At 34.9% G+C, this 70,855-nt stretch overlaps 3 protein-coding genes across 3 annotated transcripts in view; 1 reads left to right on the top strand and 2 right to left on the bottom strand.

Moving 5' to 3' along the window:
- Positions 1-4,517: 4,517 nt before the first annotated feature.
- On the top strand, positions 4,518-9,287 carry LOC107026950 (protein NDL2-like). The gene is made up of 11 exons (XM_015228092.2): positions 4,518-4,686; positions 6,349-6,448; positions 6,668-6,765; positions 6,877-6,965; positions 7,247-7,307; positions 7,401-7,487; positions 7,612-7,689; positions 7,776-7,832; positions 7,964-8,019; positions 8,573-8,708; positions 8,784-9,287. Exons 1-11 carry the CDS (start codon positions 4,627-4,629, stop codon positions 9,003-9,005), a joined length of 1,044 nt encoding a protein of 347 aa, XP_015083578.1. The 5' UTR covers positions 4,518-4,626; the 3' UTR covers positions 9,006-9,287.
- A 17,715-nt stretch (positions 9,288-27,002) lies between these two features.
- Positions 27,003-30,853, bottom strand: LOC107026641 (homeobox protein ATH1). Its single transcript, XM_015227685.2, has 5 exons — positions 30,175-30,853; positions 28,049-29,297; positions 27,562-27,917; positions 27,416-27,476; positions 27,003-27,348 (listed from the first exon to the last, which is right to left on the bottom strand). Exons 2-5 carry the CDS (start codon positions 29,147-29,149, stop codon positions 27,190-27,192), a joined length of 1,677 nt encoding a protein of 558 aa, XP_015083171.1. The 5' UTR covers positions 29,150-29,297; positions 30,175-30,853; the 3' UTR covers positions 27,003-27,189.
- Positions 30,854-67,458: 36,605 nt separating this feature from the next.
- Positions 67,459-70,855, bottom strand: part of LOC114078308 — a 14,728-nt gene continuing 11,331 nt past the window's right edge. Inside the window, exon 2 of the mRNA XM_027918918.1 lies at positions 67,459-67,814. Within this exon, the coding sequence (XP_027774719.1) occupies positions 67,563-67,814 (252 nt within the window). The 3' untranslated portion in view covers positions 67,459-67,562. The remainder of the gene's footprint in view (positions 67,815-70,855) is intronic.

Here is a 70,855-nt window from a genome sequence, read left to right as displayed (position 1 = left end):
TATATATATATTATTATTAGGAAAAAAATGTGTTTTAAAAGAAAAGAGATGATATAATTATTTTCATTTTTAACTCATCAAGCAACAATAGAAACATTTCTGAGTGAATCAAATTAACTATTGACGATTGAAACAATTTTGTTTAATTTTGAATAATTCAAAAAAATTAAAATTCCATATAATATTTAGACTTCAATTTTAACATTAAAAATAAAAGAGCTCTTGACCCCTATTCTAAAAGCAATTCTTCTAAAGATTAAAGGGAATAACTTACTTCACCTTTTATTTACTTTAGTTCAAAAGTATACGCTAGAACACAAATCTAAGAGAGTTTTGCATATCATTCTTATTATGACTTGCAAAGTAAAGTTGTTATTGCAAAATAACAAGACGTATAGACATAAATCTTTGCTTTTATTGAAGAAAACTTATTGAAATATAAAAACTACTTTATAATTTTTGAAATTAAACAAAGGTTGAAAAAAAATTTAAAATATTCAAAAAATTATCGAAAACAATTAAACTCTAGGATGAAAATTTTGAAAGTGGAAAATCTAGAAGAATTTTAGTGAGTACAATTTTTAAAATAAAATAAACATATAAATCTAAATTTATATCTCCACGAAATCCTTTCATCAATACTTTTACTTATAAATAAAATAAAAAATGGTCATTTGAGATACAATTGTTATCAAAAAGTGAGAGCAAGTAAAGTGCTCAAGCAAAAAGCAAGAAGAAAGAGAGTAAGATCAAATGTGAAAAAATCTAAAAGAAAATTTAAAAGTTGTTTGAGTGTGAATGAAAGAAAAATTTGATTGTGAAATATTATAAGATTGAAGGTGACCTTTATAAATTCATAATATTGTGAAAAATCAATAGACAATAATGACCAACAATATTTAACATTACTCGTACAAGTTACAACTAATGACATAAGAGTTGAAATTTGAAAGTCTCAATAGCACCTTTAAACCTCTATATAATAATAATACCATTTGTTATTATATATTTTGATTATTAATAAAAAAGTATATTAATATAAAAATATATAATATAACATATTATGAAAGATGAATGCTAGAAAAATATATTTTGGATAACTATGTCAATCAAGACTTGAATAAACAGAGCAAAATATTTTTTGATTCAGTTGAAATTAAAAATTTTCTGATTTTCAATCATCTTATTGACTTGAGTACAATTTTACGAGCCAAAGATAAAAATAAAACTTCAAAAAATCAAATTCAGATTTTAATATTACAATATGTCTCAAATCAATGATTATAGTTCTAAAGTTCATTTAGATGGTGAACAAATTATAGTAAAATTATCTAAATAATATGATACTTCTTCCATTTTAATTCATATAACATACTTTTCTTTTTAATTTATTTTAAAAACAAAATATTATCTTTCTATAATACTTAACTTCAAAAATTTTATTTTACCTCTAATGAAATGCATGTTTATTATTAGTATTTTAACATCATTTTAATATTTTAACCTAAGATAAAAAAAATCTGAAGAATTGTTATCCACATTAAGCCATGTTAAATTAATATCAAAACTGTTGATTTGTGGAACAAATAATTCGTAAGTTAATATAATAAAATGTGAAATAAAATAATTTTATATTTATTCCAAAATTGTCACTCTCGAACAAAAGGACCCCAAAAAAGCTTCAATATTTAATTGATTTTGACCAAAAAGTAAAGGTATTTATGACAAAAAAAGTACTGAAAACATCACAAGTGATAATACAATTACTAAATTATTTTTGATGAAATATATTCATGGAATACGTGTCCAATAATAATTGATATTGACATCTAAAATAAAAATCTATTTTCAAAGAAAAATTATCTGATGCATTTATTTTGAAGGGAAAATTAAACAAACTACATCAATTAGATAATGTATTCATTCAAATTGGACCTAATTTAAAATATTTAGTTTGATTGACAATTTAAATTATTTATCAAATTATTCTTTTTGTTCTATCCGCTGAATTATTCGTATCTATATATTTTGATGATATCAAACAATAATTGAATAGTCTTTTGACTGAAATAATATTTATTCCTCCTTGATGCTATCAGAGTATGTATGAATATCAAACAGTAAACACACATTAATAATTAAAAGCACGAGGTTATAAAAGTAAGGGGCTAGGTACCACTTATAAATAATTTTCTTTCCCCTTATTTTAATACATAAAACTCAATCTTATAAATGGAATAATCTCAATATAACTAATATTAATATTATTAATATATAATATTTGATACTATTTTTATACACGTTAGTGTTTTTAAAGACTCTTTTGGACTCGTCTTGGGGATCGCCCTGGGGCGAGGCTCTACAAACACCCAGAGACTCAAGTGTGAAAATTAGTTCCGTAAGACTTACGCCCTAAGCACTCGATTGTACGCCCTAAGCACGCCCAACGCTTGGGGCTAGCCTAATAGATCTTATACAAATTATGTGTTCACTAGTTTCAAAGGCTTGATTGACCCTTGGGATTGAATCTGGCCAGGGGGGTGCCCTCGTAAAGACTAAAACCTTAAAATATTTAGTTGACGTTGTTGACCCAATTCTTGAATAAATGAAAGATACTTAATATTTTTTTAATGAATAGAGATAAAAAGATTGAGAATAACTCAAATAACAAGTTGCAGTATCACATCTTTATTATTTGATAATACTGTGAAGGTGATTATTTAGTACGTAATATTTCTTTTAAAAATACGTAGAGAATTTTTACTCTTTTTTCACTTATCATTGGTCTTCATGGTTTTGTCACATATATCAAAAGTATCATATTTTATTTAACTATTTGAAAGTAATTTTATTTTTATTCATGATGGAGTGATTTTTTATTATAATAATACTAAGTTTAGTTGATTATTTTCTTTTAGGGGGTAAAATGTAGGGCAACTTTCACATATAGCAAATAAAAAATTTATATTTGTATCCTATAGCAAAGTTTGCATAATTACGCTCCATAGCAAACATAGAACTGTATAATTCGCTATACATATACAGTTAAAGCAAATTATAAAACGAAGTGTATAAAACAAGAAAGAGAAAGACACTGGGCAGAGAACTGTATAAAAACGAATTGTATTATTATAAGTGTATAGAACGATTATATATAATTTGAATTTGTAAAAAATGAGAAAGAGAGAAAGACAAAAGAGACTTGACAAGGAATATACAATTGAATCAAATTGTATAAAACGAGAAAGAGAAATTAGATACAATTTGAAAATTGTATAAAACGAGAAAGAGAGAAAGACAAAAGAAAGTGGACAGGGGAGTATTTTTATTATATAATTATAAGTGTATAGGACGAAAACATATGTACTTGCATGTGTATATACAATTTTTTCACGTTTTATACAAACAGAAACACAATTTATACTTTTCACTTCTGTTTGTATAAGTGAAAAAGGTGAGGGTGACGAGCGAGATTTGAGAGAGTGGCGAGCGAGATCTGGAAGAGGGGAGAGAGGGGAACAAAAATATTTGTATTTATACAATTTTCTCAGCTTTATACAATTAGAAAGAATTTTTATACACTTCTGTTTGTATAAAATGCAAGGAAGCGAGCGAGAGATTGGAGGAGAGTGGCAAGCGAGATATTTGGGAGAGAGGCGCCTGACAATTTTTTACAAACGTTTGCGATGGAGCACAATTAAATCAAACCCTAGCTACTCCATTTATTTTAGGTTATTAGTTTGTTATTTTATACAATTTTCTCTAAAGTATATAGTACGATAAAAAGTATATTTTCAAATAAAGATTTTTCTTATTATTAGAAAGTTAATTTATGCTTGTATGATCATGTTAGAAGTTTTATTTTCTATAAATTTTTTTAGTCATGTTTGTAACTATTTCAAACTGTTGACGTATTTTTATAATTTTATATTATTATATTATATTGTAAATTAAAATATTAAAAATCTAGAGAACTTACATCCCGCATTATGCCTAACCCTATATTAAATAAAATGGTTCGTCTCACGCCTCCGCCTTTTAAAACAAAGATGCACGTTATGAAATCCGTGTGTATATTTTGGTTATGCCACCTTAAATGGTGGTTAGATGTTTTGATGTCAATTATGTCAAAAAGAAATTAAAAAAAGCATAATAGTAAGTATCAAATATAAGCCACTCTGAATGTCAAATGATATTGACACCAAACCATAGAAGGGGTATTTAAGTCGAATACTGTCGGTTTCTAACCACGGTTAACTATTAACCATCCACTCTAGTTAATGCGTCGGTACTATACGGAGCACTCGTGAGTTTCTTTTTTTTTTTTTTAAAAAAAAAGATCGTCGGTGACCCGGTGAAATTCTGAAATTAACTCGGTGACCGAAAATGACGTCTCTCAAAAAATAAAAAATGGGACCATATAATTAATTTATTAATATAAAAATAAAATAAATATATACAAAAACTATATTTTTGGTGAGGGAGAAAGATTGGTATATAAGCAAGTGATGCTAATTCCAATGCTTCTTCAAACAAAGTGAAGAGAAAGAGAAAGAGAAAGTTTTAGAGAGAGAAAAAAGAGGGAGTTTTAGAGAGAGAAATTAAAAGAGGAGAGAAGTAAGGCCAATGGGAGACTCGAGCGGCTCCGTTTCGGTGGATATGGAAACAATCTCCGTCACCGGAAAGGTTTATTTTTCACTCACATTCTCTCTCACCGACGCACTGGCATTTTCTTTTTTTTGTAATAATCATTTTCTGAGAATATGTTGATTAAATGTATTAGAAATGGTAGTTTTTTTTTGTTTTTAAATGTTTTCTGATTAATTCTCACCTAACTTTGAGTTAATTAAGCAACATTTTTGATTTTAGCGTGTGGATAGAGCAAATGTTTTTTTTATTTGTTGTTGCAATTTGGAAGTTATGGTGTTTTTATCTTAATGTGGGTTGGATATATCGTACTGCAATTTCAGTATGATGCTTATTTAAATAGGAAATTTTTGTTGCTATAAAAGTCTCATTCGGTTGAGGCTATTCTGGAAGCAATTTGATTTAGTGGATTAAAGCTTAAAAGTGTTCTTCAGTCAAATATTTGAGTTGTATTTTATTTTAATCTCAAGTTATTGAGCATTCAAATAAGCAATATTTTTTACATGATTCATTTGAGGTGTGTGGAACACCTGAAGTTGAAGAAGCAAACCTAGGAAATGGTTCATCCTAACTTGTTGCCATTATAAATGAATCCCTTATTGTATTTCATCATTATTGACGATGTTGTTAAATCATGTGAAAAAGGGTTGTTCATATAAAGCTTAGGTTGTGTGCTTAAATAGCCCTTTAGTGTAGATGTTAAGGCTTGTGCCTTATCTCCCAGGGGCTGTCTGTGTCTTCTCGAAAACAAATATTGTTGGTAAACTGGTAGTGAAAAGCAGAAAAAACAATACAGATGCATTTTTAGTTATCAGGAATAAGAAGTTCAAAAAGTTTTTAACTTATTGATATAATTTTTACTTCATATGTTCTGCTTAAGTATAGTTATACAATTCTTTGTTCAAACAGTTGCTTTTGGGCAGTCATTTTTACTTGAGTTGCATGTATTTTTTTCTTTGTTAAAGCCAACACTCTAATTCCGCTTTGCACTTAAAGCCCCAACGAACTTTGCACTTCTATATGATTTAAACTGCTTTTCATCTTCTAATGGTGTACGCCATTGGGTATATTGCAAAACAAGGCATTGTTGCGTATTCGCTAGCTAGTTTATATTGATCATGCTTTATTTCTCCAAATCTTTTTTTCCCAAATATATGCAGTTTGTTATAATGGTTTTTCTTTTCCTGATATATGCGGTTTGTTATAGTTTATAAGGTTCATGTGTTCTTTTTGTCCTACTTTCTAAGCATGCATTTTAAACCTAGTCTAGAAGGTTCGTGTGTTGTTTTCCTATCCTTCTGAAATTTGCGTATCACACCAGTTTTAATTAGATAAGATGTGAAAATGGGACCTCCGGTTAACCGTATATTAACTTTACACGGTTTTTTTGGGTCTCGGTTTGGTTTGAAACATATTTTCATTTATAAAATGCTTTAGTAAGTTTGAAAAACCATCAATTGTCTCCAAAATGTTCTCCTTGCGTCTAATATGACACAACTTTAGATGGCCAAATCAAATGTTGGAAATGTAAAGAAACGAGAAAAAGAAGTGTGTAAATTGGACCTATCAAAAATAATGAATGCGGAAAGAGTAGAATATTTTTAGAACTCGGAAGCTCTGTACTTTATAGTTTTACTTGATGATATCTAGGAATATTTTTCCTTGTCAAACTTATCACGTTTTCCTAATTTTTCTCCTCAGGAGCACCTTGTAAAAACTGGCCGTGGTTATATCTCTGTTGCCGTTTTCGGGGACCAGGACAAGCCGGCTCTTATCACCTATCCCGATTTAGCTTTAAATTGTAAGTAAAACCAGTTTATTTTGTCATCTCTTACAGTTCAATTGCTTAAGACAGTTTATTTTGTCATCTATTGAAATTGGAATATTTGGATCATGGTGCATCTATTGAAATTCCAACATCTCAACTTTTTAGTGAAATCTAGGTGTTTGATGCTTTTGTGGTTCTTTTACCATCTAATACTAAATTCTCTTTCTGCCTTGCATCTATGTCATTGAACAGATATGTCCTGTTTCCAAGGATTATTCTATTGTCCAGAAGCATTTTCGTTGCTGCTCCATAACTTCTGTATTTACCACATAAGTCCTCCTGGTCATGAGGTTTGTGACTTGAACTCTCATTGATTGCATTACTGTAGCACGTGGACTGTTTGGTTAATGCTTTTATTCACAATGTTGCTTACCCTGTATATTCGTCAAGAGTTTTTGCAGTTGGGAGCTGCTGTCATGAGTCTTGATGATCCTGTCTTATCGGTTGATGATTTAGCAGATCAGATTGTGGAGGTGCTTGATTACTTTAGGTATTTATCATGATCCTTCCTTTTTGGCATCTGCTTTACTATTATAACCTTATAATACGCGGCCTCTTCAGCATAGGCATTTTGCAACACAGTCAATTCTGTAGTTCTATATCTCATGCTTGTGTTGCACAATCAAGCGGTTGGCAGAACGATTATGCATGACTCTTTACTTCAATATGACATTAAGAGCTGTTGTGTGTTTTGTAGAATCTTCTTGATAGGCTTAGCTTGTTTTTATGAGAAGTTGAAACTGATTTTACCCCTTTATCTTCCATCTGCAGGCTTGGTAAAGTAATGTGTATGGGTGTAACAGCTGGAGCATATATTCTTACCTTGTTTGCAGTAAGTGTTTATAGTATTTCTGTTTGCTGATTTATTTAAATTTTCCTGATACGGTCATTTGGTGACAAGATTTTAATGTTTTTCTCCCTATAGATAAAATACACACAAAGGGTTATGGGTTTGATACTCGTTTCCCCCTTGTGCAAAGCACCCTCTTGGACAGAATGGTTGTGTAATAAGGTGCATTTTTTAATGCTTTCTCCTATAGTTCAAGATATGTGAGGATCAGTTTGTAAATTATGATTCTTGCTCCTCTAGATGACCTGAAATTACAGTTTCTTGCATCTTATTGGGCAATATGCAGGTGATGACAAATCTGCTTTACTATTGTGGCATGTGTACGTTGGTGAAGGAGTTACTGCTGTTGCGGTACTTTAGCAAGGTTCCTTTCTGCTCTTTTCCACTACTTATATACTTGTTTTCTTATAATTAGTGGAGAGTTCAACTGGATGCTTAATGATGTGGCAGGAAGTCCGCGGCAGTGTTGAAGTTCCAGAATCTGATGTAGTTCAAGCATGCCGAAGAGTTAGTGTTTAATTTTTTGGAGTCCTTTATTTCCTGTATGATGCTTTGCAATAGAGCTTGCATATGACATTACCCTGTTGACAATGTTAGTCATTTGTCTGACTTTGCAAAATGTATGATTTTTGTTGCAGTTGCTAGGTGAGAGACAGAGTCCAAATGTATTGCGGTTGCTTGAAGCTATGAATGAGTAAGTCCTTCAGCAAAAATATACTTCAAGGGGATCTCTTCTGTTTACTTCTGTTTTTCTCCTCATTTCTTCTTGTTTATTGCGGGGAGCAGTACATATCACCTCAAGTAGGCAGGTTGGGTCATGGGTGGTTCCCCCTCTCTCTCAACACTAATAGGATGCTGCTCACAGCTCAGTATAGCATAAGGTTGCTACTACAGTGGCTGTAGAGAATTTTAGAACAACCATGTATCTGCTAACTTGTGATAAACAAAGAAATCATTCTACCAAGTCTAGCTTCCTGTGGAGCATGCTAGCGTAATGCCAGATAGTAAATTTCCTTCTTCTCTAGAGCATTGGAGTTTGACCGAGTGTTTTTTCCATACTTCCCTGGTTAGTTCCTTCTTTTGATACCCTTTTTCCTTTTTTGGTCGATGACCAAGAAATAGGTCTGTAGTCAACCCTTAGGACTAGAGGATAATGGGCTAGCTTCTATTCTTCTCCACTTAAATACTTAACTTAGTTCCATGTATTGATACATAGATTGAGTAACCTTGTTTTATTTATCTGACAGGAGACCAGACATAACCCAAGGCTTGCGGAAACTAAAATGTCGTTCTTTAATATTTGTTGGAGAGAGCTCTCCTTTTCATTCTGAGGCTCTCCATATGACATCAAAGTTAGATAGAAGGTTCAGCGCGCTAGTTGAGGTTTGTGCCAAACTTGTTTCAGCCTTGTGATGCTAGTGAAGGATTATAAGGTAATAAGTGGTGTGTTTTATTCAGGTTCAAGCATGTGGTTCAATGGTGACTGAAGAGCAGCCAGATGCAATGTTGATCCCACTGGAATACTTTCTAATGGGATTTGGATTTTATCGACCGTCTCAGTGCAATGTCAGCCCAAGAAGCCCTTTAAGTCCAACCAGCATTTCTCCGGAGCTTTTCTCGCCAGAAAGTATGGGTTTGAAGTTAAAACCAATTAAAACTAGATTTTCTGAAGAAGTATGAGTCTGGGCTTAAAGTTAAAATAAGTTTTTGTAAAATTTGTAAGCATACATTGAAGTTCCACTTTGATTGAAGACAGTTAGGAATGTGAAGTTATAGAGGAGGAGGGAGGGTTGTAGATAAGAGAAATGGAAAATAGAAAGTGGAAGAAAAAACAATAGGAAAAAAGAGTTTTTTTTTTCCTTTTCTTTTCTTTGTAATGGGAATTGTGAGAAGTTTTGAATCGATATGTACATGCTGCACAATAATAATAATAATAATAATAATAATAGTAATTTATGTTGATGAAAAGGAATAAGAAATGAATAATAAAAAAGGCAGGCACAGGTGCCAGGCGTTTTTTTCTCCGTATATTTTTTTCTAATATATGATTAGATTTGCTCTTTGTTTGTTTCTTCTTTTTGGTGTTTTCTTTGTCAACATTATGATGACTGCCGTCCCTATTTCTGAAAAGAAAATTCCCATAATAATTTAATGGTTTAATTTAGTAGTTATAAAACTGAACAAATATTACTAAGATATATATATATATCTCTAACGATTTAAGGGACTTCTTTTGTAAGATAAGATATACATCTTGAATCGATTTTAATGGTCACACTTCAAAAGCATATGATGATCACGTACATGAAGGCGGAGAACTTGTGACCTTCCGTAGTGTGATAGAGGTGTATGCAAAGTATTGCAAGATTGTTTTGTCAATATTCTTCAATCAAAATATTCGTCACGATCTAAAGTATGATCTAGATATCACATGACGTATAGAACACCGAAAAGCCCTACACAAGCCATTTAGCATACATCATACAAGATAATAGAAATAAAGATTTTAAAAGTAGCATTCTCATATCAAAAGACTTTGACAAAACGAAAATCTAACGTAATCTCAAAAAGTCATCTAATACATCAAAAGAAGTGGTTGACATGTGTTATTTGTAGTTTTGATGATTTGACAAACAAAGGGACCTTGTAAAGGTACCAGGTTTCTTACTTGAGTATTGTAGGTTTCTTACTTGAGTAATGCAGATGAAACAAACCCAGGGACCTAGTAGAGGTACCAGGCTCTCATGATGACGAGCCAGTTGATTGCCAGCTGGAGACGGTACAGAAAGTAGGTGCACACTTCCCGATGGCGTCAGAAAGTGTGACTCTTCCAGCCAATGGCAAAGAGGTTTAGGAAAGTGACTTGTCCATATAAAAGGCACTTTCCTAAACATTTTTTAATAGTTTTTGCAACTTGAGAGAAACCTCTTCAAGAACATTTGCAAAGGCTACTAGAAAACAAAGGCAGAATTATTCCAAGAACAACAGCAATCTCTGGAGCTTTTCGTGTAGTTGTTTAGGAAGACATTCTCTTGTTCTTAAACTGTAAACTATTCCTGAATCTATAAAGGAATCAGTGTGTAGTGTTAAAAGTCTAGGTTGTCCAAGTAGGATAACTTAGTGGGTAGATAGTTTTCTACTTAGGCTTGTTAAGCAATAGGGACTATTGCTTAACTGTGAGATTGATAACTCCTTCTCACGTTTGGTGTAATCGTGTTTTACTTTTGCTTTTGAAGATTAGTAAAAACGATTGAAAATCCTGTGAGACAGGTCGTGGTTTTACTCCCTTAAGCAAGGAGGTTTCCACGTAAAATCATCGTGTTGATTTTACTGCATTTAACTTTCTGGTTTTATTCGTTAGTGTAGTAAGGGACCTGGTCCATTACTTGTTAAGTGAAGGCATATATTCTATCAAGTGGTATCAGAGCAGGCACTCTCTATTTGGTTAACACCAAGGAAGTGATATTTGTTCTAGAATGGCTGCTCCACTTAATCTCGAAAAAGGTCAGTCGTCAAACAGACCTCCTCGTTTCAATGGACATTTCTACAGTTGGTGGAAAGTTAGAATGCATGACTACCTCATGGCTGAAGACAGCGAGTTATGGGATATTGTACTAGATGGACCATTTGTTCCGATGATGGAAGAAAAGGACGGAGAGAAGACTATTACTGTTCCAAAGCCTAGGCAGAAATATGATGAAGCTGACAGGAAAAAGATTGAAAAAGGTTTCAAAGCTAAAACTCTTCTTGTCTGTGGGATAGGACCTGATGAGTACAACAGAGTGTCAGCCTGTGAGTCTGCTAAAGAAATTTGGGACTGCTTAAAGACTGCACATGAAGGAACTAAACAAGTCAAAGAATCTAAGATTGACATGCTTACCTCACGATATGAGAACTTCAAAATGAAGGAAGGAGAAACAATACATGACATGTTCACCAAGTTTTCTTCCATTACAAATGAGCTGCGAAATCTGGGTGAACCTATAAGCATGACCAAACAAGTCAGAAAAGTGCTTCGAATTCTTCCAAAGACTTGGGAGAGCAAGGTTGATGCCATTACAGAAGCCAAGGATTTGAAGGTGCTGACTATGGATGCTTTGATTGGTAATCTGAAGACACATGAGATGAATCGAAATTACGATTTATCAAAGAAGGAAGCTAAGAAGGACAAGTTATTGATGCTGAAGTATAAATCAGATGAAGATGCCAGTGATGATGATATGGCATATCTCATCAGCAGATTTCAAAAAATTGTGAGGACAAACAAAGTTTATAAAAGAGGAACAAATGGTACTCGAAATGCTGCTCAAGGTGATACTTGCTACAAGTGTGGAAAAGCTGGGCACTTCATCAGAGAGTGTCCTTTGCTCAAGAATGAAAGCAAGGATTACCAAAAACCAAGAAGTGACAAAGAGAATAGAAGGGACCTGGTACTTGGCAAGAGAGATAGAAAAGTTGCTGCAGACTTGGTTGTCAAAAAGGCTCTTGCTGCATGGGGTGATTCCTCAAGTGATTCAGAAGACCCTGATGAGCCAAAAGATGTGTCCATGGTTGCTGTACATGAGGAGGAAACTGTCTTCAATGAAATGTTTGCTCTCATGGCCCACACAGAAGATGAAGATGAGGACAATCAGGTAACTCTTCTAGATATGAAAAATGACTTGGATAAATATTCTCTTAAAAAATTGAGAACTTTGGCAAAAGTCATGATTGATTCTGTGATAGAGTTAACATCTGAAAGAGACACCATGAATGCTGAACTTGATAGTTTAACTGAAAACAAAGTTAAACTTGAAGAGAAAATGTCAAGAATGGTGTCTCTAGAGTCAAATAACTCTGAGCTTAAGAACCAGTTGAACCAGATTACTGAAGAAGCTGAAAAGCTGAATGGAATGTCAAATGGTTTACAAGCTGAAATTCAAGAAAAATTGAAAAACTCTGAGAAAAATCTTGGTCTGTCGCTGGAAAAGAGTAACAAATTAGAACAGGATATTGTCAAACTTAAGGAAGAACTTGAAAAATCCCTTAAGTGGACAAAATCCTCAAAGTTACTGTCAAATGCTACAAATCAGAGTAATTTCAATAAGAAAAGACTAGGAAGTTTAAACATCACTCCTCCCTATAATCCTCACAGTAAGTATGTGTTTGTGTCTGACAATCTGCTATGTCTTCACTGTGGTAAGAATGGACATTTGAAGGGTGAGTGTGCTAGCTGGAGAAACTCCTGTGAAAGGTTCTCAAATTATAATGAAAGGCAAAATTTACCAAAAGAGAGACCTGGTCCTCCAAAGCATGTTTAAACTCATAGATTTTCAAAGAAAAAATCTGTCCCTGCTCCTATGTCCTTTGTTAGAAAGCTTCAAAATCTACCATATTGGACTAAATACAATCTAATCACTCCTTTGTCTGCCTATTGGGAACTCAAGCTGAAATGGGTTCCCAAGCTAAACAAGTGATTCTTGGTGCAGGTGAGTGAGAGGAGCAGCAGTCAATGTTGGTATATGGACAGTGGTTGCTCTAAGCATATGACTGGTGATGTAAAGAACTTCCTCTCACTCAAGACACTCCAAGGAGGTGGTGTCTCTTTTGGTGATGGTAAGAAGGGGTACATTTTGGGAGTTGGCAAAGTAGGAAGATCTCTTGAAGATTCAATTGACAATGTTTACCATGTGGATGGGTTGAAGTACAGTTTGTTGAGTGTGTCACAAATCTGTGACAAAGGAAATGAGGTCAAATTTACTTCTGAGAAATGCACTGTGGTGAGTCTAACTACAAACAAGGTAATTCTCACTGCACACAGAAGTAAAAATATGTATGTGGCAAACTTAGAAACGTCTCATGGAGATGACTTAACATGTCTTAGTGCTCAGAATGAGAATGCTGATCTATGGCATCGTAGGCTGGGGCATGTAAGCTCATCTTTATTGAACAAACTGATTTCTAAGGACTTGGTCCGAGGTTTGCCCAAACTGAAGTTTGCTGAAAATAAGATCTGTGAAGCTTGTGTTAAAGGAAAACAGATCAGATCATCTTTTAAGCCCAAAAATCAGGTAACATCATCAAGAACACTAGAGCTGCTTCACATGGACTTGTGTGGACCCTTAAAGGTTCAAAGTAGAAATGGCAATAAGTACATTTTGGTGATTGTTGATGATTACTCAAGATACACCTGAACGAGATTCTTGAGATCAAAGGCAGACACAGCTGAAGAGTTGGTGGTATTCTTCAAAATGATTCAAACCAAATTGAATCAAGTTATTTGCAGCATTCGATCTGATCATGGCACAGAGTTTGAGAGCTCAACACTGGATAGATTCTGCATGGAAAATGGTACGAGCCATAATTTCTCTGCTCCAAGAACTCCTCAACAAAATGGAGTAGTGGAAAGAAAGAACAGAACCTTGGTGAACATTGCCAGAACTATGATTATTGAATCAAATCTTCCTCAAAGTTTCTGGGCTGAAGCTGTTAACACAGCATGTCATGTTACCAACAGGTGTCTAATAAGAGCTATTTTGAACAAGACTCCATATGAGCTGCTCAACAACAGAAAGCCAATGCTGAGCTATCTTAGAGCATTTGGTTGCAGATGTTTTGTGCTGAATAATGGGAAGGATGATCTGGGAAAATTTGATCCCAGAAGTGATGAAGGATTGTTTGTTGGATATTCTTCATCCAGCAAGGCTTACAGAATATTCAACAAACGAACTCAATGCATTGAAGAAAACATTCATGTTGTATTTGATGAAGATGGAAGCTTGAAGAATGATGGATCAAATAATGATGATGATGTGATGAAAATGTTCAAATCAAAGAAGTCTGAAGGAGGTGAAGCTGATGCGATCAACAACTGAACAATGACTGTGATGATCAGAATCATAGTCTACCTGAAGAGGCTGCTGAGGTTGAAAAGGATGATATGGTACCTGGTACTACTCAAAATTCCAGCCAGAGTACATCAGACTCCCCAGAAAATGATGTCACTCTTGATGAAGAAGAACATGCAGATCAGCCAAGCCAGTTTGCTCCAAGGTCAGGATGGAAGCATAGTTCATCACATCCTCTTGATAATCTCATTTCTCCTTTGAATTCTGGAATTCATACTAGATCAAAAACAAGAAATCTAGTTGCATTCTCAGCATTCATATCATCTATTGAGCCCAAGAATGTTAAAGAAGCATTGGGTGATGCAGACTGGATCAATTCTATGCAAGAAGAACTCCATCAGTTTGAAAGAAGTAAGGTATGGTACCTGGTTCCTCGACCTGAAGGCAGAACAGTAATTAGAACTAGGTGAGTTTTCAGAAACAAGCTTGATGAAAATGGAGTGATTACTAGAAATAAATCCAGGTTGGTGGTGCAAGGATACAATCAAGAAGAAGGAATAGAGTATGATGAGACTTTTGCACCTGTTGCCAGAATGGAAGCTATTAGAATTTTAATAGCTTTTGCTGCATTCATGGGGTTCAAGCTGTACCAAATGGATGTGAAGAGTGCATTTCTGAATGGAGATCTCAAAGAGGAGGTGTTTGTCAAGCAACCTCCTGGTTTTGAAGATTCAGAGCTACCAAATCATGTGTTCAGATTGAATAAGGCACTATATGGTCTGAAGCAAGCTCCAAGAGCATGGTATGAAAGACTGTCAAAGTTTCTGCTGAAGAATGGTTTTAAAAGAGGCAAGATAGACAATACTCTGTTCTTATTAAAAAGAGAACAAAAATTTCTTATCATTCAAGTGTATGTGGATGACATAATTTTTGGAGCTACTTCAGAATATTTGTGTGAAGAATTCTCATCACTGATGGGAAAGGAGTTTGAAATGAGTATGATGGGTGAATTAACATTCTTCCTGGGTCTGCAAATCAAGCAATCATCAAATGGGATTTCAATATGTCAGGAGAAGTACATTAAGGAGCTGTTGAAGAAATTCAATATGTTTGATTCTAAACCTATTGATACTCCTATGGGAACAAATTCCAAGATGATAGTAGAAGAATCTGATCCTCTTGTGAATCAGACAATGTACAGGGGAATCATTGGATCCTTGTTATATCTGACTGCTAGTAGGCTTGATATTGTGTATAGTGTTGGAATGTGTGCCAGGTTTCAAGCATGTCCTCGTGATTCACACTTAAAGGCTGCAAAACGTATTCTCAGATACTTGAAGAAAACAGGGGACCTGGTTCTTTTCTATCCTGCAGGTGATACTTTTGACCTGGTTGGTTTTGCAGATGCTGATTTTGCTGGTTATCAAGTAGACAGGAAGAGTACCTCCGGAATGGCTCATTTCCTTGGATCTTCACTTATCTCTTGGGGTACCAAGAAGCAGAACTCTGTGGCTCTTTCAACTGCTGAAGCTGAATATGTAGCTGCTGCAGCCTGTTGTTCTCAGTTGCTGTGGATCAGGCAACACTTGGAAGATTTTGGAATTCACATCAAAGCAATTCCTCTTATGTGTGATAATACTAGTGCTGTTAGTATGGGAAAGAATCCAGTCCACCATAAGAGAACAAAGCATATTGATGTTAGACATCACTTTTTGAGAGATAATGTTGAGAAGGGAAATATTGTGCTCACATATTGTCCAACGGAGGAGCAAATTGCAGACATCTTCACCAAGGCTCTCAGCAAGGATCAATTTGAGAGAAATCGGTTGAAGTTGGGCATGTTGATCTCCAAGTGATGTTCTTAGCTTCCAACAGTTGAACTCCCTTGATGGCTAAAATTGCAGTGCAGGTATCCTTTGTGTGAATATTTAAATATCTGAACAAAGATCCTTTTTGTACCTTTTGTAGGTATACTCTCAGTAAGGACCTGCTTAGCAAGGGAAGCAACTAGAACAACTGAGGAATGAGGTTTAACTGTGCTATGGTACCTGGTGCCTGTCCAGGTTAGCATTTATACATTAAATTGAAACTGAAAAATATGACCGTTGATAATGCCACGTGTCAGTCATCGGTCACTCTGACCGTTAGTCCCATCGTTTCTCTCTCAAACGACACATCCAATCACGGACCTGGCACCTTTTCACGCCTTTTAAAAACCCCATTTACTTCTTTTGAAATCCACATCTGTCTCTTAACTTTCTTCTTGTTCACGAAGGGTTTTAGCAAAAGCTAAAAAGGCAAAATTTGTTTTCTTCTTCTTCTCTTCGCTGTTCAAAGAAACCATTTTCTCGTGTGAAAAACATGTCTTCTCCTTCATCTTCCTCCAAACAGATGCTAGATGCTCTTAGTGAAATAGAGCCTCTTGCCTTCTACTCTCCGACTACTACACAGGCTAGACTCAATCCCTCTTCCAGTTCTCAACAAGACACTCCTGATAATCCCTTCTATGCCATAGATCTAAACAGTTCAGTCGTGCCTACCGGACCTGGTCCGTTTCAAGACATGTTGCCTGACAATCTCTTTGAAGGAGATCTACCCAAGCATAAGGCTTCTGAGTCCAACATATTGGCAGCAAGTGAAGAATTGGTGATTGAGAGCTTGGCTATGATGCGGGAAGAAGCAATGGCGGAGCAAACTGAAGTCTTGGAGAGGGAAGAGGTAAGAACCACTCAACCTATTTTTGATAAAACCCCTGATATAGGAAGGTACTCTTCTTCCTCTTCCTCTGACTCTGAAAGCGAGGAGGAACCTTTAAAATGGAAGGTTGAGAGAAGAGAAGGGGAGAAATCTAGAAAAGGGAAGGAGAAGGTTGTAGAGGAGGCCCCTAGGAGACGACCTACTACTAGGTCTGCCGCTCAAAAGTTGATGGCTGATGCCTTGAAGGCTAGTGCACGTTCTACTGCTGCAGTTAGAAGTGCAAGAACCTTCAAGGTATCAAATTTTAGAATACCTGAGACTAATGTGGTTGAGTTGTCTGGTGAGGAAGTGGAAAAGAAAACTAAGAAAAAGAGGTCAGAGAAGAAAAAGGGAAAGGCTACAAAGAAGGTTGAAAACACAAAGTCAAAAGGGAAGAGATCTGAGGGAAAGAGGAAGCGGTCACAGGGACCTGGTTCCCAAGCCAGGAAAGTTGAGAGTGTCAACATGCAGGAGGTTGTTGACAGCCTGAGAAACCAAGCAGTCTTGGCAGGAAGAGTTTTTGATATGGGAATCATAACTCTTCCTGGCATGGATTCTCTTCACGATATGGTAGAGATTCAATCTTGGCTGCACTTGTTCGACAGAAAATCCCCCATCCTCCATGAAGAAGAAGTGCGTGAATTTTACTATAATGTTCAATTCAGGGAAGATGGGAGCATCCTCACACGGGTAAATGATATTGCTGTATTTTTAGATGAGGATGTGTTGAGCAAAATTCTCAGGGTGCCTAAAGAGGGGACCCGGTCTGTACTGGGCAAAACTTGCTCTTCTGAGTTTGCTTCTGTGATTTCTAAGACACCCACAACCAAGGTTGCTGGGATTTATAAGAAAATCATGAAGAGTGAGTACCAGTTGGTCTTTGAGTTCGTCAACAAAGTTCTCCTTCCTCGCACTGAAAAGAGGACAGTAGCAACTGCTGCTGACTTGTTTGTAATGGAGATGTTGTGTAACTTTGAAGCCCTGAACCTCCCAGGCCTAATGCTTGAGCATATCCACAAAACAGTCATTGAGAGAAAAGGTGTGCATGGAATGGGCTATGGATACTTCCTCACAGAGGTATTCAAACATTTTCACATTCCTCTCAGTGCTGGAAGGATGGGGACGGTTAAACAGACTATCTCCGAGAGTACCTTGGTTGAGTGCGAGTGCATTGAAGGAAGAGGCTATCCAAAGAGCAAGATGGCTCAACTTATTGAAGATCAGGATCAGCTTAAGCACGAGGTTGAGGAGCTCACTGTGCGATTGAGTGGTAAAGAGGCTGAGATTGCTATACTCAAAGCAGAACTGCTTACTGCACAGAGTGAGGGACCTGGTTCTTCAGTGGTACATGCTCTGGAGAGAGAGAATGCTGAGTTGAAGGCGAAGATAACTGCCTTGCAGGAAAAGGCTATCAAAGATAATGATGCTGCCAATGCACGACTCACTCTTGTCATCCAGATAATGTGTCGTCTTTTTTTTGTGTGGCTTATCATTGTGTTGATGGATATTCAGTTTGTTTTTAATGTATTTATGTTATGATGGCATGCTGGTTAACTTATTCCTTTGCTGTTCTGATTATCTTCTTTTGTGCATGCTTTTCCCTTACTGATTGATTGCTCTTTAGCTTTGATCTTGTTCAGTATTTCTGTTGACATTATTGGTTTACTGCATATCTTTTTTATGATGCGAAAAGGGGGAAGTGAAACTGTAAGTAGCTAAATGTTTATTCATGTGAGGAATACAGTGAGGGGGAATATATAGTAAGGGGGAATACAGCAAGGGGGAACAAAGTTGGATAAGATCTGAGATCATTGTTTGTCATCATCAAAAAGGGGGAAAATGTTATTTGTAGTTTTGATGATTTGACAAACAAAGGGACCTTGTAAAGGTACCAGGTTTATTACTTGAGTATTGCAGGTTTCTTACTTGAGTAATGCAGATGAAACAAACCAGGGACCTAGTAGAGGTACCAGGCTCTCATGATGACGAGCCAGTTGACTGCCAGCTGGAGACGGTACAGAAAGTAGGTGCACACTTCCCGATGGCGTCAGAAAGTGTGACTCTTCCAGCCAATGGCAAAGAGGTTTAGGAAAGTGACTTGTCCATATAAAAGGCACTTTCCTAAACATTTTTTAGTAGTTTTTGCAACTTGAGAGAAACCTCTTCAAGAACATTTGCAAAGGCTACTAGAAAACAAAGGCAGAATTATTCCAAGAACAACAGCAATCTCTGGAGCTTTTCGTGTAGTTGTTTAGGAAGACATTCTCTTGTTCTTAAACTGTAAACTATTCCTGAATCTATAAAGGAATCAGTGTGTAGTGTTAAAAGTCTAGGTTGTCCAAGTGGGATAACTTAGTGGGTAGATAGTATTCTACTTAGGCTTGTTAAGCAATAGGGACTATTGCTTAACTGTGAGATTGATAACTCCTTCTCACGTTTGGTGTAATCGTGTTTTACTTTTGCTTTTGAAGATTAGTGAAAACGATTGAAAATCCTGTGAGACAGGTCGTGGTTTTACTCCCTTAAGCAAGGAGGTTTCCACGTAAAATCGTCGTGTTGATTTTACTGCATTTAACTTTCTGGTTTTAGTGTAGTAAGGGACCTGGTCCATTACTTGTTAAGTGAAGGCATATATTCTATCAACATGTAAACCATACACCACATACAAATGTCTGAAAATTGAAAGTAAGAAGCAATAAAAGTGTCAGTACTCAAAACATGAGGATTCACCAACTCTTGATCTTCGAATTGTCAATGAGATCAACTAGCCACACGTGTACGAGGTAGGAGCGTCAGACCCTACATTAGCGAAACAATGTAGGCACAAATATACAGTAGTACATGAAGTGTACTAAATATGATACCATTGCATAAAAGATATGAAATCATGCTAAAAAGACTTTCCATGACATGCAATGATTAAACTAAGTCATAAAATAAAAAGGTTAGAAAACACAAATTGTAATCATGGTCAATGCAAACTTAACATATTTAAAATACTTAATGATATACTAAAAAATAACCTAGTTCGTTATTGTGGGATGTTTACCATTAACCGACATAGACCATGTGAGCTAGAACATGGAATTCAATGTCTATCCTACACCGAAAAGAGATTTCATTGTTTGCAAAGCAACAACCTTAAACTTCTAGATTATGTGGATCCACTAGCTAAACATCATACGGAGGCACATGGTTAGGACAAGCTAAGACCTTTACTAACGTGAGAGCTTTCATATTAATATCTTCTCGGGGCTAAGTAAAATTTCATGGAATAGTCATTAATCATATTCATTTTGTCATTCATGGAAAGACAATTAAGCTATCAATCCAAGCTAAAGTTATTTAGACTAGCTCTTTAATTTTTGATTCAACTTAAGTGAGAAAATCTTCACCCTTGTGAATTCTTATGTGAGAATTCCTTTCACAATCAAGATCATATTAATATATGAGAAAATCTTTCTCAATTTTCATTGATACATCCATTTAAAACCATCCTTAATTCATAATCACCAATCTCGTAATAACATGCATATCTTCATACTTCATAAGATTCACCATGTATTCATAGTAAAAAATTATAAATCATGCATGGTTTCATATGAATTCAATTCAAAATCATGTAAATTCTTCATTTCATGTATTATAAGATAGAAAATAGGCAATTGAATCATAATTGAAAAGAACCATAAAGATTGAAAAAATCCTAACTTTGATCAATTGAATTTAACTTGGAGAATCCCAATGGAGGAATGGACTCCATTGATGAAGACTAACATACTTGATGATCAAAGTCCAAATCTATGGTGAATTGTAGACCTTGAAGTGAAATCCTAACTTCTTCTTCCTTTGCTATTTAGGGAGGAACTTGGAGGGAATTTGGGATTTAGGAGAATGATTTAGAATTGGATAGTTTTAGGACTTAAAATACTTATATGGGGCTTAGAATAGGGGCCAGTTTGACAGAAATTAGGTATTAAACACATATAAAAAAGACTCAAAAAATAACTAACGACTCTGTCCACGGGTGAGACCTATGAACCGTAGACCTTTCTACGCTCCGTATTAGTCAATCACTGACCAAGTACTAAAGCTCTAATTTCAATAAGATTTGACGAGACCGGTCTATGACCCGTAGAAGTTAACTTTGACCCTAAAATTTTACTAAGTTTGGGACCTTTCTACGAGATCTGTCACGCACCGGGCATACACCCTGGATGTGGTTGTCACTCGAAAATCATTGCTAGCATCAAGCGAACCCTTAACTCAACGAATGACTTAACTCATGAAGAAAATACTTTTAAAAGTAAATTGATCTACTCAATAAACACTTAGAATGTATTAAGATATAACATTCACTGGCCAAAAGTGGCAACTCAAGTCTCAACCATTTAACAGGAAATTGAAACTTAAGAACGAACATCTGACTGTCTATCTATGAAGCCTCTAAACAACTGTGATAAATGTCGGGACAGACCCATGACATCCTAATGAACTAACTAATTTTGAAAGCAATAAAATAGGATACTCTAAAAGTAAGATGACTCACCAATAACTCCGAAGCTCAACTAGAATCAACGATGCGCTGGATATTGATCCTGGTTACCTGTGTCTGCATCATAATAAGATGTAGGCCAAATGACATCAGTAAATTGGATGTACGAGTATGCAAGGGAAATTTTAAAATAAGGCATAAGCTTGAAAAAAACTGAAGAAATTATCTAGCTCAACTCAACTCAACTCAAAATGACTGGACTCATTTAATTATAAAGCAGTTTAAAACAAGTGAAATATAAAGAAAAACTATTTAAAACTTTATATCAACTTTGTGTGCATGCAAATATACATATAAATATGAAATGTATATTAAAAATACAAATGAACTGTGTATATAAAAATACAATTAATTACTTCTGTGGGAATTTCTCTAACCGACAACCATCACATAAGAGCTATTGTGATGATACAACGTTTTGCCTCACGCTGCTAGGGCCGTCCTATAACTCGCCGAGGTTATGAAACATGAACTACTAAGTGGATCCACTAGTCTATGCTAAAAAACACTAAAGAAATCATCTAAAAAAGTATGACCATTTTCTATCTATGATGGCTAGCTGTTTTTTTAAAAGACATACTTCGATCATTTTATGGTTTGAGATAATTGCTCAAAAACATAACTCAAAGGCTATCTTGGAAATAAAAGTTTCCTCTCTTACTTAATAGTAAAAGCGTTTACTCTAATCTGAAAATTAGCTCAAACACTCTTTGGAAAATCTCACTTTCCGTTCTTATTTAAATGTGAAAACATTTTAAACTCTTTGGGAATACATAGTCCCCATATACTTCTATGAAGAAATGAATTTCAAACTTTAAACTTTAGTCTTTACTTTTTACTCAACTTGAACTTTAAGTCTTAAAGCTAAGTTAAAAGCATTTGCAAAAGACTTTTGAAAAAGACTCTAAGACTTCCTAGACTTGACTCTTAACTTACCTTGAATTTGAAGTTATGGATTCAAGATGATGATTCATGTTTCTGGATGATTTCTAGATGTTTAGAAGTCACTTAGAGTAGTTAGAATCAACAGAAAGTGTTAAAACACTTTAGAAAGACTTAAACAGACTGAATAACAAGAAAGTGGTGAAAACGAGATTTAGGCGCATCCTGGACGCGCCGCGCCAGGCCCAACTTCCAAACTATAGTGATGTATTATACATATATATCATATATTTACCTACTTACGTACTATTCCTATCTAAAATTAATCTATATAGTGTGAAGTTTCCCACTAAGTTAATATAGTTTAACTTATTATAAGTATCATTTTTATTGGATGCCAATTTTACTTATAATAACAGACTTTACTTAAAATTATAAAAAATAACATTTTTAATTGTATAAACTATTCTTAGAAATATTAATTGAACTCTTTATCCTTTACTAAAATACTCTATAATAGATCAAACTATAATTTACTATCTTTTAATATTTAAAACTTTATAAATCAAATTTAGCATTATTAAAAATATGTATGAATTCTCATATTTAAGTCCCGCATTGTTATTAACTTATTATTATTGTTCTTCTTCTCTTCCTCAAAAATTCAATTCCAATTTTCTGACATTTTCATTCTCTTATTCAAGAAAAGATGAATCCCGGGAACCCATGAAATCCAACGGAAATCGATTCTTCTTCAAGTTTACGAATCTGTTTGACTTATAAGTCAAAAGTCATAAATCAAAATATAAATATTTTTTTAACTTAATCAAAAACTCTAAAAGTGCTTACAAGATATTTTAGCTTAAAAACACTTAAAATAAGCCAATTCGAATAGGCTCTATGTATGGTGGATATTTTTTATGTCCTTTCGTCAAGGGTATGTGGAAATATATTTTGAGATAAATCTTGATACTGATTTAGTGACAAAAATATCATGTTGTCAATCTTTTCTGTTACTATTAATTTGTTACAAATAATTATTTTATATTATTGTACTCATACATAATGTAATTGATTTTTCTTTGCTTAATTGTTTATAGTGAGTTTTCGTACATCGAGACCAACATAATTTTGATTTATTGATATCAATGGTAAAATTTTATGCACAATATTTAATTTTGCTCCTTAATTATTAATAATGAGTGATATGTTTCTCTTAAGGTATACTTTTAATATTAAGAAATGATCTTATGTTATTTTTTTGTACTTAATTATAATTAATATACCTTTTTAGATGTATATTTCGTATTAATATAATGCACACATGTAAAATACGTAATAAACTTCACTATATGAAGTTAAGTGTCGGCAATGGCTTTGGGATATTATAAACTTTATATATAATTAATTGTCAGTTAGTGTTTCATTTTCAAAGTTTGGTAGGGTATTACAAATGAGAAAAAATGGAAAGTTTTGGAGCATACAGGTCTTTATTTATTCAACAAAAAATAATAAATTTTGATGGAACATGTTGGTTTTTTTTTAACACAACAATAAATAAGCCTGAAATTGTTTTCCCATATAATCTCATAAAAATTATAGTTCTTTTGTTTTTAATTAGAGCAAGACAAAACATATTTCCCCTCACATTATTAGTGTACGTGTTCCAGGACTATACACATACTTGGTCTTCTTTTGATTTGTATGTTATAATTTTTTTTTAAAAAAAATAGCCTTTTCCTCCTATTTTTTTAGTATTTCACTTCTGATACTTCAAAATAATTTATTCCACTAAAGGTGAATAAAAAATTAAATTTTAAAATAAATCTATTGCACTCATGTTAAAATGATACTTTAAATAAACAGAAAAAGGTTAAAATTGTCTTTGATTTATGCGAAATAGATTATTTATATTTACGTTATATTTTGGGGTAAAAATATCTCTGTATATATTTTAAGAGACCACAAATACACTTAAGAATTTACAATTCAATTTTTTTATGACATGACAAGGTACATGAGACTACTCTCTCCATTTAAATATTGTCAACTAGGGCTTACTAATTATTTTTAAAAAATATACCTTTTCATTGATATTGTCACTAAAGCTTTTCAGTTATTTTTACGCTTAGTTTATGATTTTGTGTTTATTTCTTCATTGTTTTTTTCTTTTAAAAGCACAAATGACATTGATCAAAGAGGAGTTTAAAGACACTATACATTTTTATTTTTATGTCATATTTAAGTGCATAAAATATACAATAATGTATTGCATTGTAGGAGATTTGAGTGTAGAAGTAATTTTGGTATTTTTTGCAATAATATTAGATGTTTTTAAATATTGACAGTACATTTTATTGATTTTAGAAACTTAGGTTGTAACTAAATATTAATTATCATTTTTTTGTTGAAATAATAGATTTTACTAGTGAATGGCTATCGCAATCTTAGTTGCCGCTAAAAATCACTCAAAACCTTTGTGGCAATATTTTGAGATTTGTGAAGACTTTTATCATCGCTAAAAGTATATTTTTTCTAAGCGAATCCTAGTTGGCTACACTAAGAGGGGAGAGATTAGTTTCACGTGGCTTTCCACGTCATTAACTTTTTGAGTTATTAACTCTTGATAGTATTTGTAATCTCTTAAGATAATAACGGTGCATTTTCTTTTATCAAAATGTAATGGAGGATATAAAAAGTGGTCTATTTAATATAGTTTTGAGTTGATTTTGATCCTTTTCACTTAAATAAATACATTTCATTGAAAAAAATAATTGTTTATATATATATATATATATATATATATATATATATATATATATTTCAGTCATGATACCTAAAAATTGTTCAGTAATATTATTTCCCTCAAATATTACAAATTATTTAATATTTTGAAATATATATTTCCCTCCTTATGTACTTTGAAATCATTCATGATTATTTGGTATGATTGACGAGTAATTTATAACAGGACGACGCACATGAAGCTATAGTTCTAAAATGTAATTTCTTTCTTTCTTTCTTTATTGCTTTAAAATCATGACGGTCTAACATAATTTATGAGTAATCCAACATGATAATTAAACTGAAAATAATACGAAGTCAGACTAGTCACTATTGTGATATGAAGGAAGACTACGTAGGTTAAATATATATAGCATATATAAAGTTACTTCGATTTGTCATAACTTACGTGCCACGATGTTGATATTTATTTTCCCTCTCTTTTATTCATAGCTTTGACATACATGACAAACCAACATAATTTGTGAGTAACGCAACATGATAGCTAGAGAGAATATAACATGAAATCAGACCGGGTTGTCATGGCCTGCATTCTACAATTTTTTATTTGGTTCGATTTTTATTAACGAAATTTTTGTAATTTGATATTTTGGTTAGATTTCAGGTTGAGGTTGGGAGGGTCTCGAGTATGGCGTCATATCTTGGGTTAGGGTTAAGTCATGAGACAGGTCTTGAATTAGTCCAGTCTCAAGTCGGTTGGATGCGGGTTGGGTCACGTTATGAGGTGGTAGGTTAAAAGGGCTAGGATCAGGGCGTTTGGGTGGATTAGGTGGTTGGGGTGGAGGTGGCAAGGTTGAAAGACAAATTAGGTAAACATCAGCCTTATTCTAAAGGGTGTTTTTGATATTTTTTTTACTCCTCTTCAGAAGTTATCACACTTTTTGCTCTCTTGGTGATTAGGGATGACAATGGGGCGGGATGGATGCGTAGCGAAATGGATTTAAGGCTATGTGGGGCAGGACAGGTTTAAGGTTATGTGGGGCGGGTTGATGTGGGTTTCTTGTTAATTAATATGGGGCGGGCCGGATTGCTGGTATATGTGATTTTATATGGGTTCAAACTTAATTTTAAGTTTTACATGTTATATAGTGATAGAACTTTATTTATGAAAACAATTTCATTAAAGCTACTAAAATATTCAAGATAATAAATGAAAATGATTTAATACAAAATAATGTAATTTCTTGCATGTTATCTAATTGATCTCTAAAAAATAGAAATTTTAAGTCATTAATTCTATTAAATTAATACAACTTGATGAAAAAATGAATTTATATTTATGAATTTTTTTTATCATCAAACATAACTAGAAAAGGAAAATATTAAGAAAATTATGTGGGGCGGGCGGGGCGGTTGAAAATGAAAAGTGTTGTTATACGGGGCGGGACGGATTAAAATTTTTACTGATTAAGCTCAATCCATCCCCTACACCGCCCTATTGCCATCCGTATTGGTGACTCAAACTCATAACCTCAGGGGTTTGAGGTGATGACCTGGATTTGAACCTAGCAAAGAGATGAGTCTTATGATGTATTTTATAGAACCTCCACGACAACACAAGTATAGCTAGATGACATATTACTTACTATATGGTCACATGATGCAAGTAAAATCAACATGTATTTTATTGTCATATTCTTGCTAGCTGGCCCCTATAACATGGTATTTTGTATGTTTTAGGCAAAGTACTGATAACTTTTCTTCCCACACGAGTGAGTTGCCATCTACATTCTAGCCCAATCATATATATATATTTCAACATGTTTAAAGATACATAATCAATTCACTTCCCAAGCAAAATCGAAAGATAATTACTAATAGCTTTTGACATTCAATTTGAGTTGATACGGAATTTATAATGACTTTGAACAATAATAATAATAATAATAATATATAAAAATGATATTTTGGCATAGGATACAACATGGAGTCTTAGATACAACAGATGTACAATTGCGCAAATTATCTCCTCTACTATTAGATGATGAAGATCAACTAAACTAGTGATATATCTATGAACTCAAAAATATTATTATACATAATCATCATCATCATCATGTCACTTCATCGTAAATAAATGACTCTCAATAATTTTGTGATCTCTTCGATGATCATCTTTATTTCCAGCACGAATTTTTCTTCTATTCATCTCAGCATACATTTCCTCTATCATTGGTTTCCATAGACGAACTCGAGCATTTATGAACCAATTCGATACCTGTTCAAAGGTCATGTATATTAGAAATCTCATTGAATCAGACTAAGTATCTGAGTTTTAACTATACCTGACTCCTTGTCAATCCACTTTTTACTGCTAGCAATTGCTTCTCTGCATCTTTTGGATATCTGAAACGCGCATTGTTTTGAAATTACAAGACGAAACAGAAGCATATTTCAATTAAGAGAATGTTAAGTTAAGAGTCATGTTTACGGGTGAAGAAAGTTTTGAAACATCCATGCTCTCAAAACGGAGACAGATCTTTCTGGCAAGCCTCTTTGTGGCCTCCATAACTGATGATCTTTTCGTTTTAGCTGCTGAAGTGCCCACTGCTTTTGAATGAATGATGTTTCAAATGACTTCTCTACTCCCCTTTCTCCTCCTTTGTTGAAATGTTCTCCCATTGCGAGAATGTAATTGCTTATTCTCTCCCTCAGGTTTTTGTACAAGGAGGAGATTGTTTGAAGGGCGAAACGAGCATGTATACTAGGATCCAACTCGGTCACAGCATGAAATGCAGAGATCACCATATGAATCTCATCTAAGCATTGGTTGTATTGATCGTCAACCTAAATGTACAGGAAGTGCAAAACACAACATGACATAAGATGAATAGGCATAGAGACAAGAGCAAGCCAAGAATTTTCAAAACAGATTCTCATAAAACCGAAAACTAATCATCAAATGCGTGTCAACTTACCACTTGCAACAAAGCTACCAGATTCTTTTTCTTTGCTTCACAATCCATCAGACCATCAGGTGAATCATCGGAACTCATGGCTGCATAGCCCCTTCCAGCATCTGAATTCAAAGCAAATGAAGTGTTTGCACCATTCTCCGTCCCATTTCCTCGATAGCCTACCAAGTTATGATTTTGAAGTGATAACTGAGCAATTTCAGAGAGTATTTCTTGCATTACACGGAGATATCTTGATCCAGTTAAGAATTGTGAAAGGTGGACAGGTTTGTACGAACCAAAGCTTAAAGACAGATTTCTGCTGTTGCAAGAAGTTAACTCTGAATCAAAGCGTCTTTGAGGGAAAGCATGGTTGGTTACACCGGAGCAACTTATATCCGAGCATTGGTCCCGGATAGTAGTCCCACATGCAACAGCAGATTGTGATGTTGTGAGACTTAGACAGAGCTCGTTGCTAAATCGGGAGGATCCAGAGGGACTATCAGAACTCAAACTAGCTGTTTCTGATGAGAACCATGTGTTTGAATTCACATTTTCAGTTAATTGGAAAGGCTGAGATCCTGCTCGTCCTACAACCATCCCACCAATTTCCGAAACACCATCAAACTCATAGTTTCTGTAGGATCCAAATGAATGATTCAACACATTAGGATAGTCTAGACCATCCATTTTCTGGCCTTCTGTAGGATGTGACAACGGAGCTAGTACCGCTAAATTTTCAGGATTCTCGTGCATAGCGTTCCTTGCAGCCAAAAGACTAGCAAGAGACACAGCAGAAATTGGTATACCCTCCATATATTGATCATCTGTGTAAGCATTACTGATTGGATAAGAAGTACTCACTGAATACTCTTTTATTCTGTTTCTCCCAACCGGCAACACATTATGAATTGCTTCCGTGTCAACAGGCCGAGGAAAATTAGGTACATTTAGAAAACCATGAGAAGTGTTTAAGGCTTCACCTTGCAGCATAAAAGGATAAGGAATTCCATGTCCATCCATGATCTGGTTTTGTCCATCCATACAAACTGTTTCGGGAAAACTAATGGGAACAATGGTCGTATGAAGAAAATTTTCATCTATAATCCGAAGAGGCTCTGCCATTTCTAGTTGAAAATTGAGTTCCACATCACTTGAGGATTTTCTATGAAACAACAGAGACAAGTGATCAAGCTAACAACAGCAGCTCTTCTTCCACGACAATTAAACCTTGATAGTTCACACTAGTATACTTTTGGCTGAAAAGAATTGCCTATAACAAGAAAAATGTCAATTAACACAACTTAGATAACATCTCAAAAGATTTTCTAGATGGTAGAGGAAAACACCTCTACTAAATTTGATCATTTACATCCAACTAGTTGACTCAAAAAAATTGCTTTAAACACTAAGGATGGGACAAGACATTTTTCTCTTTTTTCTTGTTGTATAGTCATTACCATCCAACTTTTTTTGTTTTTTGTCTCTTTACATTGATCTGTCTATGTTAACAGAATAATTAGGCAGAATCATATCAAAAAGTTCATGTGCCTAAATATTACTATTTCAGTCCCACTACCTGATCTTGAATAACAGTAGAAAAATGGAAATCTGCTTTTTGATGTACAAAAAACAAATATAGAGAGAATCAAACATACATATTTCATAACTATTAACACTCTTAACTCAATACATACATCCATTAAATTCACTTTAAAAAACTTCCATCTAAGTTTTCAAATCTCCTTATGATGGAGATGGTTAATTTGCCAAATTCAAACTAAATTGCATAGACTCTTCACTTTCCATGCCACACTCTAAAAAAATATACTATTTCTGAAGAATCCGACACACACCTTTTGATATTTTCGAAGAGTCTGAACAACATACGTTAAAATAGGATAAATGAAACAAACTTCATGTCAAAACAACAAATATCAAGGTTACTTCTCCTTTACTCACAAATAAAGTGAAAGTGTTAGTCATAAATATGGGACATGTCAAGTAGTTAGAAAGTTAGCTACTTAATAATAGTAAAGCAAAGAACATGAAAGGGTTAAAAAAACAAACAAATTGTTTCACCACATCATAATTGAGCTTATAAAACACATCCAAAATATAAATAATAATAGTGAAAGAAAGAAGATAACCAAGCTTGTGCCAAACTTCCACAAACAGCAGCTTCTTCAAAATTCCTCTTAAAATAGAATTCCAAGGTTGTTGCCAAATCCAAATATGGAGAAAAATTTAAAACAAATCATTGTTTTTTTTCCCTTTCACCCCAAACAATGTTTAATCAAAAGACCCTTTTTCTCCCCTTTAACAATAATAAAAATAAGAAGGGTAAAAAAATGAAAAAAAAAAAAGAATAATGGTAGGACTAGTACAATATATCAACCCCACAACACAAAACCCACCCCCAAAAAACTACAAAAAAAAAAGCAATGCAAAAAGTAAGATGTTTTGCTTGCATGAGGAAGAAAAGCAAGATTTTTATTCAGAACCCAACACCCAAGAAACTCAGAAAATTCAGAATCACCATCTTCCTCACAAACACATTATTTTATTTTATTTTATTAAAAAGAGGGTTTTTTTTTTGGGGGGGGGGTCATTATCCAAAGGGCATGAATAAATCACAAAGAGAAGGGGCAAAGAAAGTGTGTGTGTGAGTGAGAGAAGTGTTAAAAGCCAAAAAATGTGCTTGTTGGTTTTGCAGAGAGATGAATAATTACATGGATTTATGGACCCATTATGAAAAGATAGCTAAGAGAAGAGCCACACAAACGCAAAATAATCATTCACATTTCATGCAATACTATACAATTTTGCAAAAACATACAATAGTGTGCCTCATTTTGGGGCCATTTGGTTTGGATTCAACCCAAATATAACGTTACACTGAGTATGTACATTTTTTTTCCATTAATGATCGGATATATTGAGTATGTTATTGTTATTTAATTTATATGTACTATAAAAAAGATAAGTTTAAGCATCTCTATAAATTTTAGCTTCGGCCTCCAATTCTATTGAGACAGTTATGTTTTTGAAATAGTCCAATTTTAACTGTGCATATCATCACGATAAAATGTTTTTGTTATTTATATTCTTAACTATTTATCACGTAAATAAATTAAAATTTTACCATTTACACATTTGTGTCAATAAGTTGTAAAATCTCCAAAAAAAAAAAGTTAGTTGAGATTATAGAATATAAATAAAGGAAACTATATTATTTGATTAACTTAATTGCATAAGAATATGGACAATCGTAAATTTAAACGAAAAGTGCTTAATAGGAACACTCCTCTTAGTCGTCTCCATACTAATTACAACCCTAGTGTATAATGCTTTTAACTTACCTTAATTTTGAAAAAGGTAGAAGTGATCAAATTGATGAAGTACATCGGATGTTATATTCCACACAAAATAAGATTTTATGTAAAAAAAATTTGATTACATCCAAGTATTTTGATATTATAAAGAAATTTGATTATACTTAGTAGGCGTGTTTGGCTATGTGGTACCATATCAATGATATGGTATCGCGAGATGGAATCAGCATTTGGATATGCCATTTTATGCTGATTTCATCTCATGATTCCATATCATGAGATGTGATATCATATTCTCTAAAAATCATGATATCGAATCACATGGTGATGTCACATCATGATTTGAGATGTTTTAATACAAAAATTGATCAATGAGTTTATATTTTGTTAAAACAACCCTACATTTATAACTACTAACAATTTATTTCACATGTAAATAGAATTTATGATCACATCATTACATTTTTAAATTTATTATTCTCACCGATATAAAATTTATTATTCTCACTAACATATAGTCACTTTAACTCATACTTAACGATTGTTGAGTAATAAAATCTTGAAGAGCCCGTGAAAGGTGTTTCATTTTTATTCAAATATATTGATAAAACAATTACTTAATATGAAGTTGATTTAATAATATTGAATAAACAATTGGGGTTATATTAATAGTTTTAGAACTTATAGGAGTTTTATGTTTATAAGAAAATAAACAACACTAAAATTTCATATCGCATATCCAAACAAAACTTAAATTTTATCTCATAATTTTATATTATAATACTATATCGCATGATCAAATGGGCTCTTAAAAGAACGAAATAAAAATATACGCATTAAAGTCGTAACACTCTTCGTTATCATTCGAAGTACAGAAAATTTGGTTCACCCGTTTATCAATTAAAAATCTCTTTTTATGTATTCAACACTTTGGCTGTTCTGTTGGACTTTTAGTTGGAAACTTCAAATTTCTTTTATGAAAATGGTTTTCGAAAAAATTCATTTTACATTAGTGATAAAATTGAATTACTTCTAAAGATGAAAATTTAAGACATAAAAGCAATAATGTTATAGGAGAAAAAAAGTATAATTTGAGCACGGGTGTCAGAACCAAATCCAATCCGTTCAATCCATTTAAGATGATTCATTCATTTATTAGCTTAATCTATTTCAACTCATTAAAAGTTGAATTAATAAACGTAATCGACTCAAGTAACAATCTCATCAAAATATTTTTTTAAAAACTTTTTTTTTTCAATTTAATATATTGTATATAGCCACGATAGAAAGAATAATTTTATTAGATACAAAAATAATTAAAAGAACAAATCAAAACACTAGACTTAGTAAAAATTGAGTTGGGTTAAGCCTTGACTGGTAATGTAACCTATTTGGACCCAAGCAAATTTATATTAACTTGAAAATTATTTTCTTTTAACTCATTATAACTCGTTCAAATTGAACTCAACCGCTCAATTAGGAATTGAACATAATAATAATAATAAAAAAATATATGTGAAGCAAAATATGATGTATGTCTGTGAAGGTAAGGTGTTACTACACCACTCCTACTAGTTGATGGTGCAGTGCAGTTCCACTCTTCTTCTTTGCAGCCTTTACTAATCAGAGGGCCCATCCCTTTTCACAGGCCCCCCCCCCACCTGCTATTTTTCTGCAATTATTATCAGAACCAAACATATCTGGATTCTGTTGAAACTCCTCTACATTACACTATTTTTTCTACAAACCTAAAAAGTCATCTGCTTTTTTAACTCAAATGAGAAAACAAAAAACATACTTTCATTGCTTGATTCAAACAACTAAATGGTTATGGCAAACAAAATGTAAACAGTATGTATGGTCTCTGTGAGACTCTACTACTTTATTAGTAGCAGTACAACTTTTGTCATTATTATTCAAACATATTACATTTAAAATAAATAGGAGAGAGAAATAGTGATATGATGATGCAAGCAAAATTGGAGTTTTTTCAGCAGAGAAGATCTTTGACGAATTTATTTACCATCCCTATCTACTTTTTATTTTATTGGCATTGTACGGTCGACACTTTTACTGGATTTAAATAAGTAGACACAAGTGGACAATCCCACGAGTGTAAAAGTAAAATATCTATCTCTTCATCATTCATTTTATTTTTGGTAACAATTACCTTTCCAAATATATTATTATGTATTTATTTTTATTTTTTAGCTTTTTTATGTGGACGAAACATTTAATGTAAAAGTATATCATTTTTTTTTGTAAGTGGCATGCGAAGCTAATTCTTTCAATATTTGCGTGTTAGAAATTTATGTTATGAATGAATTGGACATGAAAAAATAGTGGAGTTTGGCATAATTATTTACAAACTTATAAAAAAATGTAACAAGCTACAAAATCCTAAAATATTGTAGAAGCTTTATGGTTAAGAATTACGAGAAAACTGCCTCAGACAATTTCTGTTTGTTACTGTAACTTATTTACATTTTGTTTTTTCTTCTTCTGACCATTAATTGTATGTTTACTCTCCTTCTTGAATCATTTCATGTATCGAAAGATTCAAAACATTAAGAGGAACTTATATATAAATTTTGAGATTGTTTTAAAATTACCAATCTGCAATCACTATGGGCAACTAAAATCATCACAATTACGATTGACAACAAACAACCTTTTAAGCCACTATTAAAACCTAACACCCTCATTATTACAATTGTAGTTAATTACAACCACCACATATTGTGAAAAGTCAACACCATAATCTCCACCATCACTATCTGTCACTACCACCATGTGATCAATCCCTACAACCAATCACCTCCACTATAACAACTAGTATGCCGTCAACAACCACAAACTCTTGTTAGCCACCACATATTACTATAACGACCATCACTATAGAGAAGGTTGAAATTTTATTTTTGTGTTTAAATCAATTTTTTGTCCATGTCTTGGACATAATTTATTATATCCGACTAGAGTATGTCAATGACGACTTTTTTAAAGAGTTAAGATTTTCGTTGCTTGAAGTAAGTGATTTCAATCCATCTTTCCCTTATGTAATTCAATTTTATTGGGTAATTTCGTCATACAACTTTATGGATTAAACCCTAGGGTTATAATTGTTGGGAAAGAATGTCAAGTTAGGGTATTTATGCATGTTTTCGATTTTTTTTGTTGGATTTGATCTTTAAGCATGAAGTTGTGGGTTCAAACTTTAATTTCCGTATTGAGGTTGGGTTGATCATGATGAAAATCTTCAATTTAATAAAATAACTTGTTAATAATTCGTCAAACATTTTAAAAGAAATAGCAAAGACCTTCCATAAATAGGATGTTAAACAGACCTTAAACTTTGGATGTATTAGACTTTGAGCGTTCTAAGGCATTGAGACAAGGAAAAACTAAGAAGATTTAACTTGTTCGCTTTTAATTTGTCGATTGAGGTAGATTACTATTTACTTAGAGTTAGACTTTTGCTTAGTTATCAATATGCAATGTGAATTGTATCGCATGTTGATTGATTTGCAATCATAGTTGTTCTTGTTTTGATGAAATTAAGTGTTGATGGTAAGATTTAGCATGCAAAACTATTGAATTGATTATTCATTGATACTATGAAGTATGAATTTGTTATCATTCTATAATGTAGTGTGTTATGAATAATGATATTGTGGTTATGTTAAGTTTGATGTGTGTCGAAAGAGGTCATTGGAGAGGATAGCGTATTGAAATATAATGAGTACATAATCACTTTTTGAATGATAAGTAACTCGAGTTCAATGTGAGTTATGAACGAATGGTTTGTGTAGGATACCATGTCAGTACGGTACATGGACACTCGGGGTCCCCTACAAGTCATGACTAAGTTAATGATTTCTAGCAGGTGCAAATGCTTATGCAACTCCAAGGTCAAGAGGAATATGAATTTCATTATCTTGTTGCATTTTGACACAGTGTGTTGTATTATTCAGTTGCATTATGAAAATTGTGTTAATTACCTTGTTACATTATGACAAGATAATTTATTTGACTTGTTTCTTTTTGACAAGCATGTGATGATTTATGTTGAAAGTTATATTTTGTTTAGTGCATCATGATTTTACACCCTAGTTAAGGTTTAATCATGTTTAAAAAATAGTATTCACTTAACTTTTGCAAATCAAGTTCTCTTATAAATGTTAAGTGCTGTTGAACTATCTTATACGTGATAATTTTGTAGGTTGAGTTGTGAATATGCAAAGGACTTCAACAAGTAACCCACTAAACAAGGTTAATCTAAGTTAGAATTTGAGTACTCTTTTCATTCCAACCGAACCGTCAAAATTACAATTTGCATAGAAATCAACCCAATTTAACATTTTTACAATACATAGTTCACAAGACTTAACATCCATAGTCCAACCCTCACAATTCAATAATCAACAAGTATCAAGTACATGTAGATCAATCATAAGTATGAAGTAGATCAATTACAAGTATCGAGTACATCAAATCACAATAGTCAAACACTTGTCGTGATTATTTCTCATCGGTACAATATCACTGGGCGGAACCATTTTCCATCAGCTTTACATAGTATAAACCATTTCCCTTTGGCACAATATCACTATATATAGCTGGAATCATTTCCCTTCGGCTTCATATATTGTTACTTGCCGAAACTATTTTCTTTCGGCACAATATCACTAGTTGGAACCATTTGCCTTCAATTTTATATAATATCACTTCTCAATATCATTTTCCTTCGTCAAAAACATTACCTGCCTCATCACGATGCACAAAAATCAATGTAAATAAGCAATTTCGTATCATGAGAAAGAGACAATAACTAAAGCAATTCAAATTCAACATATGTCATTAAAGCATTTCATCAATCAACAAATAAGGTTCCACAACTCGGCAATTCACAAAACACAATTATCAACACGCTTCCTTTTTCATTAATCCTCTTCTTATTCCTAAGATCAATCAAGTGGAATAATTGAACCCATCACCTTATTGTACACAAAACACAGTGAAGGGCAAATACAAGATTCTACAAGTTTAACAAGGTTTTGAAGTTCTCTTGTCTATTTAATCAAAAGTCAATCCGAGACTTGAACTTTTCCTTTTTCAACAACGTCCAAAGCTACAAAATCTAATACCACAAGTAATCACAATAATATTTTGGAAATAGCAACACTATAGCATACACTTTAAGAATGAGTCAAATCAACTCAAAACTCAATTTCGAAAATGAGGTTAAAAAATCTTTACTTAGAAAACATTACCCAAGACATTTGGAACTCCTTGGGTTAAACCATTTTGAAAAAAGAACTAAAATTAGCTCTAAATCACCATTTTACTTTAAAACTTAAGTTGTTGAAAAACCTTGTCATTTGCCAATCAAAATCTTAAGTTTTGATGTTAAAATCCATAAGTGATCAAAGAAAATTTAAGTTTTAGGGTTACAAAGACTTGTAGGCAGTGAAGTTTTTATTGATAAACCCATGTTAAATTTGGGTTAAATCTTAAATCATCATACGTTGACCAAGTCAAATTACTGGTTGATAAAGTCGGATTAATATCTAAGTCAAAATTGTATGACTTAAAATCAAGTCCAATCACTTGGTTCAGTCCATTAAGTTGACAAGATGAGCCCAACCCATGCTCTTCAAGCCCAGGGGTAAAAATTGCTCGGACCGAAATACCCATAAAGCCCTAACTCAATCCTATATAAAGAGGTCTTCTTCTGACCAAAAGACACAACACAAATACATACATACAAAAATACATAGTTGCTCTTCAGTGGTGATCTGCAAGTCTTCCGCATACAAAGAAGTCTTCGCTCCAAGTGTTGAGCCGCAAGTATTCCATCAAATCAAGATTAATCGTGAAGAGAAAAATCAGAGGATTATATGTTTTATTAAAGATTTCATAAAGATTGTAACATTCGCATAAATCCAAATTCAAATATTATTGTTTGCTTGCTATTTTTCCTTTCCTGTTTGCTGTTTTTCAGGAACGAAACTTTAGACACATACAAATTGGCACGCCCAGTGAGACAATCTTTACCTCTCATCTTTTCTCTTCCAAAATACAAGTTCAAGAACATTGAGATGACTTCCAAGAAGATCAACTCGAAATCTGCATCTGCATCCAAATCTGGATCTACATCCGTATCTGCATTTGCATCCAAATTGGGATCCATATCCACATCTGCATCGAGATCTGCATCTGCATCCACATCTGTATCTACATCTAGATCTGTATTTGCATCAAAATTTGCATCTGCATCGAAAACTGGATCTGCATCAAAATTTACATCTATATCAAAATCTGCATCTGCATTTGGATTTGCATCTGCTTCCGCAAAAACTGATGGATCCAAATTCTACGTCGATGTTGAAAACATCCTTGATGTTACTGCGGGAAACATGGTACCTATCACAAGGAACCAAGCCAAGCTGTTGAGACAACAAGCCTCAGGAGTGTCATCCGAATCTGCTGTTGCTTTTGGTTTGTCCCCAAGATATGTGTGGAGTCTCCTGCGAAAGACGCAAAAGAAGACATCGTCAAAATGGTCGAGAGGGTTCTTGCCTAATTGAGCCTATCTACATACGAAAAGCCTTTTGCTTTAGTCGACGATGATGTCTTGAGCACTGGATCTACCCCACATAACATGTTTGCATCATATGTTCAGGAAAATCAACACCTTTCTCCATCACCTACTATGGTAATGCACGCAATGGTGACTAGCACTTCATCTGTAGAAGAACATCTTGCAAGCTTGACAAGAGCTATTAAAGGCTTGACCGAGTATGTTCAAGATCAAGATGCTCGAATTGATAAGCTAACTGATAGGATGGAAGGCATGATGGATGAAGAATCAAGCCATGCGCCTGGAAAACTTCCACAAGTACAAGAGACGGTTGATCGCCCTTCAAAGCAAGTGGAACATGCTAAAGAGATCCTAGTTTCCTCTGACGGAACGATCCCCATCAACCAAATCAAGGAGTTCATTATGGGGACCATTAAATACAAGTACGAGGTTGCTACGAAATCTTCCTTGACAAATGCAAGACCATACACTGCAAGGAATAATAGCTTGAAAATGCCTGCCAGTTATCAACCTCCAAAATTTCAGCAGTTCAATGGTAAGGGAAGCCCAAAGCAACATGTGGCACACTTCATTGAAACGTGCAACAATGCTGGGACATACGGAGACTACCTCGTCAAACAATTTGTCCGTACCCTTAAGGGCAATACTTTTGATTGGTACATAGACCTTGAGTTTGGTTCCATTGATAGTTGGGAACAAATAGAGCAAGAATTTCTCAACCGCTTCTATAGCACAAGACGTACTGTAAGCATGGTGGAATTTGCAAACACACGTCAGCGCAATGAAGAGACGGTCATTGACTTCATCAACCGATGGAGGCATGCAAGTCTAAACTGTAAAGATAGACTTAGTGAAGCTTCAGGCATAGAGATGTACATTCAAGGTATGCATTGGGGTCTCCGCTATATTTTGCAAGGCATAAAGCCTAAAACTTTTGAAGAATTTGCCCCTCGTGCTCATGATATGGAGTTGAGCATGTCGTCAGTTGGAACTGAAGTGCTATCTGTCCACGAACTCCGCAAAGTCAAAGAAAGACAAGAATTCAAGAAAATGGGAAAATATTTGCCTAAGATTGAAAACAAGGAATCCATGAACGTCAATACTTCTCATGTGAAATTCACCACAAGGCTGGGCAATACACAGAGGGCAAAATTGACTTCTTTTGAAAGAGGGACGAATCAAAAGCTCACCTTGAAGGAAATTCAACGAAAGGACTACCCATTTCTTGACACATATGTTTCCGCAATCTTTGATGAACTCCTTGAGATGAAACTTTTTAAGTTACTTGAGATGAAACGACCAGATGAAGCAGGGAGGAGTGCTGATCCAAAATACTGCAAATATCATTGGTTGGTTGGCCACCCTATCGAGAAATGCTGCCACCCTATCGAGAAATGCTTTGTCTTCAAGGACAAAATCATGGACTTAGCTCGCGAAGGGAAGATTGAACTTGAAGATGAGAAATTAAGTTCAAACCAAGTCAGTTTCGCTTCTGACTTACCCAATTTGGTCATGACCTGCAATTTTGTTGAAGGAAATAATGAGCAAGACATCCCAAACATCAATCAGACAAGAATGGTTAAGTTTGGAGACTTTGAGCCTATTGATGTAAATAATTTGTTATCTCTTCCTATACTAAGTGATGCGGCTTCTGTACGAGAGGGATTGACGAGAGAAGATGAAGACCCAGTTGATGATCTTGATGATATGGGTTGGACTCTTGTGACTCGCCGTAGACACCGAAAAATGAGTTCGCACAAAGAGTCAACAAAGCGACACGTCAGGGAAAAGATGGTAAGGAGACCCAAAACCAAAACTTTGAGTCTGCATTCAAAGAAAAAGGAAATAAAGGCGCACCACTACCAAGAGAGGCCTCGACTAGTTACATTTGGAAAATATTTGCCATATTGGTTCTACACAAAGTTCACATGTTATGGCACAAAAGCTCTATGTTGTAATGTCGATGAAAAGGAAGCAAAAGATGCAACTCCATCATATCAAACATCAAATGATTCTCCAAAGTCGTCTCCTAAAGTTGAAAATCCGTCATGCTCATCACCAAAAGATGCTTCACATTCATCTCCTGGAGTCGAAAATGCATGTATGGACAAAATCACATTCTCTAACGATGATCTTCTGTTTGGTGACACGTTTCATAATCGCCCTTTATTCATGGTCGGTTTTGCGCGTGAGAAAAGTGTAAATAGAATCCTAGTCGAGGAGGATCTGGAATCAACATCCTTCTAATTCACACAATGAAAGTACTTGGGATATCAACAACAGCTCTTACTGATAGTCGCTTGATGATCTAAGGATTCAATCAAGGAGGACAAAGGTCCATAGGGACCGTCAAAGTAGACCGCACCATCGGAGAGTTACAATCAAGCGTGTGGTTATATGTAATTGATGCAAAGACTTCATATAACATTTTTCTTGGTAGGCCGTGGGCACATGATAACAAAGTAGTCCCATCTACCTACCACCAATTTTTGAAGTATTATGAGAATGGAGTTGCAAAAAGGATTATTGTAGATGATAATCCATTCACTGAAGCTGAAGCTCACTTTGCCGATGCAAAGTTTTATTTGAAGAAATATTCCATAAAAGTTAATGACATTGCATCCGGAAATGTCGAACTCCTCAACAAGGTGGCTAAGGTAGTGGTCGGTAAGCTAAAAGTCGCAAACAAGAAAGATCCAAAGCTTGACAATCCAAACAAGATGTCTAACATGATTGATGATTTTTCAAGTAAAAAGGTCACATCCATTCTTCGTTATGCCCCAAAGGCAAAGGAGGACAAGGCAGACTCTTTCAAATTGCGAGAAAGTGCGCTGGAAGGTTTAACCCTTCCTGTAAGGCGAATTGATATGATGAAGTCATCCACAAAATTACATGGGAAGTCTATGGCTCCTGAGTCATTGCTTCACGATAAATTTGTGGCCTCTAAGTCACCCCAATATGAAGCACTCCCAATAAAGCGTACAGAAGAAGGTTTTGATCCTAATGCTTACAGGCTGCTAGAAAAAGCTAGATTCGATCCAAATGAATCATCAAAATTGGGGAAGCTTCCGTCCGAACCCATTATGAGGCAACAACGTGAAAGGGTGGGCTAAAAAAAGCCTCCACCTATCCGCGTCTCCATAAAAAGGGTGAGCAACAACTACATAACTGCAGAAGATGAGTCTGCTAATTCTTACAATAGGCCTTCTATCTTCGATCGACTTGGAAGCTCAACACAGAGGATTTCTGTATTTGAGAGGTTAGGACCATTGAGGAATACAAACAAGGGTCGAAGAAATAGCAAGGGTATGCAAGCATTTGCTTTACCCAAATCTCAAAATGCTCCTAAAGACTTTCAAAGTCTAATCCTTTCTAGAAGGAGGCGACATACGAACATTGTGGTCTCTTGTGGAGAAGTACTAAAGGCAAAGTCGCATGTTGTGTTCTACACTAAGCAACGTGAGGAAGATGAAGAAAGTGTTAGATCTTCATATCATGTCACTACACAAGATGAAATGCATACTTATTCTCCTATTAAAATTGCTGGAGAGTCGGAGAATGTTTCATGGTGTTACCACATATTTTTCAGCGATGGAGAACCTCAAGAAGATGAAGATGCTAAAGATGCGCCACCCTTGAAGAAGGAGTAAAGGTGACCATTGACGCATTGAAAGAAATCAACTTTTGAACTGACGAAGATCTAAAACCCACATATGTGAATGCTTCACTAGAAAGTGATGAGGAAAGGGCCTATGTCGACTTACTCAAATAGTATAAAGATGTATTTTCTTGGAGTTACAAAGAAATGCCTGGATTAGACCCGAAGTTAGCAGTCCAACATCTTGCTGTGAAAAGCGGTGCACGTCCCATCAAGCAGGCTCAATGGCGTTTTAGGCCTGAATTGGTTCCCGTGATCGAAACTGAAGCTAACAAGCTTATTGAGGCTGGATTTATCCGTGAAGTTAAGTACCCCACATGGGTTTCAAGTATTGTCCCCGTGAGGAAGAAGAATGGGCAAATTCGAGTTTGCGTCGACTTTCTGGATCTCAATAATGCATGTCTAAAAGATGAATTTCCACTTCCTATCCCTGAGATAATGATTGATGCCACTACTGGGTATGAGGCGGTGTCTTTTATGGATGGTTCATCCGGCTACAACCAGATCCACATGTCACCAAAGGATGAAGAGTTGACCGCATTCCGCACTCCTAAAGGCATTTATTGCTACAAAGTAATGCCTTTTGGTTTGAAGAATGCAGGAGCGACATACCAAAGAGCTATGCAGAACATCTTTGATAACATTCTTCACAAAAATGTTGAAAGTTATTTTGATGATTTAGTAATGAAATCAAGGAAAAAGTGTGACCACTTGCAATACTTAAGGATGGTTTTTGATCTACTACGAAGGTATCAAATTAGAATAAATCCTTTGAAATGTGCATTTGGAGTTACCTCTGGAAAATTCCTTGGCTTCATTGTACGTCATCGAGGAATCGAAATTGATCTAGCAAAAGTAGATGCAATTCTGAAGATGGTCGAGCCAAGAAACATCCATGAATTGAAGAGTTTTCAAGGGAAGCTAGAATATCTTGGGAGATTCATCTCGAATCTAGCTGGAAAGTGTCAACCATTCAGTCGTCTTATGAAAAAGGGCACTTTTTTCGAATGGGACCAAGCTTGTAGTAATGCCTTTGAGAGGATCAAGTCTTACTTGACCAAACCACCTGTTTTAGCAGCTCCTGTTCCTGGAAAACCATTGATATTTTACATTTCAGCTCAAGAAAGCTCAGTGGGAGCACTTTTAGCCCAAGAGAATGGTGAAGGGAAAGAAAATTCCCTTTACTACTTGAGTAGGATGATGACACCAAATGAGTTGAAATACTCGCCAATCGAAAAGCTATGTTTGGCCTTGGTCTTTTCAATTCAGAAGATGAAACACTACTTTCAAGATCACGTCGTTCGTCTTATTTCTAAAGCAAATACCATCAAATTTGTGATGTCAAAACCCGTCCTCAATGATCGACTAGCAAGATGGTACCTCCAATTTCAGCAATATGAAATTGTGTATGTTCCTCAAAAGGCTGTGAAAGGTCAATCATTGGCAGACTTCTTAGCAGACCACCAGATACCTGATGATTGGGAACTTACTGATGAATTACCTGGTGAAGATGCAATGGTTGTTGAAGTTCAACAACCTTGGAAGATGTATTTTCATGGGGCCTCACATCGTGAAGGAGCCGGCGCTGGAGTGATTTCGTCACTTCTCAAGATGACATCTTGCCATATTCTTTCACCTTAACACAATGTTGCTCCAATAATGTTGCAGAATATCAAGCCTTAATACTTGGGCTTGAAATGGCGGTCGATATGAAGCAATTGCAATTACAAGTTTTTGGAGACTCTGAATTAGTGATTAATCAATTGTTGGGTAGATATGAAGTCAAAGCCAGAATTGCGCCTCTATCATGACTATGCCCAAAAATTGATTAGATGGCTTGGAGATGTAACTCTTCAACATGTTCCAAGAAAGGAGAACAAGAAAGCTGATGCCTTAGCTGCTTTGGCTTCAACATTGACTCTGCCCGACCAAGCTCAAATCACTATCTGCCAAAAATGGATAGTACCACCAAATGCAAATGAAGAAAGCAAGCTTGAACATCTTGTAGATGTTTCACAAGTTGAGATAGCCGACTGGAGACATGCATTGATTGATTACTTGTGCTACAATATACTTCCAGAAGATCCAAAGAGAAAGACTGAAATCCGTTGTCGTGCTTCTCGGTTTCTTTACTATAAAGATACTTTATATCGACGATCATTCGAAGGGGTTCTCTTGCGTTGTTTGGGAGAAGAAGAAACAAATCAAGCTATGCAAGAAACATATTCTGGAATTTGTGGATCACATCAATCTGGGCCAAAGTTGCATTTTCATATAAAAAGAATGGGCTATTATTGGCCAACAATGGTAAAAGATCGTTTAGATTATGCTCGAAGATGTCAAGCATGCCAATTTCATGCAAACTTTATGCACCAACCTCCTGATGTATTACATCCGACTGTAGCATCTTGGCCATTTGACGCTTGGGGGCTAGACATAGTTGGACCACTGCCGAAATCTTCTGGCAGCCACTTGTATATCCTTGCTGCGACAGATTACTTCTCAAAATGGGCTGAGGCGGTAGCCCTCAAAGAAGTAAAGAAGGAAAATGTTGCAAACTTCATGAAGGTGAATATCATCTATCGTTTTGGCATTCCTATTTATATACTAACAGATAACGGAAAGCCATTTTCCAATAAATTGATGGATAAGATTTGCGACCTTTTTGGCTTCAAGCAACGTAATTCTTCAATGAATTATGCTGCTGCAAATGGTCTAGCTGAAGCATTTAACAGGACCCTGTGCAACTTGTTAAAGAAGGTCGTCTCCAAATCTAAAAGAGATTGGCATATGATAGAATGGAAGAAACTCTTTGGGCATACCGGACGACTCATCGCACACCGACTCAAGCAACTGCTTATTCTCTTGTTTTTGGAACTGAAGCAGTCCTTCCACTTGAACGACAAATACCTTTATTGAGGCTTGCCATCCAAGAGGGACTTACTGAAGAAGATAATGCTCACCTGCATCTTGAAGAGTTGGAAGCTCTCGATGAGAAAAGGTTGTAAGCTCAACAAAGTCTTGAATGCTACCAAGCTCGTCTTTCTCGTGCTTTCAATAAAAAGGTTCGCCTAAGGTCCTTCCAAGTTGGTGATCAAGTTTTTGCAGCTAGAAGGCCAATTATCATATCTCATAAATTGAAAAGCAAGTTCACCTCAAAATGGGATGGACCATACGTCATCGAAGAAGTCTATTCAAGCGGAGCTTATAAACTTGTGGATGCAGACAACTTGCGGATCGGTCCCATCAATGGAAAATTCTTGAAGAAGTACTATCCTTGAAGCGGCGTCATACTCCTGGTCCGCAAGAGTATAAACTGTGTACGGCTCCCAAAAAAAAATGTCCGCTAGGTTGAAAATCTCGAAAGAGGCGGCCTAGGCAAAAGTTAGGACACAAAAAAAAATAATTAAAGCTCACTTTCTGAACTACGTTATGACTTGATCCTCTTCACTGAGGTACGTAGGCAACTTAGAGTATTTTTACTCTACGTTCAGTCATAAGAAGAAAAAAAAATATAATGTCTCCATGTGAACATCATGTTGATTCGTTCAAATGTAGATTCAAGAGCACATATTTTGAGCCAACTTTGAAGATAAGTATCCATTAATTCATAAATCCTATGGATGTGATTTTTGTACAGACTGAAGATCTTGAAGTTATCTTTCCAACAAAAAAGGAAGCTCATTATTCCAGCGCTCCTACTCCACGTTGTGAATTTTCTTCCACATAAGCGCAAAGCTGAAGAAATCTGAAGATTCAAGTACACAGATTTTGACCCAATTTCGTAAAAAGATCTGTAATAAACCGTAAATCCCATGGACGTGAATTTTACATAGATCAAAGATCTCCAAGTTATCTTTCCAAATAAAAAAGAAACTCATTATTCTGATGCTCCTACTCCACGCTATGAATTTTCTTCCACATGTACGCAAAGCTGAAGAAAGCTGGAAAAAGTAACGTTTTGTTGCAATCCTCATATGAACGCTATCTTATGGAGTCTTTTTTTTCAATAATAGAGGGGGCTCGTGGAAAGAAACAATCAAAATTCAAAGTTCAAGACGATGAGTTTCTTATTGAAATATAAGTTACTATTTTATTGCTTCAAAAAATGAAAAAGAAAAAAAAATCATTGCACCTTAATGAGCGAGTAAGAAAATCCTAAGCAAATAAATAAAAAAAATCTAACTACGAAAAAGGCTTGAAATTTATGATTTCTTGGCGACTTTTCTCAATTGCCTCTTCTAGATTGGCTAGTTTCTCAACCTCGTCGTTAGACATCACATTATTTGCCTCAATCGTATAAAATTTCGCCCTCCGTAGTGGTGACATTCTCTTTACTTTTGGACAACTTCTCTTGATATTTGTTAATGAGCCCGGTGACCTTCTTTTTCTTGGAAGATAAGGCTTTTAAGTCTTTTCTCTACATCTGCTAGAGTTGCTTGAAGTTTCTTCATGGATATATTCAACTTTTCATGTGCCAACTTTGCACCATCAAGACGATATTGCGCATCAGAGCGAGCCTTCTCATGTGATTCTTTAGTTATCTTTGATGATCTTAAAGTATCATACTCTGTATGTGACTTGAAGAATTTCTCAAGTGTGATTCGTCGTCAAAGTTGAAATAACAAAAGAAGAGATGCCAAATATGGTTCGTCATCAAAGTTGAAGCTACGAAAGAAGAGATCTCAAGTGTGATTCATCGTCAAAGACACAATTGCAAAAGAAAAGACACCAATTATGTTTCATGTTTGGTTCATCATCAAAGCCAGAACTCTAAAATAAGATGATCCACATACAATTCATCATCATAAACCTGCAAAAAAAAAAGAGGGAAAATGATGTGTCGCACGGTGCCAATTGCACGAAGCTTCAAATCGGCGGTGAAAATTATGGCATATGTTCTCTCACTCGTCATGATGAATGATGTGTCTCACGGTGCCAATTGCACGAAGCTTCAAATCGGCATGATGAAAATTATGGCATATGCTCACACGTTCGTCATGATGAATGATGTGTCTCACGGTGCCAATTGCACGAAGCTTCAAATCGGCATGATGAATATTATGGCATATGGTCACACGTTTGTCATGATGAATGATGTGTCTCACGGTGCCAATTGCACGAAGCTTCAAATCGACATGATGAAAATCATGGCATATTCTCTCGCGCTTGTCATGATGAATATGATCCTATTGACTTAAGAGTTTTATGTTGTCTCTCCATGTAGATGATAAAAAAAATTCACAATCAATATGTGGCTCTTCGGTAAAGATGTAGAGAAGTAAACTCATGAAGACTTTGATGTCTAGTTTCTATAGAAACAAGTCGCTCGCCCTTCGAAATCTCATACACCAAGATATAGACGTTTTGGTGGAACTGCATAGACATATACAAAAAAAAAAGACAGATCTGATAGCAAACTTCAAAAATCAATTACTGTAAATTCTGAAGGATTTTGGTTTTGAAGTTTGGATATGTCATAGCCCTCTGAGTCTAGTTTCTGGAACATCAAACGGATCATGATTTCAATATTTCTACAACAAGTTATGAACTTTCTACCGCAGGCGTGCTGTGCTGAAAAAAAAGTGACGAAAATTGAGTTTTGTATGCCTCAAATTGACAATCAATCCTTGTAAGAGCATATGTATTTATAGAAATCAAAGTACATACATTGTGTTCCTACAAATTATGGAAAATTATGAAGATGGAAAGTTTATTTCCTACAAATTATGGAAATTTTACATAGGAATCAAATTATGGAAATTCCATGGAAACCAAATTATGGTAAGTTTTCATAAGAATTAAATTATGAAAATTTTCTATGAAAAACAAATTATGGTAAGTTTTCACAAAAATTAAATTATGGAAATTTTCCATGGGAATCAAATTATGGAAATTTCATAGAAACCAAATTATGGTAAAATTTTCTCAGGAGATACATAAAAATATGCCTGAATGAGAATAGACTCACGTCATGAGAATTTGAATTCTTTGCGTTCTATTCAAGTGGAAGCCTAAAATTTACATCGAAGCCACAAGATCTCTATCACCAAGTCAAGCTTGTGGACGCAGTCCTTACTCATTGAATTGGCGGTCATTTCATAGTGATGATCCAAATGAAATTACCACACTATGAAGAAATTTCAAGCGATAAGTTTTCAAGAGCTTGAAACACTTCAAGTCAAAAATGAGTTGATAAACAACCGAAAGTCAAATGATCTCTTACAAATTAGAGAATATTTTCATGAAGACTCTGGTAAATGTTGACCTCAACATATCGGCATGGTCATTTCTCATGAAGCTTCAAATGTCTCGTGAAAGATCAACTACAACGAAAAAAAACATTTGCTTCACAAATACTTCAAGGCTTGTCTTTACAAGTTCGACAAATCGAGCACCCCAACAAGCCTCGAAGCAGGGGACATTTTTAGGCAGTGAAGTTTTATTGATAAATTCATATTAAATTTTGGTTAAATCTTAAATCATCATACGTTGACCAAGTCAAATTACTAGTTAATAAAGTCGAATTAATATCTAAGTCAAAATTGTATGACTTTAATCAAGTCCAAATCACTTGGGCCAGTCCATTAAGTTGACAAGATGAGCCCGACCCATGCTCTTCAGGTCCAGAGGTCAAAATTGCTCGGACCGAAATACCCCTAAAGACCTAACTCAATCCTATATAAAGAGGTCTTCTTCTGACCAAAAGACACAACACAAATCCATACATACAAAAATACAAAGTTGCCCTTCAGTGGTGATCTGCAAGTCTTCCGCATACAAAGAAGTCTTCGCTCCAAGTGTTGAGCCGCAAGTATTCCATCAAACCAAGATCATTCGTGAAAAGAAAAATCAGAGGATTACATCTTTTATAAAAGATTTCATAAAGATTGTAACATTCACATAAATTCAAATTCAAATATTATTGTTTGCTTTCTATTTTCTTTTCCTCTTTGCTGTTTTTTCAGGAATGAAACTTTAGATGCATACAAGACTTACACAATATATTTAGCACAAGATCTCTTCAAAATCGCTTCAAAAATTTTAGAAAACTCAAAAATGAAAAATGAGGATTAAACCCCAAAATTTTCAGTCAAAACCCTCTCTAATCTCACTTCGCGAACTCAGGGTCGCGAAAGCGAATCCCGCAAAAGTTGGCCTTTGCTTTAGCAAACATGCCTTTGCTAATGTGAAGGTTGCTAAAGTGGAGGGTCTATCGCGAATGAGATGAGTACAAAACTCAGGCAATAGAAAATTTAGCTAACTTTCAAATCATCGAATGAACCCTCGGAATTCGTTTGGAACTCTGCACACACAAACCATGTATGCAACTCGATTGTACTCGACGTTCCGTACTCAATAAAGCCATCGAAATACAAATTCAATGTCTTCTTGACTCGGGACTCGTGAAAGTCACAAAAAATGAAAATAACGCCTAAAAGGCTTAAAAAAATTGGAGACCTCTAAAAATTTAACCAAGACCTTACACATGCTTAAAATCATCCCTCGAATCCAACAAAACCCTCGAAATTCAGATTCGAGCTTTTGAACCCGAATATTCATCAAAGTCAACTCAAAGGCTAAAATCTCAATATTTCAACGCAGTACCTCAAATCTTTAAAAGGACTCCAAATTTGAAACCGGAAACTCTCTCAAATCAATTCCCACCTTCGAGGACAGATGGAATCGACATAGTTTCAATCGGACACTGAAGCTCCAAAAGACACCAAAACTATTTTTAACAACTTTAACCTTCGAATTCTAAAACTTTCATAATTCAAAATTTTTTAACTCAAAGCTCGAAACCAATTTCAAAATCTAATGATAAATAACTCGGGATTCATATCGAGATGGATAAAATGATAATTTTATGAAAATTTCAAAAAATTAACTTTTCAGGTCATTATAGAATCTATGTAATATTTTATGCATGATAGAATATGAAATAAGTAATACATAAATAACTAATTCCTACATAACTAATACTCACATAAAATAATATATAAATTCCCTTATAATTAATTACTTGTTGTAAAATCAAGCTCAGAATAATATATTCATAAAGAGAAGAAGACAAGAGAAGTAGATAGATGAGAGAACTTTTCTTCTTATTCAAGTGTATCTAAGACTCATTTGTATATCATACAATAGTGAATGAACAACCCTATTTATAGGTTGAGAAATCACTCCAAAAGTCATCATATTAATTATTATAATAAATAGATGCATTCTTATCCAAAAAGGTTCATGAAACCTAGTGAATATGGATAGTTCTTCATGTACTATTTTTATGGACTATCCACTCATTCAATGAATTTATAACACTCCCCCTTGGATGTCCATAGATATTGTGCCTCGTTAAAACCTTACTAGAAAAAACTCTGTGGGAAAAAATTCTAGTGAAGGAAAAAGAGTACACATATCTTTTGATACGCATTATTTGTTGCCTCATTAAAAACCTTTCCAAGAAAACCCAGTGGGACAAACCTTGGTCAAGGGAAAAAGAGGCAACGCGTATTATACTCCCCCTGATTAAAACATCACTTAATTTCTTGTGATGATGTCTCCAATCTTGTACACCAGTTTCTCAAATATTGATATTGACAGTGTCTTTGTGATCAAATCACATTCACGAAGATGTTGCATCATTGAACTCATCCAGATATGTCATTTTCTGATTTGATGAATATGACAAGGCTTTGACCTTAGCCGAATTTGAATATCATTCTATTCGTCATAACCTCGTTGTTGCAAGAAAATTGCTCATTCAACTTGTTCACATCAATAATCATCTCGTGGACACTTTTATTTGCAGTTGATTATCTCCGTACTTTATGTTTGGTGTATTCTTTTTCAACGAAAAACAAAACATTTCCTAAATATGGTGTGTCATTGATCTTAACCAGACGCACTCTCAACTTGCTTCACAGAGGACTATTATTTCTGCATGTAGGCTACAAATGAATCGCAACAAAACTTTTCTATGTATGTTGATTGATTGACAACATTTGTCAAATAAGACAACATTCTGTCTTATCAAGACCTTTTCACCCTTTCAAACACTCAAAAACTTTTAAAAGCTCTTTAAGAGTGAGAATGACGTTCAAGTCATCAACATGCACAATAATAATAATAAATTCAGATCCTGACCTTTTCATAAACATAAAAGGACAATTAGGGTCATTCCTTTTGTACCCTTTTCTTTCTTGATTATTTTAATTCATATAAGGATTCTTGAAGCTTTATTTGAAAAAGTTTCTTTCAAACTCTTATATGCTTCAAACACCTTGATTGCTTCAAAGCTTTCCGTATAACCTTCATTATTTGTCTAGGTAGACATGATAATTATTCATAATATGCATTCAAGTTTTCATATATTGCCAGATCAAAACAAACCTCATTGCATCCACCATAGGAGAAAACATCTCCAATAATGTCAGGATTTTTGCGACAAACCTTTATGCCCCAAGGCACAAGCTGTACTTGATATCTTACGGTTATACTATCGCATAATAATTTATTTGTACCCCACTGACATTATACCTTAATTTATAGACTATCAGTCCAAAACTTCAATTTTTATGTGAAATAAAAATATACTTGAATCATTCATTTTACTTGGCCAATGATTTATCTGTCCATACTCTATGACAGATTTGAATTCAAGATCTTTGTCACAATTTATATCATTGAGCGCTACCTCATATCAAAGATATTGTCGATGGTTATTTGATATCAATTCCAATATGACATAATTTATCGAGATCTCTTCATTTTTCATCATTTTTCAGGTACCTGAACCTTTTCCGAGGTTTTATGAAGTGTTATGTCAATGTGCTCTTTTATAACACTTGTCTCATTATCATGACCATATTGATCATTTGGTCCTCTCCTTCATGGAATTTTATATTTGGAACCGATTGTTCTATTACGCTTCCGGCGTATCAGACTTTGTCCTTCAAGGACTTCTCCTTAGAGCATTTGCAGCTGAATTATATCATAGGGTTAGCAAATTCATCTGGCAATTAATTTGTAACAATATGCAAATGAATTATCTCTTAAACTTTAAGTTCATATTTTCTTTTAACGAGGATCTAGATAATTCATAATTAACCTCATAAATATTTTTTCAGTTGTCAATCATTTCTCCCCCTAATGTTAGGAAATCTAACATTCATCCCAACCTTATTTGAAAATTCATTTTTGTGCATGGTGTAGCAATTAAAATCATAACTGCACATTCAACCTTTCAAATGAAAATTATTTGGTTCCTGACCCAGAACCAATTTTAATGGGGAAACCTTGTTGGCTTGAAATGTTGCTTAACTCATATCAAATCTCATTTGGGAGTTTTGTTCTCATACCCATGGTTAAGCTATAATTGGAAGTATACAATTTCTGCTAAACAATCAACATTATCAATATAATTTCATAGTTTGGAATTGTTCTCTTAATTTAACAATTCGAGCAAACAACATTATAAATACCAATTTGTAAGTTGACAACAAAATACATGTGGCTATCGCATAGATGCATCTATCATATAGTTGCAAATGGTCCACATGACAGGTGAATGAGCTCATATCCACCTTTTTATATGTTCCACATAATTTCAGGGAATACAATCCAAATCTTTGTTGGTACCATGATAATTTTATCAAGAGAACAAGCAACACAAGAGAATTCTTGAAGAATCTTTATTTCTTCATCATATACGCCACCTGAATTTTCAATTACATTTGCATCACATTTAGACCAGAATGGTCAGCCGGGCATGCCAACTGATCTCTATTTCAGTACACTTATAGTTTACTTTTTGCATGTGATTTTATCAGAATGCCCATGTTTGTGTGCAACAAACAAGAGGTTTACATAAATATTTATAACTCGCTTTGGTTGTAGTAATCTAAAGATATTAAATCTTTTCATAATTTATAGTCTCAATATTTTTTTTCAATTTATCCGAAACTTAAAGAGTTCTTTTGAGACTTACTACAACCCTAATATTATTTCTCTGATAATAATACAACTCATTAGAACTTGTAATTGATTTTGTGTACTATCACATATTTTATGACACCATCCATATGGTGAACATCTTCTTCTAGGAGAAATTATATTATTATTGTCGTGGTCAAAATTGTTACGAGCAAGAAATGTTTCTTGCTTTACTTTTGTTATACCATAGGGTAAACAACCAATGACAAATTTGTATTGTCACACAACAATATTATTTTGATCATGACCACAACCTTTATAGGCAATAATTATTTTTTTTGTCTATTCGGTAGTTCACAATAAATATACCATAATAACGTATAAACATACACGACCACTATTGTCAAATAAAATTTATTTATTTCTCTCAAACCTCCAGTAGAGATGAATTATGACATATATTATAATTTTTCAAACATCCCATAGTGGTGAGTTGTGGCATATATCCAACACATAATAATTTTATCACATCTTGACTCATTCTCTTATAGAATGGCCGAACATTCACGATACTCATCACAAGTCACATTCTCTTCAAGGAATGAAATAATCAGTTATATGTACTTCATAATTTTGCATTATAAGCATATTGTCATGGCTTTAAAATTCATCATATTTTCATGACACACCGCAACATCACTTTGAAAGATCAAGTGTACCATCACTTTATCTTCTTGTCTTCTGATGGAGGATATATAAACTTGTCAAATTATTGTTGGGAATTAAACACACAACACACACAAATAATCTAGAGAAAAGAGAAACGGAACACAAACGGGACACACAAGAATTTAACGTGGTTCGGTTTCCCTACTCCACGACTGTAACAGGAGGATTTTATTTCACTTGTGCTACTTTAGAATTACAAATACAAGGATCATATTTATAGGAAAACCAAATAGTTAACCTAGGGTTTCAGTAATGGGTCGGGCCGGCTCACAAGCCTCCACAAAGCCCAACAATCTCCCACTTGGAGGCTTGAAGAATTTCAACTGTCATCCACTTAGAACACTTGTATGTCTAGTAATCTTTTTCAACTCTCTCCTGCTACAGCGGCCTTCTCATCAGTCAACTGAAAGGCCCGTTGAAGCTCCCCGAAGCTTCAACACATCAGTCACGGCTGAAACTGCCCTTGACTCGTCCTCGGTCCCTACCGGCTCCCACTTGAGACACGAACTGCCGGATCCTAGAACTCCCTGAGAACAAACACTCTCCATACTCAGCAAGAAATTTTCTGGAGACGTATCAACAGCTGGAATACTGGTTCTCTTGACCCACTGTCTTCTAGGAGCCTTGGCTGAAGCACGGCCGGTGCTCCCACTGCCACGAACGCCTCTGACTGGTCTTCCTGAACCTTTCCTTGCTCGTTCATCCTGAATCTGACCTGTGGCTCTGGGTTTCTTTCTTGCAAAGACAACCTTCTTCTGCCCACGAGATTCTGTGAACCGGACTTTGTTTTTCTTCTGAACTGGGACGGTCACTCCCTCAGACGGTAATCCGACAATATACAACGATCCTCTTTTTGTTCCACGAGCCATGACAAGATTGCCCCTCACGACCTTCCACTGCCCATTTCCGAACTTCACATGATGTCCCTGTTCATCCAACTGCCTAACAGAAATCAAACTTTTCGTCAAGCTTGGAACAACTCTGACATCCTTCAAGGTCCAGAAACCGACTGGCGTCTTCAGCACCATGTCACCCATGCCCGTAACATCAAGAGCTCTATCGTCTGCAAGCCTTACCTTTCCAAAGTCTCCAATAACCAGATTCTGCAATGCTTCACTGCTGTGGGTAGCGTGAAAAGAAGCACCAGAATCCATGACCCAGGAATCCACATTGCTCTCCGCGCAACAGATAAACAAATCCTCGTTGACGCTGTCTTCTGCAATGTTGACTTGTTTGTCTTTCTGGCATTGATTCCTGAAATGCCCCACCTCCTTGCAGTTCCAACATGTTACACCTGAGCCATCCCGAGCCTTTGACTGACTCCTTCTTCGGTTCCTGCTCCCACTACCTCTGTTATTTCCTCTGCCTCTGACGACGTTTAGCATATCACCTGATGATTCTCCAGAACTCCTTCTTCTGACATCCTCGCCAAGAACGAGATCACGAATCTTCTCAAAGGTGAATCCATTAGGTCCCACTGAACTGGCAACTGCTGTAACCGTTCCGGACCAACTGTCAGGCAATGATGATAACAGTAGTAAAGCTTGAACTTCATCATCGAACTTAATGCCAACTGACAAAAGTCTGGCTAAGATCGAATTCAATGAGTTGATGTGCTCGGTAACTGAACTGCCTTCCTTCATCTTTGTGTTCACCAACTCTCTAATCAGAAAAATTTTGTTTGCTGCAGATGGCTTCTCGTACATGTTAGACAAGGCTTCCAAGATGCCTTTCGCTGTCTTCTCCTTAAGAATGTTGAACGCAACATTCTTGGTCAACGAGAGTCGGATAACTGACATAGCTTTCCGATCCAAAACTGCCCACTCTGCATCAGACAATTTTCCTTGCTTGTCACCCAACACTACGTCCAAATCTTTCTGAACCAGCAAATCTTCAATCTGCATCTTCCACCAACTGAAATCTGTACCATCGAACTTCTCAATTCGGAACTTCCCATCTTCTGCCATCTCAAAGGACTTCGGCAATTCCCTTAACGGCGTCTACAGACAGCGGGCGGCGATTTGGACGATGCTCACGATCTGGACGCTCGCGGCTGGATCTGAGGCTCCTCGACGCGGCGGCCACTGGAACGGCGCGACGGACAGCACACGGACGACGGCTGTTCGCACCCTGCGCGGTTCTCCTAGCCGGCTGCTGCTTGAGGTTACCCACACGGTAACGGCGGCTACTCCTCCCTGCACACAGTTCTTCACACAAGAACCCTAGGTGACAATTTCTCACAGTTTGTGTTACAATGTTGTTGAAACCTCGCTCTGATACCAATTGTTGGGAATTAAACACACAACACACACAAATAATCTAGAGAAAAGAGAAACAGAACACAAACGGGACACACAAGAATTTAACGTGGTTCGGTTTCCCTACTCCACGACTGTAACAGGAGGATTTTATTTCACTTGTGCTACTTTAGAATTACAAATACAAGGATCATATTTATAGGAAAACCAAATAGTTAACCTAGGGTTTCAGTAATGGGTCGGGCCGGCTCACAAGCCTCCACAAAGCCCAACAATTATTGAGTCGACAACATTCAGAAGTCCAATGACCTTTCATATCACTTTGGTAATAAAAATTATCTTCACATTTTGAAGGACTATTTGGAGAACCCACAGTGTTCTTCATTTAGCCATGTTGATGACTATTATACTTTCTCTTTGTCATGTCCATATTCACTGTACAATCACAATAATTATTATCATCTTTTAGATTTATCATGTACTGCTATCACATTCACATAAAAGAATGGAGCAAATCATTTGGACCAAAACTTATGACTTTTAGTCAATACAATATCATCACGTGCATCAAAACTCAAATTGATGTCTTACCCTCTTGGTGCAATAAAACTTGAATCTATCGTCTTATCCTCGAACATTTTTCATTATGTTTCATCCGAAATTTAAGCTGATGCCTTACCATTTTGGTGCGATAAGACTTGAATCCATCGTCTTACCCTTCAATCAATTGTATAGTAAGTCAACTTAATTGACTCATCCCAAAGCCTCTTGAATTTGCTCTCAACAAATTGTCAATAGAATCTCTATTTCAATTTATAACCTCAACGATATAATTATCACAATTGAATTCAGAAATATATATAATTAAAAAGAGAATCTGATTATTCAAATATATGTAAAAGCAAAAATAGTCAAATCATTTCACTATAACATGGAACCAATTACACAAATGAAATACCAATGACAATTCTATACACAACAGTCCACTATCGACATCATTGTATCCCTTTGATTGCAGTCATTTAACCTTTAGTATATTTAATAAACCACATATACATGCATAAAGATTGAAATGACAAAATAGTAACTCTTATGAAGAAATAAGGCAGTCAACCCTCACCTAAGAGGATATGTTACTATTCACGAGCGTAATGTTACATTTCGAACATAAACCATACAGAACCCAAAAAAACATTATACAAAAATATGAAAGCCACATGCAAATTGTATCAACAAGACCTTACCAAGTTATAGAATATTGAGTACCTTCCTCTGTTAGAACTTAGAAGTTCCAAAGTAAATTGTGCGTGGAAAATTACAATTGATTCTCTTGAACAGCTATGCCCATCAATTTCTTAACAATTGAATATTGGTGCTGATAACGTGTTATGAAATTAAGCTCAGAATAATATATTCATAAAGAGAAGAAGACAAGAAAAATAGATAGAAGAGAACTTTTCTTCTTATTCAAGTGTATCTAAGACTCATCTGTATATCATACAATAGTGAATGAATAACCCTATTTTATGTTGAGAAATCACTTCAAAAGTCACCATATTAAGTATCATAATAAACAGATACATTCTTGTCCAAAAAGGTTCATGAAACCTAGTAAATATGGATAGTTATTCATGTACTAACTTTATGGACTATCCACTCATTCAATGAATTTATAAAATTACTACATTATTTGATCCATGCATAATTATTGATTCATACATTAAATGAGCAATCATTTTCCTAATTTTTTTTCTTCTTTTCATGGCAGTGTCAATTTACAAATATAGACTATAATACTCATGATTAAGATTTATGAGTTCAAAATTTCTTATCTTTCTTCTTTTCTTTTTCTTTTCTCATAATTGAAGGCATTTTTTCTATTTGTGATTAGACCCTTGCCTTGTCACTTCTTTTCTCATCTGGTAGGGAAAAAAAATCATAATCTTTTTTATTAGTGATAATATATAGAAATACTTTAGTTTTAAATTTTTCTCAATATACAAAATCTCTTCTTCTTCTTCTTTTTTTTTTAATAACTTACATTCTCAATCAAATAAAGTGAGGCTGAGAGATTAGTATTTGACTTCCTATAAACCAAGAAATGATGTTTGTCACTCAGTGTCTGTTCAAACTTTGAATGAAAATTATATATAAAAAAACAATTATTGGATGCACAAAAAGTTTAAAATGAAACAACACAATATTTAACTAAATTATAAAAAAACATTTAAAATAGAATTAACAAGTAGAGATTCAAATTTATCTACGGTATCTTCTATATTTGGATTACTTAAAACCGTCAAACCTACTTTTGATACTCTACTGATATATTTTCTTTAAGTCCATTGTAACTTCAAATTAAAATATTTACTACACTATTTTCGTTATAAAATAAGAGAAAGAGAAGTAAAAATAGAGAAAAAATTATCAAGATTCTCATTCTAATAATATGATGATATAACCTGGGTAAAAGATCTCCTATTTATAAAAAAAGAAAATCTTATTCCAACCAAAAAAGTATTAAAATTTTAGAATTTTTTAAATTTCTTTCAAAAATATCTTAAAAAGATCCTTTATTAGATCTAATCATAAAATAAATAAACATCACAATTTTTATACTAATTTTTAATTAAAATATATTTTTTAATAAAATAAAAGGTTTGTTTAAAACATAATAGGCAACTCACATAAATGTAGCTATAATGATTCATGAACTTGAAACATATGGAATAGTTCATGGGCATCGTGCAAGTTTTGTTCATAAGTCTTACTGCTGATTTTTAATTTCTATTATTTTTAAGAATATTCACGATATCATATCCATTATTATAAATTACTCAAAAATTTAACATTTATATATAATGTAAATTTTTAGCGAAAAAATAGTTATTTAAGCCATTACTCGTTTGATGTCGCAATAAATGTTTTCCAACATATTATTAGACAAAATTAATTCAAATGACTGTCTCTAGTTAAATGACCATATAATCATTGATTGACATGTCATCACATGCTATCAATAATCTGAAATATTTTAAGACGTTTTTGTTCATGAAATTTTTTATTTTTTAAAAATTTTAAAAAAAAAATGTTTGATCATAAAATTTCAAAATTTAATTTGAAAGTGAATTCTAGAATTTCAAAATAATAAAAATGTATTTTCACTCCAAATTACTCATACAATTCTATTTTTCATTTGAAAAACAAAAACTCTTTTGGTTAATTAATTTCATAATCAAACATTTGTAAATTTTATTTCGCCATTCCTTCGTATACTTTACTAGGTAAAATATTCTAGGCCTAGATCAAAGTTCACTTTTTTTTTCTCTTCATAGTGGTATTGATAAAATGTTTGGAATCTCGGCATTTCTTCATCAAACTATCTTTTTAATTTTCTCACATACCTGATGAAATATACAAAAATTATTACAGCTTAATTAGACTCCAAAATAACCAAGGAAATAAAATAATTTTGTTTTCTTTAACTCAATTGTTCTGTTATGTTTTTACTTTTACTTGGAAAGCAAACCAATACAAGACAATAAAAAGCACAAAATATTATCCTGCAATAACCCCAAAATATACATCAATATACATAGACGGATACATTGTGCGTGCATCCGGGGCAAATTTATAGAGGAAACTTATGGGGCACGTGAACCCATGGTCTCTCCGTAAAATTAGTTAGTATAACATGAGTTAAAAACTTAAATGTACAATTTAAGCATCTAAATAATATTTAATTTAACTTTTCGCCTACATAGCAATAGCTTTTTTACAAAAATAAAATAACTAAGAAATAAATCAGTATAAATAATACAACAACACACGTTCCTATATTAAATAAGATTTTATTCCTTATTTTACTCTTATTTTATTATTTACCTTCCAAAAATCTCTCAATAATTAATTCATCTATATTTTTATTTCCTTATTATTTTTGCCCTTCTCTCTCCGCCCTTTTTCTCTCTTCACTCGTCTCTTTCTCTTTTTTTTTTTACCTCGTTTTATTTTCTGAAAGATTTCTCTATCTTTCTGTAGTTCTCTCCCTCTATTTTTTTGTTTAAATCCTTTTTTACACCAATATACTTGGAACATATAACTAATAATAAATTTATCATCGATGTGTGTGATTTATTTATTTTAATTTTATTTGTTTATAACTTGATATAATTCAATCATTATGGTAAAGTTGAGTCAGATTTATTTGAACTTGACATTGAAGCTAAATCATATTGTACACCATGTAAATTAATTTAATGATACTAAAAGATTGGTATATATTTGATTAGATTATCATATTACGTATTATAGGGTGATAATATAACTAAAATCAATTTTACCATCAATTATAAATTAATATATTTTATAGTTCTAAACTAACAATATCACCAAAAAATTAGTCATACCATACATCAAAGTATATATATACTATAACATATTGAAACTTTAAATTTAACAAATTGCCATTAGTTTTTAACCAACAAATCCATCAATTATTTTTAGCTGTTATAGTTATTAAAATCTGAACTTGACAGAAATGTTACACCACATTGTACACCATGTAACTAATTTGATTATTCTAAAAAATTGATATATACTTGATTAGATTACGATGTTATGCATTGTAGGGTTGAAACATATGAATAACTAAAATCAACCTTACCATCAATTATAAATCAGTTTCTTTAATTGTTCTAAATTGATATATTGCCAAAATATTAGTCGCACCATCCATCAAATTGAAATCAGTAAATTACCAATATTTTAACTATATCATCCATCAAAATATATACACTAAGACATATTACAGTTAATAACCAACAAATCACCAATTATTATATCGGATCAACTACCAAAGTATATTCCTCAATACATATCACTATGTAAAATAACATATCATCAATAATTGTACCCAATCGATCACCATCCATTTAATTGAAATCAATAAATTATCAATATTTTAACTATATCATCCATCAATATATACACAAAAGCATATTATGGTTAATAACCAAAAAATCACCAATTATTATACAGGATAAGATACCAAAGTTCCTTAATGCATATCACTATTTAAAATAATATATCATCAATAATTGCACTAAATCGACCACCAAAGTGTAAATTGTGTTTAAATATTTTTCCAATAATTTATGGATCACATGATACAAATCATATTCACTATGATAATGCGGATCTTCTTCAAATTAACAATTGTAAATTTTGGTTTTGAACAAATAATTGGCCTCTTGACATCGATATAAGCCTTCATCAAACGAGGACTCTTTCCAGGAGCATTTTCAAAAGAAAACTTCTTACTCATAATTGATTTATTCAAGAAGTTAAAACAAATTGTGTTGTAAGAGATTATTTTGAAAAGAAATAAAGAGAAATGTTTTCAAGGAGTTTCAATTTTTTTCTAGAAAAATATGAAAAAAAGTGAGTAACAATGCAGTTACCAAGGAAAAAAAGAGTGCATCAATGGTATTTTTTCTGTGTAAGGTTAACAGGAAAGATAAAAAAAAAATAATTAAAGAAAAGGTTAACATGAAAGAGAAAGTAAGATTATTATTAAAGAAAACGTATTCAAATATAATTGTGATTGAAATTTTAAAATTAATTAAAATATAAGATAAAATACGACTCCTAAAAATTTAGTCCACTAACCAATAAAATAGCACAAAAAATTGGATAGATTTTTAATTAATAATAAAATATCATATTTGTAATTAAAATGTTAACTAAAATTATATTAGGTAAATTAAGGTCTTAACTCTATGTAGGATGAAGTTCTATGGCTCATTTATATTTGAGGCGTTACATAAGGATTTTTTACTTCACTGTAAAAGTAAAAAGAAAAATTCAATAAAATGATCATATGTATATGTAATATATCAATATTGTATAAATATGTATATATGATGTATAACTATGTATTAAAAATATATTTACATTTATATACGCTATTTATATAATATTTATACATTGTAACAATTCTTCTTTCTCAACGAGCTGATTTTTTCAATAAAAACACGTAGGTACACTAAATTTAAATAGCCTATTTAACCTTCATGTATGTTTCAAAAGTATTAACAAATGCCAATATGAAAATGTACAAAAAAACAACAACAATAGAAGTGATGTTGAAACATATGAATAGACTGGATTATTGTTGAAATTGATCACTAAATGTCGAAACTTCAACTGAAGAAGGGCCTGTAATCTGGCACAGGCCCCAGTCACGAGAGCCAGTCTACGGAACGTCGTTCAATCGACGGACCGTCGACTGGGCCCGTGGTTAGCCACGTATGTAAAAAAAAGAAGCAAAAACACAAGTGTCAAACGACGGATGTGGACTACAGCCGGTTGATAGATTGATGGGCTGTTCTGTACATCCGTCGTTTCTATTAGAGAGTAAGTTTTAACCTATTCAAACCATGGAAGGGTTTCATGGACCGTAGATCAATCTACGGACCGTCGATGTGGCCCGTCAACCTGAAACTGCAGACAGTGAATTTTTTTTTCTTGTTGTGTGCTTAGTGACCTACAATTCTTTCGAGTCTGTCATTAAGCTATTTAGGTACAAACAAATTCTCCACAGGTACCATGACTCTAAAGAAGGAAGTGGTCTACTCCAAAAGGGGCAAATCCAAGTCGGTCGCCCCGTTTTATTGGTTGATTGAAGAAGACACCGACACAGAGATGGACCAACCCTCGTTCCTCCGGGCACAAGAACATCGATGACAGCATTCCGAGCCACTAGGGGAACTCCCGGAAGGTGAACCCCGACGTAATCACTGCTTCCCACTCTGATGAGGAGCACACACTGATCATCTCACCAACCGGGGCTGCCTCCAGTTCAGAAAGTGTCTCAATATCTGGCTCCGAGTTCGCCCAAATGCTTCAAGCACGAGGTTTGCCCAATCTTCAGGGTCCAAGTCGGCCAACGTATCTTGTTCCTACTCTTAGGGAGCCAACGGATCAAAGAAATAGGAACAAAGAGCCTCGTCTGATGATACTACTAGCTCAGAAGCTGCACTCGCACACTAACCAGATAATCCTACTTCGGTCGCAGATGAACTAAACTGGTGGTGTGTCGAAGGGCAATGGTAAATCTACAGAGATGCCAAGATGATTAATGAGAAGATGGTGATGACCCGATCGGTTGCTGAGGAACAACGAGTCCTCACAGAGAGCCTACATACCGTGACAGAAATGCAACGACTATTTAACCTCCACAAGTGTGACTAGATGGCACAGGACAAGGGCTCATACATCGAGGAGGTTGTGAGGGAGTTCAATGATTCCTATGTTGCCACTCTTCGAGGGTCCATCCACAAGCAGGCCAAACCCACAAATTAGGACCCTATCACCTACCTAATGGTCATAGGATGCCGGGTAGACATGTTACGAGCCACCATTCGATGATTTCTATACGGACCCGCCACTGGTCCAGACTAGAGACTCAACACTACGGAGTTTGATTACAGGTGGGACATAGTTTGGGGAGGTGATTTGCAGAGGAGTACCGAGAAGCAAGAAGCGCTGAAAATATGGCTATCCCAATATATTGCGGTAGATGGTGAGCGGACTAACTGGGTCATAGCACCCGATGGCTCATCAAGAAGGCTACATTGAACTTTGTGGACAAACTCTTCTGGTTGTTGGTCCGAAACAAAGTATCACCCACAAAGGACAACAAGATACTCAAGTGGGACAGGGCAGTCATGGTGGAAGAACTAGTAATAGGGTTGGAGATTGAATTTGTGTGGATGATGTTGGCGGAGATACATGAGAGGGCGTTTAACTCCTCCACTATTTACCCATTTCCGTGTTTGATCTTTCAGATATGCATGGAAATCGGAGTACCAATCTGGCATCGTGATACACTCTGTTGACCGACCGGGACATTGGATATATGCCTCATAAAAATGAGGCTAATGTGGCGGCAATCACAGAGGGCCCAAGGTCGCGGTTCCACAATTGTGTAACAATCTTGCAGAAACGGTGGAGCAGGCACAATGTGGTTGACCTTTCAATACCAAAGCATGTCGACCCCACCCCGACATGTTTTTATCATGTTGCCAGCAGGCCCCCTAGCTCTTCTAGGTCCGTACTTCCAACAACAGTGCTTTCCTAGAGTTAAGAACCCCGAGGCACAGATGGCCACTCTGCTCCATCACATACAGTTGGATGCAGAAGTCCATAGCAAAGGCCGAGGACCACATTGAAAAAAGGGTGGCCAAGCAAATGGAGCATCAGATTCAGACATTCCACAAACACCTAGACGCATTTGAGTTGTGAAATCTGGCACGACCAGCCCCCACCATTCATCTCACTGCCAGTTAGACTGAGCTGGCTAGTCTACGAGCTGATGTATATGTTATCTTCGAGATGCTGGAGACTTAGCCGGAGCATGCTCCCACAGCTAGCTTAAGATATTGTTCTTGAGGTCTTGTTCAAGGCACCTGCTGAGGCACCGCTCGAACCATGTGTTCGTGGCAACAGGCATCGATCTAGCCGCACCGCTGAGGCTAGTGATGAGGCTCGTTCTATAAAAGAGCGTACGCAGGTGGAACAGGCTAGGATGGCCTCGATAGTGGATGAAGAGATACATTAGAGGAGGGTGCAAGAGTTAGCTCCAATTGACGAAATAGAGAACAAACTTCTTCTGGCACGACACCGAGCAGAAGACTATGTCGAACGCATGCTCTTCCCCAAAGTCTTGATGCTTTCCATTTTACATAGACTGACTCTGACCATCAACGTATAACTCCACCCCAACTACAGGAGGACCAGACCATATTAGGTTTTTCGTATGCAGTCTTACCTTGTTGACGACTAGTTTTCCTGTTGTCCATAGTTTTTCTCACTTGTTTACTACTTATACTAATAACATTTGCATTTTGAATTGTTAGCATTGAATCTAACTCCTTAGCTCTTCGAAAGTGTTAATTAGTGCAAGAACAACACTTAAAATTCTATATTTTGTAAGTTATTGGATGTAATCTTTATATTGGACCTAGTCATGTTGGTGTACTTACATAAAATCCGAGTCTTGTTATTTTCTTACGGGATCAGTATATCATTGGATATTAGTTAGTATTTCATGAAGTGAACTAATAATATAGGTGATCTTCAGGTTGCAATTATCATCTTCAAATTGTTGGTAAACTTATCCTTAATTATCATTAGTCTATTTAAGAATGATGAATTCAATTTAGTTATTCTTTAGAAAGTTAAATGTATAAGCTGAAGTGTCTGGTGATCATAGTAAATTGAGGGTTCTTATTTGGTAGAAGAGCAGAATGACAACTTTTGAGTGCACAAAATTTGCAGGAGGACCAGACCATATTAGGTTTGGTGTGTATGTCCATGTCAACTTTCCTTTGGGTAAAGTTTCTTCAAGACCTGGATCCTTTGTGGTGGGAAGTGGTTTTTTTGAAGCTATAATCAGTGGAAGAGAGGGTCATGCCGCCATTCCACAACATTCGATAGATCCAATTCTGGCAGCATCAAATGTAATTGTCAGCTTACAACATCTTGTTTCCCGAGAGGCTGATCATTTGGATTCTTAATTGTCAGCAAACATCTTTTTTCTCGAGAGGCTGATTCTCTGGATTCTCAAGTATATTTTTACCCATGGGATAAGCCTCGCTGACCACGAGAAAATTCTAAGTGGGTTTTGTTATCAAACACTATGTTGTATAATATACTGGCTCCTAGTCAGTATTAACTCATTGTTGCGTCTGAACCACCCATAAAAAATTCAGAGAAATTTTCATGATATCGTCGGCAAAATAACTGTGAATTGCAAACAAGACTCAATTACTATGTGCTTGAGTGAAGAAAGAAGTGAGTTTTGTCCTTGCTTTGTACCTGTAAAATATGATATAAATCTTAAGCATTTCCAATGAGCCTATGGTCTCCAAAAGAGGCAATAAGACCTTTTTGTTTGCTGACACTAAATATTCACTCATGCAGATTTTGAAAACTTGAATATCCCTCTGTCTGGTGGCTCTGCCCTTGCTCAACAGTAGCGAAACCAGTTTAATAGAGATGAGAGGCGAGTTCTATGCTACACAACTTCCTGATCCAAACTATCACTGTCGTGAGGTAAAAGCAATTTCCATTTAATGGTTTTTTAAAACTTTTTGGTTTTGTTGTTTGTTAGTTGTGCCTCAACTTACTTAATATCTTTTTTGGAAAAACCTGAACTAATTATTTTCCGTTGCAAATTACCAGGATTCCACGCTTCCTCCTCCTGACAACATTTTACAAGCACTATTAATTAGTAAGTTTTATGAATATGCAGTTCATGTTTGTGGTGATCTAATATTTTCTCTCATCACATTTGTCACCGCAAGCAAGGTTACTATCATGAGAATTATGAACGTATGTATGAACTACATATATTTCGCTTTAATGTATATAATCTTGTTTGTTTCATTTTACTGTGTCAGATGAGTAGCCGGATATGGTGGATAATAGATGGCCCCCGGCTGTAAAACATGATTTTAAGGAATCTTTTTATGAAATTACACTAAAGATGATAGTCCACGATTCCTCCAATGATCTTGTGCACATTCGTCGTAGACCCTCTTTCCGCAGTCAATATCAGCTCATCAGGATTCTTTATTATTATTACCTCTGCTTCTGTTGGAATAAGATTCATTTTGGAAATATGAAGAACTTCATTGGGATGTGGAATACGCGACGGACCATTCTGTACATCCGTCGTTTCTATTACAAAGTAAGTTTTAACCCATCCAAACATTGGAAGTGTTTCACAGACCTTAGATCAATATATGAACCGTCGATGGGGCCCGTCAACTTTACAATATAGCCAGTGATTTTTTTTTCTTTTTTTCTCGTTGTGTGCTTAATGTCCTACAATTTTTTCAAGTGTGTCGTTAAGCTATTTTGGTACTAACAAATGCTCCATAGGTACCATGGCTCAAAAGAAACAAGTGGTCTACTCCAAAAGGGGCAAATCCAAGTCGGTCTCCCCGTCTTATCCGTTGATTGATGAAGACACTGACACTGAGAAGGACCTAGCCTACGTTCCTCCGTGCACAAGAACACCGGGCCGCATCCCGAGCTACTAGGGTTTCCCTTCGGAAGGTGAACGCCGACGTAGTCACTGCCTCCCAGTTTGATAACAAGCGCACACTGATTGGCTCACCTATTGGGCTGCCTCCAGTTCATAAGGTGGATCCAAATCGATCAATTTTCAAGGTCAAACGAGCCCTGGATCAGGCATACCATCTATTTTGTCAATTTTCGTGTGCTGTATTTCACGATTTCTTTTGGTGATCCGGATTTTTGAGGTCTAAAATGTCAAAATTTTTCCTTGACGTCTGTTAAGACCTTAGTTATAGAGATGGTTGGCCCTGACGGCCAAAGTGGCCCATTTTCTTGGTCAAACAAGTCCCGGAGCAGGCATACCCCATATTTTACCGATTTTTGTGTGTTATAGTTCATCATCGTTTTTTTTAATCTGGATTTCCAAATACCGATATTTTTCCTAGATGTCCGTTAAGACCTTAGTTATGGAGTCGGTCGGCCTTGACGGCCAAACCTATTTTGCCGATTTTTGTGTGCTATAGTTAGTCATTTTTTTTGCTGATCCAGATTTCTGATGTTCAAAATGCTAAAATATTACCAGCATCTGGTGGGAATCCAATTATACACACTAGATGCTAGTAACCTAGAATCCCCTGTTGTGGAAATGGCTGAGCAAATGAGAAATCTACAAGATCATATAGATCAACATATTCTTTTATAAAAGACGAAAGTATCAAGATATGGGTAAATACATTATTAAGTTCATATTAAAGATACCAAAAACTGATGGACTGATCAGAATCAGCTTCCATCATCTGGTAGGAATTCAACATCCATTCTGACTTTTTCCTTTCAAGTTTTCTATCATAGACAGACTCATCATCATACCCGCGAGTACTTCTCCTATTAGAAATCAAAGAGAGCCCACAGAGAATCAGACCTCGCCTTAAATATCCACTAAAACCGTCCACCATGAACCAACGTCAGAGGCAGATACGCAAGTAGACAAAACTTCAATTGCACAAGGTGTAGTTGAGATTTGAAACACATCACACAGAGTGGAGGTAGGACTAGCAGAGAAGGAATGGGCCGAGCAGGTTGCTTCCCTACAGGAACATGGAACTGGAGCAGCAGAAACTGTAGTTGCTTGTTGAAGCAACTGCTCTTTTAATTCTTCGAGTTTTGCCTCTAATTCATCCTGCAACAACAACATGCCAGAATTAGCAGAAACACATACACATTTTACGTGATAAAATATTGCTTAATATAGACAACATAAAAGCTGGTAAAATCAGGTTTAGTCTAAAAAATTCAAATAGATAACAATAAATGAACAAACTTCAGAGGAAAATACTCAAGTAGACAAACCTTCAATTGCACAGGGTGTAGTTGAGATGTGCAACACAAGACATTTTGACTTGATACACTTTCCATTCGAAATTTGAAGCACATAAGACAGAGAAAATGATAACAAAATTACCATACATTAAATGCACTTCTTCCAAACACTATCTTGATTGGAATCAACTCAAAAAATAATGAATTTAACAAGGATGCATGATAAATGTCCATCAAGTTCGGGTACTTTTGAAGAACATCACATAAAATGTCAAGAAATTTACACTGAACAAAAAAATCGTAATCTTTAGATAGAGACAAATTTAGGAAATATTGACTTGTCAAATATCAGCATAAGTCATAAGTTCACATGCAAAGAACAATTTGTGGATAAAAACCTTTTGCTTATGCTTTCCTTGTCCCAAAGGAACAAGTAAATGATAATACTTTTCGAAGGTAAATTATTCATTTCAACTTCCTTATGTTGTCCTGAACCTAAATGTTTTGGCCTAGTAGTCAATAAAGTGCAATGATAGATACGAAAACTCGGGTTTAAATTTCATTCGAGGAAAATAAAATACTAATCATATAATTTTATGTAACTCCAGGTATTCAAAAATTTACCCCCATCAAACAGGGATACACCAAACAACTTGAACAGTGTAATTAACAAACATGTTTGGTCTCAATACCAAGGAAAACATCAAAAAGGAAACCAAAATAGTCGTTGTCTTGCATGTCATCAACAAAATGGAGTCAAGCTAAGTCAAATTGCACAAATGGATGGAACAACATGAATTAAGTTCTGCTGATTCATGTTACTCCCAAATCGTCTATGACTAAGCCATCAAACAAACACTGTTTTTTAACTTGATACACTTTCAGTTCGAAAGTTAAAGCACATAAGACATAGAGAAACTGATAACAAAGGTACTATACATGAAATGCCCTAACCTAAATGGCCCTTTTGTTTAACGGCGGCAACAGAGGTTTCGATGGAAGGACGAACTGTCAGTATTTTGGATATTTTGAATTTAAGAATTTTTCTTAATATATTCGATGGATAGATGAACAGTCGATATATTAAAAATTTTGAATTTCGCGTTATTTTTTTATAAAATATTACTTATATTTTTAATAATAACATTTTATACCGATTGACCATAAATATTTGAGATATGTTTGATTAGCCAGTTGGCCCTAACGGCCTAACAGGCCCAATTTTGTGTGTTATTGTTCACAATTATTTTTGCTGATCCAGATTTTAGACGTCTAAAATGCCAAAATTATTCTTAGACTCCCGTTAATACCTTAATTATGGAGTCGATTGTCCCTGACGACCAAACAGGCCCATTATCGAGGTCAAACGAGCCCCGGAATAGGAACACCTTCAATTTTATCGATTTTCATGTACTATAGTTTACCATCTTTTTTGGTGATCCGAATTTCCAACGTCTAATATGTCAAAACATTTCCTAGATGTCCGTTAAGACCTTAGTTATGAAGTTGGTTGGCCCTGACGGCCAAACCGGCCTATTTCTAGGTCAAACGATCCTCGGAGCAGGAATACCCCTATTTTGCTGATTTTCGTGTGCTATAGTTCACTATCTTTTTTGGTGATTCAAATTCCCAACGATAAAATATCAAAAATTTTCCTAGAAACCCATTAAGACCTTAGTTATGCATTTTTTTATATTATAAAAGATTACTTAAATTTTTAATAATAACATTTTATACCCATTGACCATGAATTTTCGAGATATATTTATTAGCCTGTTGGCCCTGACGGCCAAACAGACCCATTTTTATGTGCTATAGTTCACCATCTTTTTTGGTGATCCTTATTTTGGACCTCTAAAATGCCAAAATTATTCTTAGACATCCGGTTAATACCTTAGCTATGGAGCCAGTTGACCCTCATGGTCAAATGAGCCCCGCAATAAGCACACCCCCTATTTTGCCAATTTTCATGTTTTATAATGCACCATCTTTTTTGGTGATCTGGACTTCCAACGTCTAAAATGCAAAAAAATTTCCTAAACGTCCGTTAAGACCTTAGTTATGGAGTCGGTTGGCCCAAACAGCCAAACCGACTCATTTTCAAGGTCAAACAATTCCCGGAGCAGGAATACCCACTATTTTGCCTATTTTCGTATGCTATATTTCACCATCTTTTTGGTGATCCAAATTTTTAAGTCTAAAATACCAAAAATTTTCCTAGACGCCCGTTAAGACCTTAGTGATAGAGTCGGTTGGCCCAAACGGCCTAGCCGACCCATTTTAAAGGTCAATTGAGCTCGGAGCAGGAATATCCCATATTTTTCCAATTTTCGTGTGATATAGTTCACCATCTTTTTTGCTTATCCACATTTTCGACATCCAAAATGCTGAAAACTTTCCTAGACGTTCATTAAGACCTGTAACGACCTGTTTAGTTATTTTGAGCAGCAGATTTTATTTCTGGAAAAATTGGCTGAGTCGACGGATCCCACGACGGACCGTCATGGGCACGACGGACCGTCGAGGGGGTCTCGTTCCAAAACACTTAGAATTTAGAAATTTGGGTACTGAGATCGACTCTCTGAACTTCACGATGAAATGGCAGGACGGACCGTTGAGGGCTCGACGGACCGTCACAAATCCTTCCACAGAATTAACTCTCTGAACTTTGCGACGGACCTGCAGGACGGACCGTCACAGCCATGACGGACCGTCCTAGGTTGCGTAACCTAGGCTGGGTCGGATTTCTATTAAAAGTTTTTAAGGGGCGTTTTGGACTATTCCTGCTATAATTATAAATTTAGTGGGTTAATGTTAATAATTTAACTACTTGGGGGTTAAAAGAGCTAACCTTGAAATAAATAATGGGTTAATTCATCATCTTTTATACTTAATTATATG

Source organism: Solanum pennellii, chromosome 8, assembly GCF_001406875.1.
Source record: "Solanum pennellii chromosome 8, SPENNV200".
NCBI classification, from domain to species: Eukaryota; Viridiplantae; Streptophyta; class Magnoliopsida; order Solanales; family Solanaceae; genus Solanum; species Solanum pennellii.
The sequence above is the reverse complement of the archived record's forward strand: the minus strand, read 5'-3'. Positions and strand labels throughout refer to the sequence as shown.

Coding starts and splice junctions, on each gene's coding strand:
- LOC107026641 (XM_015227685.2), bottom strand. CDS start 29,149: ATGGCAGAGCCTCTTCGGATTATAGATGAAAATTTTCTTCATACGACC. Junction 27,918..28,048: donor TGGTAGCTTTGTTGCAAGTG/GTAAGTTGACAC, acceptor CTGTACATTTAG/GTTGACGATCAATACAACCA. Junction 27,349..27,415: donor GTGGATTGACAAGGAGTCAG/GTATAGTTAAAA, acceptor ACCTTTGAACAG/GTATCGAATTGGTTCATAAA.
- LOC107026950 (XM_015228092.2), top strand. CDS start 4,627: ATGGGAGACTCGAGCGGCTCCGTTTCGGTGGATATGGAAACAATCTCC. Junction 7,488..7,611: donor CAGAATGGTTGTGTAATAAG/GTGCATTTTTTA, acceptor GGCAATATGCAG/GTGATGACAAATCTGCTTTA. Junction 8,020..8,572: donor TTGCTTGAAGCTATGAATGA/GTAAGTCCTTCA, acceptor TTTATCTGACAG/GAGACCAGACATAACCCAAG.